The sequence below is a fragment of the Engystomops pustulosus genome, chromosome 7 (assembly GCF_040894005.1).
Source record: "Engystomops pustulosus chromosome 7, aEngPut4.maternal, whole genome shotgun sequence".
Lineage (NCBI taxonomy): Eukaryota > Metazoa > Chordata > Amphibia > Anura > Leptodactylidae > Engystomops > Engystomops pustulosus.
Genome location: NC_092417.1, coordinates 25,983,106 through 26,055,194, shown reverse-complemented (window position 1 = coordinate 26,055,194; position 72,089 = coordinate 25,983,106). Strand labels below are relative to the sequence as shown.

Here is a 72,089-nt window from a genome sequence, read left to right as displayed (position 1 = left end):
ATTGTTTTCTCGTGACATATTGTACTTCAAATTAGTTTAAAAATTTGGATGATATCTTTTGTGTTTAGTTATGAAAAAAAACTAAATTTGGAAAAAAATTTGGAAAAAATCTTTATTTTCAAAGTTCTAAATTCTCTACTTTTGATGCAGATAGTGATGGCACCCAAATAAATTCATAACTTACATTTCCCAAGTGTCTGCTTTATGTTGGCATGGTTTTTTAAAATTCCACATATTTTACTAGAATGTTATGAGGCTAAGAATTTTGGTGCCATTTTTCAAATTTTTGGGAAAATCACCAAAACTAATATTTAGATGGACCTGCTCAACTTTTAATTGACTGTGAGAGGCCTAAATAATAGCTAGACTCATAAATTATGCCATTATGGAAACTACACACCTCAACGTATGAACAACCATTTTTAAGAAGTTTGTTAACCCTTTAGGTGTTTTATAGGGGTTAAAACAAAATGGAGGTGTGGTCTACAAATTGTAATATTTTTTGACAATAAATTCATTTTGGGTGGAAAATTAAATATTTGTAATGGATAAAATGAAAAAAGGCTCCACAAAGTTTGATACCCAATTCCTCCCGAGTACACCGATACCCTATATGTGGTGGTGACTGCTGTATGGGCGCACGGCCGGGCATAGAAGGGAAGGAGGCGCCATGCAGATCAGATTTGCTATGTCACATTGTACAGGCTATATTTTTTTTTGTTTTTTTATTGTGGACCTATAGGGGCTTATTTTTTTGCCACATGAGATGCACTTTTCTGGCACATAATTTTGGGGCATCTATAGCTAATTGGTGAGATTTTATTAACTCTTTGTTGGTGGAGGAAATGAAAATCATCAATTTTTTGGCCGTTTACCGTACCGTAAAAATAGTATATTATTTTTATTCTTGGGTCTCCACAATTATGAAAAGACCTTATTTATATAGGTTTTTTTTAAAAAAAAATTCCCATTTTACTGAATAAAAAGTAATTAGGCAAAAATGTAAATTTTAGCATCACTGACTTTCATATGCATAACTTTTTTATTTTTCGCCTCACAAATCTGATTAGGGGTTTATTTTTTGTGAGAAGGATTGTTCTTTTTGGTGGTCTTATTTTAGAGTGCGGAACTTTTTTAAATCACTTTTTAGAGCATTTTTTAAAGGGTATTAATTAAAAATCATCTTTTTTTCGGAGAGTTTTTTTAGGTTGTTTTTTACGGGGTTCAATTTGCGGGTCCAATAATTATTCTGTTTTATTATGCAGATTGTCACGGACATAGCGATACCAAATATGCGGGGGTTTTGTGTATATTATTCTAAAAACTAATTTGGAGAAAATTTAGTTCATTTTAGCATCACCATCTTTTCATATGCATAACTTTTTTATTTTTCGACTGGCAAATCTGGTTAGGTGCTTATTTTTTGCGAGAAGAGTGGTTCTTTTGAGTGGGCTTATTTTAGAGTGCGTAACATTTTTTTAATCACTTTTTAGATCATTTTTTTAAAGGTATTAATTAAAAATTATCTTTTTTCGGAACGTTTTTTGCGTTTTTACCCCCCGCGTTTACCGTGCAGGCCCGGTAATGATTCTGTTTTATTATACAGAATTATACAGATTTTACATGTTGTTACTTATACTTACTTGAACTTGAACCAGCAATGCTCTGATTGCTGGTTCAAGTCCAATACACTGCTCTACAATACTTTTACATTTTACATTTACAGGGGAGGTGCTGGGCAGCGTCCTCTCCTTTGCGCCTTCATACTCCAAATCCACCAGGTACAGGTTACTATACCCCTCTGTGCGCTCCTTGTTTATGCATCGCTGTATTCGCTACTTAATTTGTTCTTGTGATGTAATTGCACCTTTTGGCCATGCACTAAGCACTTTAAACTTGTCTATTGCCTTGTTGGCCATTGTGTGCTTGCTGCCCAGCACCTAAAATTACACTACCCTTTTGTTATGTTCTATTTTTAAAATGACTTTAATAAATTTTTGTATTTTTACTATAATTTCTGCTCGTTTCCTTTTTCTATTTGGTGTTGTCTGACTTCTGAGCATTTTTGCATTATTTGTGTCCTTCTTGTATTGCATTGCGCAAGGTTATTTATATGCAAATGGTCCATTGGCATTTATAGGTTTTGAATACTTTTACATTGTAGAGCAGTGTAAACTGTCTGAGCATGCAGAGCATGCGCAGACAGTTTACAGTCAGACCCGGAAGGGGTCTGACTGCCATGGAGACCGGGCAGCTCCGGGGCACATACTAGTCCTCGGAGCTGCCCAGAAGAGGATCGGATCCCCTGGTAAGCGGCACGCGGGATCCGATCCACAGCAGGAACACCCTTACAAGGGGTTAACACCTGCGATCGGAGTCGGCCACGATCGCGGGTGTTAGCGCAGACCATTCATGAGCCGGTCCCAGAAGCTGGACATTATACTACGTCCCGGTGCGCTTAACATGTAGACCCGGGGACATAGTATAACGTTGTGGTGTGCCTAGGGGTTAATAAAAGCAAACATTTATTTTGATAGATTACGTATCATAGTGTTGCAAATTTTTTGCCTCTGGCTACGCAACCATTTTTCATGAAGCTAGTTTTTCTCTGCCACCTTCACAGCTTTTGTTGTTTTTTTTTAAAAGGGGGACTAGTAAGGCCCCTTCTACACTCGTGAGTGTAATGCGATGAATGCTGCAAACCGGAACAGAACTCAGCATGTCAGTTCAGTTCCGGTTTGCAGCGTTCGGGCTGGGAGAAGGACATGTGAAAAGTAGTGTTTTCAGCTTCCACAATATTTATCTTTAGGAAAGTGAAATTTTAGGAAAGCCAATTTTTGTCTATGATGATTGAAATATAAGCCATCTAAAAGCTGGTTATGCATTTCAGGTTTTTTCATAAATTAGGCACATGGCTCTGTTGGAAAAGGGTTTATAAATGACAAAATTCTTGCTACTTTTCCAATGCTCTGTGATTTTTAATTTTTCTACCTATTTCTGTTCCCTATTTTGAGATGGTCTGATTCAGTAATAAAAACTAAAACGCCCTTCAAAAGGGTAAATTGTGCACAATTTTCTTCATGGCTTTCTTCATATCTTTGTTCCTTAGTGTATATATTATTGGATTTAGGGCTGGAGTTACAACAGTGAACAAAACAGCAGCTGCACGATCGTGATCTAAGGAATCTTGTGTCGATGGCCGTGAATATGTAAATATAGCTGTTCCATATAGCAAAAAGACAACTGTGAGATGAGCACTACAAGTGGAGAAGGCACGCTTTCTACCTGCTGCGGTCCGTATCTTCAGTAGAAATTTGCTGATAAATACATATGAGAGAAGAGTTAGTAGTAAAGTTGATGTTGTCAATGTTCCTGTGACCCTAGTGAGAAGTTTCAGATTGAGAGAGGTATCGGCACAGGCCAACTTGAGCATTGGTTTAATATCACAAAAAAAATGTTTCACCAGATTCGGTCCACAAAAGGGAAGCTTTGCTACCATCACTGTGTGTAACAGCGAATGGAAATATCCACTGATCCATGTGCTAAATGACAACAACCGACAAACTCTAGTATTCATGATTACCGAGTAACGTAATGGATTACCTATAGCAACATATCGATCGTAAGACATTACTGCTAAGAGCAGGACTTCTGCAGTTCCAAATAAATGGAAGAAATACATCTGGGTAATGCAACCAGCAAATGAGATGGTCTTCTTCAAAGCCAAGAAATCACCAAGCATCTTGGGGACAGTAACAGAAGAAAAGCAGACATCTATAAATGACAAATTCCACAAAAAGTAATACATAGGAGTATGGAGGGTTTTATCTATAACGGTGACCACCATGATGGAAAGGTTGCCTATCAAACAGGTTGTGTAAAATACTAAGAAAAATATGAACAGAGTGACTTCAAGCTGTGCTAGATCTGTTAAACCGAGCAAGACAAATTCAGAGATGAAAGTGTTATTTGTCATGTCCATCTCAGTATTAGTGTAGTATATGAAGCACAACAAGAAGATGCCAACGAATTCTTATTATTACCAAGAATGAGAATTTTTAATAAGATTTGCCAATTAGATAATACTTGTGTCACAGCAATAGTATATACAGGTGATACCCGACTTACATACACCTGCCGACCCCTAGGTGCAGACGGATCTCTCTACCCACCGTGACCTCCGGTGAAGATCTCTGGATGTTACTTTAGTCCTAGGCTGCAATGATCAGCTGTTTGTAATGAAGTTTTATTGATAATCCTTCTTCCCATGACAGCACAACATTTTGAAAATCCAATTGTCACAGAGGCATAAATAAAATTTTGGCAGGAGTTAAAATTACAAAATATACCACTTCCGAATTTAACTTAACTTAAGTAAAAAAGAACCTGTATTGCACAAAACCTGGGGACTGCCTGTGTTCCTCTCCAAAGATCAATACAAAGATCTTCTACAAAGATCAATATATCATTCCATAGGTTGATCTGCCAGGAAATTTCTTGTAAAGATTAAGAACTTCTAGTTACATAGTATAGGATTTGATTTAGATACGTATTTTATTTTAGAATAGATACAAAGCAATGAAATTAAAGGCCCAAAAACAAAAATTATTGAAATAAATGATCAAATAATAAATAATATTATATCTTATATAATAAATAATAAATAATAAGCAAACAAAATACAGGAAAAAAGTTTTTTTTGTCCTAACAATTCACAGAACATGTAGAGGATTTTGGAGTCTACCTACCATCATTGATTGTATGATAGCAGTCTTACAATTTTTTTAATTAATTATTGATATGTCATCATCATTTCTAAACAATGGTCAGGTCATACCAGGGAGTGAACATTTCAATGTTGTATTTTGTATTTTGTGGAAAGTCTAATTTACAAACCATTATATACCTTTGCATTTCTCCTGAGTGTAGATCTAAGGGACCTTTCACTGGAGCCGAAGACACAGTGGAATAAAAATGTATGCCGAATGGAATTATGTTATTCAAATATTAAATAATTGCTGCATCAGTAAAAAGTGATAGATATTTTTTTAAAAGCAATTTAATTCTGAGTCACAAAACTAAAAGGGTTATGGGGAGATTTATCAGAGCTTGTGCACCAATTTTCTTGCACCAATTTTCTTGCATACAAGCCTTAAATAATTCTTGCCACACAATTAGGAACTTTGACTATTTCCCCCTTATGTCTCCTCTATGCCACTTAAATGTGGATGAACATGAAGGAGTCCTTATCCGGCAGGTCCTGGAATAGAATTGCACCATGGCCCCCTGGTTGGCGTATGTATCTGAAGACTAAAGCCTGAGGCAACAGGAGGGGAAGGGATTAGTAATGTGCTTAACCTGAAGCTGAACCAAAAAGTTGTCTGGTGTCAGGTATCAAACAGTAACAACAGCCACGATCACGGTGTTCATTGTTTAAATACCACCAGTGTAATTACTTGCGGTTGCACGCTCACCTGCACTGGCCTGCCTGGTCGATGATCCTCCCCAAAGTGCTGATGTGGGGTTGTGGGTAATTTAATTGCAGCTGGTGACTTTGCCGGTGGCATTTAAAGAGTTTACTTCTATGAAAGGTGGTCAGTCATGATCACATGGCAAACCTTGCCCCCATCCCAAAATTTTAATGAAGTTCTGGGTTTGGGTCTTCTTAACACTAGCATGGATATAATCACATGCTCCAGCAGGCGCTGAATCCCCCTTAATTTTACGGTCAATCTATTTTCCAGATAAAAAGTATAAAAAAAACTAAATAATGTGGGTTAATTTATCTTGCATAGTAAAGAAACAACCACCTATAAGAAGTTTATAGGACCATAGCCATAAAATAGCAGCCAGATAAACACAGACTTACAGAATATATAAAAGATTTTAATAAAAATATAATCATAGAAATAAATATATAATAAATAAAATAGTAACCAACGATAATAATATTGGAATAATTAGCTAAAAACATCCCAAAAAATTTACACCTATAAAATTATGCCAGCTTTATATAACTACAAGTACTTCTCAATAAATTAAAATAGCAGCAAATTCACTCTGTAAATAGCCAGTTTATTTAGCAATGACCTTCTGTGGCTAATCCTCCTCGTGGAGTGTGTCATTGATTCCTTCTCGACACTTAAGTCAGCAGTTTTCCCTATGATTGTGTCAACTACTCAACCAGACTAGAGAACCTTTGAAAATGCTTAATCTGATTTTCTAAGGCTCATTTAGTAAGGGCCCGTGGAGCACATTTTCGTCAGGTTTCCCGACGATTTCCACTTTGTGCTGCATTTATCAGGATATTTTGACACACGCAATCAGATTTGGGCGCATCGGCGCTGGCTGGCACGCGACACAAATCAGGGGGTTGGCTGTCGGACAACCCAACGGATTCGGACTATGGGCAGGATTTAACATTTCAAATTGTTTCGCAAGACACGCACTTACAAGCACCGGGAAGTAGAAGGTGAACCCCGGGGGACCTCAGTGGGGAAGCGACGGATGCAGGAACTCGGGTGCACGAACTTTGTGAATCGCGCCGGACTTCATCTTCGTTGGACCATCCGGATCGGGGATCGCGACAGGGCTGGGTAAGTAAATTTGCCCAAATGACTTTTGGGGGTTTTTTTTGGCTGTAAGCCACAATCATCAACATTAACATAAATAAACACTTCAAGAAAACTTCACTCTGTAACAATTACATATAATATAGGAGTTATATTTTTGAATTGTATTACTAAAATAAAATAACTTTTTGCTAATATGCTAATTTATTGAGAAGCACATGTATATCAGAGGTATATCACTTGATGAGCAACCCATATGAAAGGCATTGGATGATAAATACCCCCTAGCCTGAATGCTCATAGTATTGCTGCCCCAATATTTTTAAAGACAGTGTAACCATTCTATGTGCCTGACCTTGGTGAATTAAAAAAAAAAAAAACTTTTACTAGTGGATGCAGCTGTTAGACACACATCTGTAGTTTGAGAATCTGCAATACAGCTAATCCAGGGCAGTTTTGCTTTTAGAATCAGTCAAAATGCTGGTGGGGTAGCTGCTCCCACTTTCCAGGCAGGGACTTACATGGTCTATGTAAAGCCAGCAGTGTCAGGTGATGGACGGATATAGCGCCATACCTGAAAGAGAAGCTCAGAGGAGTTTGGATAACAGAATCATAGCTGTTCCTGCTGTATTTTGAAAAGGTTGAGCAAACCCAGTTGGGTTGAGGTAAGGACTATGCTTGATCATAAAGATTGTGCACCTGTGTATCCCCAAGGAATTTGTAATATCTGTGCCAGCATCATCCTTTGTCTGCAGAATGCGGCTAAGAAGTCATCAATGTCTGTTTGTGTTTCCCATGTGTGAACTGGGAAATCGAGCCACTTAGCCCTGTCCTTCAAAGGGTACTGGTGTGATGGACAGGTTCTCCACTGCAGGAGGTGTTTCCAGGAGATCACTTAGATATCTGCCCACTCCCCGTGCTGGTAATAGGTTATACCTTAACTCCATTTCCATCCGTGTGTTCTACTGCTTGTGTATTCTGGTTATCAATCTTGGCTATTGTGCCCTTGGCTATCTCCTTCTGGACTGGATTCTTTACTGCATCTGATATCTTGTTGTGACCCGAACCACTTGTTATTCTTGTTTGTCTTGTTCTGTGTCTGCACAGTGGCTTAGGGAGGGATTGTCCTTGTGGTTGTCCCGTGCCACCTTTATGGTACGTGAGACAAATAGCAGGTGACAGCTTTGGAGGGCTCAGCCTAGGGCTCACTTTCCTGTCTGTTACCCGGGTCCTACTTGCCACCCTTCTAACAGAACACACATTTTTATTTTATTACTAGTGGTTGAAGGAGATAATGGGGCACATTTACTTACCCAGTCCTGTCACGATCCTGCGGTGCATTGTCTAACGAGGATTCGGGTCTGCGCTTTACTTATTGTTTGGTGTAGACACTGAATTACTATTTGTTGCCTGGTGTTAAGTCTGTATTGGTTATTGTCTAAATACAGTATTTGGTTTGTGTGGTGGTATCCAGTGTTGTAGTGTGGTATTTATAATTTCTTCCATGGTATTTTGTACTGTACTGTATTTTGGTGCTTCTAGGGTGCTGATTACAGGTACTATCTCCTTGAATTTGCGTTGTATGACAATGTAGCTCTTGGTTGTGCAGGATTTGTATCCCTGGTGATCCATTGTATAAAGTTGAAACTTCTAATAGGGTTTTCCCATGAATAAAACAAGGGGTCCGACGGGGTACCACATACCTCCGTCGGACCCCTCGTCACTCCGTCAGGCTAATGGAGCAGATGGCTGCACATGAGCTCTATGGAGCTAACAGAAATTGGCGAGCGCCACGTTCACTGATCTCTGTCAGATCCTTAGAGATTAATGAAGCAGAACAGTCATGAATGGCCGTCTGCTCTATTAGTCTGACGGAGCGATGAGGGGTCCGACAAAGGTTAACTTTTGTTCATGGGAAAACCCCGTTAAATCTATGCCTAAGAGAGTTAAATGCAAATTTCCCTGAATGTCCTTATTTAAAATAAAATTTAGAAAGCAAAAATTATTACGCCAATAAATTTTCAGTTTATTAGGCTTCATTGATTAAACTCTGCCAATTTTGCACCAAAAGGGAAAGGATAAATGACATTTGCAGCCACCAAAATAAAGATTGCCTTCAGTAGACAATGGACCTATCTAAAAAAAATAAATATTTTTGATGAAGTTCTGCTTAAAGATTTTGGTTACATTTGCGGTTTGTACTATATTGCTCTAAGAGCGTATTAAAGTTCTTCTATGAAGCGCTCTATAAGCCAAAATCAAATGACTCCACCTACATCCACAACCTGACAGACATTGGGGGTCATTTACTAAGGGCCCAATTCGCGTTTTCCCGACGTGTGTTAGGATCAGTGGATCCTCTGGACCACCGCGGGAGATGTAACTAGCCAACACCCGGAACCGGAGCCTAGCGGCACCTGGTATTCACCAGAGCCCGCAGCAAAGCGGGTTGGACTTGCTGCGGCAGGATACCACTAGGTCGTTCCCAGGTGTGACTAGCCCACGGTGGCAGCCGAGATCGAGGTACCTTAGCGGATGACAATCTCGTAGACAGGTCCAGGCACAGGGTCAGGGCAGGCGGTAGAGATGCAACGTCAGGTCCAAGTCCGGGGTCAGCAACAGGAGGTCCAGGCAGGTGGGAATGGGAACACAGGCACACAGAACACAGCAACACGGAGGAACTCAGGTAACACGGTAATACAGGACTCAGGAGCGGGAACACACAGGAATACACAGGAACACAGGAATACACAGGAATACACAGGAATACACAGGAATACACAGGAATACACAGGAATACACAGGAACGCAGGAATACTTGCTAGGAAGCTTTCTCTAAGGCTATGAGGCACAAAGATCCGGCAGGGGACACAGGAAGAGGCAGGATTCTTAAAGGTGAGGTTCAGCCAGTGCACCAATTAGCGGTGCGCTGGCCCTTTAAATTTTCGGCAGGAGCCGCGCGCGTGCCCTAGGAGGCGGGGACGCGCGCGCACGGCAGTCCGGGGAAGAGCAGGAGCCGGGAGAGGTGAGTGCAGAGACCGGCCTGCAGCGGGGGCAAACGGGGGGGGGCACGGATGCGCCCGCGATCCGAGACAGGGATCACGGGAGCACCCGTGACAACGTGTTACCCAAATATTTCCGATTTGCGCCGATTGTACCTGAATTGCCCCGGGATTGTGGCGCATCGGTGCCGGCATGCGCGCGATGGAAATCGGGGGGCGTGGTCGAACGAAAACCCGACGTATTCGGAAAAACCGCCGCATTTAAAAACCGAAAAAGTGTCGCTTGGGAAGCGCTTACCTTCACCTGGTCCAGCTCGGTGCATTCCGGCGCGTTGAGATGATTTTCAGCGCAGCAGCGCCACCTGGTGGACGGCGGAGGAACTACCTTCATAAATCCCGGCCGGACCCGAATCCAGAGCAGAGAACGCGCCGCTGGATCGCGAATGGGCCGGGTAAGTAAATCTGCCCCAATGACTTTTGGGTTTTTTTATGGCTGCAGGCCACATCATCAATAAACCTCTTTAACCCCTTAACGATTTGGCCTTTTTTTGTTTTTTCACTTCCATTTTTCACTCAACACCAACTTTTTTTATTTTTCCACATAAAGAGCTGTGTGATGGCTTATTTTCTGCGTAACAATCTGCACTTTATAGTGACGGCATTGAATATTCCATGCTGTGTACTGGAAAGCAGGAAAAAAATTCCAAATGCAGTGAAAATGGTGAAAAAACCCGTTTGCGACGTATTCTTGTGGCCTTGGATTTTACAGCTTTCATTGTGCACCCCAAATGACATGTCTACTTTATTCTCTTGGTCGGTACGATTACGGAGATAAAAAATTTGTATAGGTTTTATAATGATTTCATACATTTACAAAAATTAAAATCTCCTGTACAAAATATTTTTGGGGGATTTTGTCATCTTCTGGCGCCAATAACTTTTTCATAATTTAGTGTACGGAGCTGTGGGTGATGTCATTATTTTCAGCTTTTGATGGCGTTTTCATTGCTATAATTTTTAGGACTGTGCGGTCTTTTGATTACTTTTCATAAATTTTTTTATATTTTTCAAAATGGCAAATAAGTGCCATTTTCGACTTTTGGCGCTATTTTCCGTTACAGGGTTAAACGCAGTACAAACAGTTATTATATTTTCAAATATCGGTCATTTTCGGATGCGGCGATACTTAATGTGTTTATGATTTTTACTGTTTATTAATATTTATATCAGTTCTAGGGGTGATTTGATTTGGGTGATTTGAATTTTAGGTTTTTTTATTATAATTTTTTTCTTACATTTTTTTTTATTTTTACTTTTACCATTTTTCAGACTCCCTTGGGTACTTTAACCCTAGGTTGACTGATCGATCCTATCATATACTGCCATACTACAGTACACTGCAGTATGGCAGTTTATGGGGATTTTCCTCCTCATTCATTACAATGTACAATTAGCACATTGTAATCAATGGGTTAAAACGAGACAGCGTCGGGCCTTCGTGAGACCCGGATCTGTCATGGCAACAGATCACCGCTCCCCGTGACTGCAGCGATCGACATGACAATACCCACGATCGGTGCTAGCACCGATCGCGGGTGTTACTGGTAAGCCTTTGCCGCGAGCCCTCTCCATGCACCGGGACCCGGCGCGCGCCGTACTAGTAAAGCGCGTCGGGAAGGGGTTAATGACTGAAAAATATGACATCTTGAATGTCCCGATTTTCTTTCCAAGGTTAACGAAGCAATAAATTGCTCTAAAAAAGGTGAAGCCCTGGGTCTGGTGGTTTTCGTAACGAATTATAAAAGTAGTTCTACCAAATTCTTAGCCCTAACATGCTGAAAGCATTTAGTAGAGCAATGAAGATTGGATCTCTTCCATCTGCCATGTTGGAAGCTACTATAGACACATTGCCCTAACTAGGAACCCACAGCCCCATCCAGTTGCAGACCCATCTCGCTATTGAATTGCAATACAAAATTCTACCCAAGGAATTTGGTGGAATAGGGTACTTAAGATATGACCATGAAAAAAGCAGCAACGTTTCGATTCACCATGAATCTTCATGGTGAATCGAAACATTGCTGCTTTTTTCATGCCCATGTGAATAAAGGCTTTAAAGGCTTGCAGCCTTCTTTAAACTGCATTGGATGCTGTGGCCTTTCCTTATTTTGAGAGTATTTGGATTCCATACACCAGGATCTACAGCTGCATGCATCTTCCACATCAGAGTCTAGAAGCTATTTCAGTTGCTTTTTTTCCCAATTTTTTAAGATGCTATGACCATTATACATAGACCTCTGTGATATGAGAAACTGTGTGGTGACGATGTGCTTAGATTATCAGGGTACAAGGTTTATCTACACTTTTATTTAGCTTCTGAAAATTCTACTAGTATCTGACACAGAAAAAGAGATGAGACATGATGAGATCCATGAGATGGAAATAAAACATCATGACATTCTGAGCTCTGCTCCCTCACCTAATCAATAAAACGCACAGTCAGCTCAGCTATAAAGACCATGGGGCAGATTTATCAAGCTGTCTGAAAGCCAGAATATTCCTAGTTGCCCATGGCAACCAATCACAGCTCCGCTTTAAAATATTCATGATCACTGGTAAAATGAAAGATGAGCTGTAATTGGTTGCCATGGGCAACTAGGAATATTCTGACTTTCAGCCAGCTTGATAAATCTGCCCCCTTATCTGTTTGTCACTTGTAGAGTAAGTCTTTGCACGCGGCTGCTTGCTGGAATGGCTGTGTCTGACTTGTCTTGTAATGCAAGGGGGAGGGGCAGGAGGCAGAGAGCACTGCATTGTGCAGACAGTGAATTAGAGAATGTGTTATTTTGTTATACTGAGTACATTTAAGAATCTTGAAGACATCTACCAACAGATGACCTAATGGTAATTTATCATTACTCACCTCCTCGCCCCATTTGGCTTTGCATCAGTCTTCTTTAACTACATCTCTGAACGACCACATTTAGTCAAAATAGAAGTTACAAAATTATAAAATTTTCAAATGAGCCTGGGCACTTTGGAAAGCACCTTCAGGCTCTGCTGTCATGTAACGTATTCATGCCCTAGGTTGCTTGGGGACACATACAGAGCATTAAGAGAGCCTGTGACGTCACCGTGCAGCAAATCTCATGCTAGACAGCAAGCCGATAGCACAGTGAATGTTATTCTCATGCAAGATTTGTGATGTCACAGAGTCACTAAGTGCTCTGTAGGTATCTCCAGGCAGCCAGAGGGCATGAATAAATTATACAACAGCAGATCCTGCAGGTGCTTTCCAGAGCACCTCAGGTTTATTGAAATATATTATAAACTTCCATTTTGCAAAAATGTGGCTGTTCAGAGATATAATAAAAGAAGATTGAAACAAATGAGGGTGGGACGGGAAGGGAGTAATAATCATCTACAATCTAATGGTAGATGTCCTTTAAGGGAGGGTTTGATATCATAACATTTTGTTTTAAAATTTTTTTAAAACCTTTTAATCACCTTTCACAGCAAAAGAACTAGCAGTATACACTAGAATAAAGATAAATATATTGGAATTGCCAACCGGTTTCAAGCAGGCAATTGCACTTAACCAACTGTTACAAAAATTTCCAGCAAGTAAAACAGTTATGAACTTATTGCTGTCAAAACAGCTGACAAATATTAGTAATATTAGAACCAGTGAGAAGACTTTTGGAACAACCTGAGAAATAGAAAAAGGGAAAGTGCTACTGAATGGGGTCTAAATGGGGGGGGGGGTTGCGTGGTAGGAGCGAGTTAGATTAGTATCATATTCTACCTATGACATAACCTAGGGAGGCCAAGTGAGGGGGAAGATCTGGCAAAAAGGTATGGGGGAGGGTGTGTCGGTCTATACCCTCTTCCGTAAGATATTTTTTACATAGGTTGGTTTTGAAAAAAAGAGAACCACAGTGCCAAAATCTGCTGTTGGGGAGGTGTTTTCTTTATTCATATGTGCTGAGCTCTTCAAGCCTGGATAGTTGAGTAGTTTTCAAGATCCAGTGTCCTATTGAGGGTGGTCTATTTGCTTCCAGTACAAGGTGATGAGGGCTTTTGCCATCAAAATCAATTGAACCTAGACGTTATTGGAGTATGGTTTTGGGGCAGTATCCGAGAGGAGATTAAGAAATAAAATCTTAGGGGTAATTTTCAGGGAGCCTGGAAAGATATTTTGCATCACAATATATACATGAGTATAAACAAATATTTTCAGCCCAAAAAATAGACTCAGCTTATACACGAGTCTATAAAAAAATTAACACTCTACTTCACCGCAGGTCCTCTTTTTGCTTCCGGTGCTCTGGCTCTGTCTTTGGGTCCCTGCGCAATGCTGGCACCCACATTAGGAAGTCAGTCGCTTGCTGACATTACTGTGTGTGTGCTGGAGCCGAGCACCAAGACAAAAAAAAAGGGCCTGTGGGGAGCATTGGAAAAGTGAGTACAGAGTTATTTTTTTTTAATAGGCCTGGTGTACTCGAGGCAGGGGCTGCCGTCTATATACTAGTGGGCATGTGCTGACATATGCTGGGGCAGGGTCTGCTGGCTATATACTAGTAGGCATGGGTATGCTGGCTTTATACTGGGAGTCATGGGCTGACAGGCTATGTACAAAGGGGCATTGGCTGGCTGGCTATATACTAGGGAAATTGGCTGGCTATATACTGGGGGGGCATGAGCAGGCTGGCTATGTACTAGGAGGCATGTGCTGGCTACATACTGGGGGGCATGGGCTGGTTGGCTATATACTAAGGGGTAAGGACTGGCTGGTTATATACTGGGGGCATTGACTGGCATGCTATATACTACAGGGTATGAGCTGGAAGGCTATACACTACGGAGCATTGGCTGGCTGACTATATACTGGGGGGCATGGGCAGGCTGGCTGGAGGGCTCTTTAAATATCTTGACATCCTAGGCAAAGTGACAGACCAATTTGAGTGGACACTTTTCTCAGGCAGAATGGGATACAGCCAAGTAGTGGGCCTCTAAGCCTTCTCATTCAGCCAACCTGATGAATGTTGATCATAAAGTGTTTTCAAGATGGTACCTTACCCCCAGTAAACTTGCTAGAATTTATCCTGGATCTTATGGGGAAGGGACTAGGGGTGTTCCCAGCTTACCACTTTCTGGGGAAGTGTTTTAGATTTTTGATGTATTTTATAAGTGTCTGACAACAATACCATGTTTGTACTGTTGTTCTAATCTAAAAAACAATGTTTTAAAAAAAGGCATTGATGCCTTTCTTGAGAACAAAAAAAATCTTATATACTATGATGCTATCAGTTGGGAAAAAAATGTAAAAGTTTTTGAATGGCCTTCTTCATATCTTTATTTCTCAGTGTGTAAATAATTGGATTCAATGCAGGGGTCAAGACAGTGAAGAGAACTGCAGCAGCTCGATCTTGGTCTAGAGAGTTTTCTGTGGATGGCCTTAAGTATGTAAACATGGCTGTACCGTGTAGAAGTAAGACAACCATGAGGTGTGCACTGCACGTGGAGAACGCTCGTTTTCTTCCATCTGAGGTCTTTATCTTAAAAAGGAATTTACTGATAAAAACGTATGAGAGAAGAGTAAGAACTGTTGTTGTGGTGGCCAAGGACCCAGTCACCTTATTGAGCAGCAACAGGTTGATTGTTGTATCTGTACAAGCCAACTTTAACAATGGTTTAATCTCACAAAAGAAATGATTTATTAGGTTTGGACCACAAAATGGAAGCTTTGCTGTCATCAAGGTGTGCATCAAAGAATGGAAACATCCCACTATCAATGATCCCAATGCCAATGTTAGGCAAACCCGTATGTTCATTATGTTGGCATAACGGAGGGGGTTCCCAATGGCTACATACCTGTCATAAGACATAGCAGTAACAAGGATGATCTCTGCACTTCCAAGAAAATGGAAAAAATATATTTGAGTAATACAACCAGCGAAAGAGATACTCTTACTTACATGCAAGAAATCAGAGAGCATCTTGGGAACCACAACAGAAGAGTAGGTTATGTCTAAAAAAGATAAATTCCACAGAAAGAAGTACATGGGGCTGTGGAGACTAGAATCCTTCAGGACAACGACCATAACAGAAAGGTTACCCAAGAAACTTATTATGTAGAACACCAAAAAAACAACAAAAAAAACTTCGCTGAGCATCTCCGCGTCGGTAAGGCCAAGCAGTACAAAGTATTTAATAAAAGTTTGATTCATTGATTCCATTGTGCCTTAATAATAATTAAAAAAATAAAAAACAATGAATTAAATCGAGATAAAAGTTTTCTAAAACCCATACTCACAATCCCATCCTGCACTTCTGAATGTATGAAGAACAAGGATTCTCAAGTGTTTTCTAGGGACGACAATGGTTAAATAATTATTATCCTGTTGCTAGGTAATCAATTGTGAGCTGGAAGATGACTAGGTCAAGCTCGAACTTGTGGTTCATAGAATTTTTTTTTTTTAGATTTTTCCTATGTATAGATATGTATAGATCAACTTCCAACACAACATATAGCTTACATCAACATAGCTGATCATATTTTACAAGCCCTTGTAACAATCTAAACATACTGAAATACAATTTTTGCAAATGATAAGGATAGATCATCAATGACGGGAAATCAAGTAACACTTGAATTTAGAATAGGATTGAAATGGCCCTTTATTCTGTGTTGGTTATTGTACGAATAGATATCCATAGAACAAAATTTTAATTTCCGACGGAATTCTTTTCCTATGAAAGCATACAGATGTTGTGCTCCGATAGATGCTGCACTACAGGGATTGTCCCATTCTCTGTATCCAGATCCATATGGAGATCTCTCATGACCACAGATATAGTGCCTATATTTCAAAAACATAGATCAACGATTACCTTTTAATTGTTCTTATTTGACTTGAATGAAATCAGAATGTTGATGTTTTTTTAGTTAGTTAGGTTAGTTAGGTTTATTTGTTAATATGTTTATGTATTCGTATAATGGGTCTTAAGGTGGAAATCTTTGTCTCATCTGCCCAAAAAACATCCAGCAGAAATCAATCCATATTCAACTCTTTTTTCAGTCATCGAAATATTGAAATAAATAAGCCACATTAATATTTCTAGTGCTGCACCTTCGCAGGTGTCAGAGCTACTCAAAAAGCCTTGGATGGATCCATAAATCATTCAACATTAAAATCCCATAAATAAAACACCTTGACCGGAGCTCCTTTACTTCTTAAAATTTCTTCCGGTTTGTTGAGTGTTCAAAGATTCTTTCACTGTCGTAACATCACAAATCTTCTGTGAGACACAATTCAGACTGAAACCACTGCTAGTTTTCGTCTTCAAAACATCCACCTGGAACATGCCCTGGAAGAAGATATGGGTCGGGCATGGGACGTCCTTGTGGATTTTATATGTGCATTTTGATCTTATTATATGTGAGTAGACTACAATAAACCTTTGATGCTAAGTGGAAACCATCTACAGTATGTTTTTTATACTTCCTCTATATAGCAAATGTGAAAAGATCTATGGTGGATGTTTGAAGAGGAAAACTAGCAGTGGTTTCAGTCTGAATGGTGTCTTACTCTCACAGAAGATTTGTGATGTTACAACAGTAAAAGAAGCTTTAAACACTCAACGAATTGGAAGAAATTTTAAGAAGTAAAGGAGCTCTGGTCAAGGTGTTTTATTTATGAAATAAGCCCTATACCTATATTTTTTATAAAAAAAAAGAAAATTTACCTCATCTCCCTCGACATTAAATTAACTTTACATCTAAGTAACTCATTACAATAATATTAACACACATTTTGTATAATGAACGTCAAAAAGACTTTGCTTCTTGTTTTAAAATATACATTTTAATGTATTTTCCTTGTAAAAATGATTAAAAAAAATATTTGTGTGTACACCCTTCCTTGCTGCTATTCTCCCACATCAACAAATGTTACCTTTAAAAGGTTTCCAGAACATACACAATGAATTGTGAACAGATTTATTCTTCAGTATTCAATACTTAGCAAATGAGGAAGAAGTAGATCAGAGGAACCACAGTCAACGATTACAGAAAATAAGGCACAATATTTTTTGATGCATTATACCAGTTCTTATATAATGCTCTATTACTCAGTGGGATATCTCTGCTGGGATGATTTAATGAGATGTTTATGCCAATTACATGAATATTACAATTTTTTGTTAAACTGTTTAAAAAAAAAACACAATGTCAGACTGGTGTTTTGAAGATTGTCCCTTTTCCACACAATCTATGGTCATATCAGATAGGGGTCCAAGGCACCTGGTTATGGTGTGGTGAGCACAAGATGGGGCAGATATACTTACCCGGTCCTTTCGCGATCCAGCGGCGCCTTCTCTGCGGTGGATTCGGGTCCGGCCGGGATTCACTAAGGCAGTTCCTCCGACGTCCACCAGGTGGCGCTGCTGCGCTGAGGAGCATCGGAACGCACTGGAGTTCACGATCCTATCCTGGATGAAGGTAAGTGCAATCTCCGCGACACATTTTTTTAAAAAATGCAGCGGTTTTTCCGAATCCGTCGGGTTATAGTTCGGCCACGGCCCCCGATTTCCGTCATGTGCATGCCAGCGCCGATGCGCCACAATCCGATCGCATGCGCCAAAATCCCGGGGCAATTCAGGGAAAATCGGCGCAAATCGGAAATATTCAGGTAACACGTCAGGAAAATGCGAATCAGGCCCTTAGTAAATGACCCCCGATGTCTCATCGCACTGTGACTGCGGCAGCTTTCAATGGAGCTGGGAAGGATGACGAGCGATCACTCCCGCCATAACTTCTCAATCCTGCCAGTCTTAATCAAGAGTTGCTAAATGCATATAAACAAACCCTTTCCCCCAATTTTTCTTGTAGACCCGGATTTCCTTAATGTTGGCTCTTTGGTTCAGTATGAGAGGGGACTTCCATAATTTTGCTATATTATTCTCGCAGCAATGAGTAACACAAAATAATATTACCAAATGCTACTCCAATAAGAAGAAGGACCATCAAATGTGAAGTAACGAGCCAGTTTCGGAATGACACCTTTAACATTTGTTGGGTTGGGTATATTTTTGAGATATAATAGTTTCCTTACCATCTTTTCATGGTTGACGCATTTTGCTGCCATAGCACTTATTGTAAGCTTGCTTGAAAAATGGAGATAGATTCTAGCACCACAATCAAAACTCTTGTTTTATTTAATCCAATTGACAGATTGGTGTTACCATCCATACTGGCTGACGCATTTTTACCAACTAAATAAATTGCGTGCTCTTAGTCATAGCCTACTAATGAGCACATATCAATACAATGGTTGATCTGCAAACCTTGGGTCAAGTCCTCCCCCAGTAGGGTGTGTGTTCAGCTAATCCCAATGGTTAAGATTAAACAAACCATATCATTCTAACAAATCAATGACAGGAGGCTACAGGAGGAGACTGGGGGACAGGACGAGGCTGGGGGAAAGGAGGCTACAGGAGGCCGCTGGAGGACAGTAGGCTACAGTCAGAGGAGGATAGAGGACAGGAGGCCACAGTATAAGGGGATATAGGACAGGGGCCACACTTTGTGAGGGAGGGTGAGGGTAGGAGTACAGTTAGTATTATGTATAATTTGGGGAGCTAAATAAAAGTGAAATACCAAATATGTGGGGTTTACTCCCACACTCCAAAACATACTGGTAGGTTGATTAGATTGTGAGCCCCATTGGGGACATGGACCACTTTGCCATGCTTTGTGCAGTACTGAGTATTTTGTAGGTCCTATATAAATAAAGAATTATTATTATTAAGGGGGTTAAGCTATATGTTAAGCTGCATAAGGGTGTATTTTACGGGTCCATAAGGGCATTATATTATGTGGAGGCCATTAAGGTTGATATTATACTTTGTTTGCGAAGGGGGCATGGTTTAGAAAAAGAGCGGAGGGACTTTTTGTCCCTCTTTCTCTCACCCAAAAGTTGGGAGGTATGAATAAATTGAGGTCAGGGATTTGACCTGCAGGTAGGCCAAAATCTTTAAAGTGCCCTAATAGACCCCAAATTGTGGGGATGTTTGTTGGTGTATCCACTGGAGAGTGATGTGTGTCCCAGAGAGCCCAGTTAGAGCTGGGAATGACGCACCTGGGTTTTGGTTGGCCCAATTATTGGAGGGATTTGCGGAGACCCGATGGATTTCTGAGCCCCAGCAATATTTATATTGGGCTGAAGATAGGGGCCTTAACAGGCTGATAATGCAGGTTGTGGCTTGTTTTAAGGGTCACCTGGGTCTGAATGGTAATGGATTGAGGTAGGATGGAGGAGCTCTCCCCACTAGCATCATCCTAGTTTCATGGTTAGCCACCTATACCTTAATTGCACCTATATTTAAGTGTTTAGTACATATCATATCATGGATATGTGTATAAATATAATGCATGTGAGTAGTTTTAAGTGCATATATATAGGGGGTCGTTTACTAAGGACTCCGGGGCCGCACTATCGTCGGGTTTCCCGACTTTTTCCGTTTTGCGCCAAATTCCGCTGGGATTTTAGTGCATGCGATCGGATTTTGGCGCAATCACGCTGGTTTTCACGCGACAGAAAGTGGGGGTGTTGCCGTCGGAAAACCTGACAGATTCGGAAAAAACTGCGGAATTTAAAAACCGAATTGTGTCACAAAATCTATCACTCACATGTACCGTGGATAGGTTGGTGAACTCCGGCGAACTTCGGCGTACTTCAGCACAGCAGCGACACCTGGTGGACATCGGGCGCACGACCTTAGTGCATCGCCAAATCCTTGTCGGAGAACTTACCGCTTGATCGCAACAGGACCGGGTAAGTAAATGACCCCCATAGTGTATATCTGTATTATTTATATGGTATGTGAGCAATTATAAGTATTGTCTGCCAAATGGGGATGGCCATGGTGGTTTGGATATCATGGGCCACTACCAAACTTTACATCAGAGACCACAGGAATCTTATTATGCTGTACATTGATTACAAAGCTTCTTCAGAGCTTTCTTCATGTCTTTGTTTCTTAATGTATATATAATTGGGTTCAATGCCGGGGTTATAACAGTGAAGAGAATTGCAGCCATTCTGTCTTGATCTAAAGAGTCTTTTGTAGTAGGACGAATGTAGAGGAAAATGGCTGTTCCATACTGAAGAGAGACAACACAGAGGTGAGCGCTACATGTAGACAGTGCCCGTCTTCTTCCTTGTGAAGTCTTTATTTTGAAAAGAAATTTACTTATGAAAATGTATGAAAGGATAGTCAACAATAAGGTTGTTGTAGTGAAGGAACCGGTGACCCTTGTGACAACTTGTAGATTAATAGAAGTGTCTGCACAAGCTAAAACAAGCAAGGGTTTAACATCACAGAACAAATGTTTTACTTCATTTGGTCCACAGAATGGAAGCGTTGCAGTCATTACAGAATGTATCAATGCATGAAAAAATCCAATAACCCAACAAGATGAGACTAAACATACACATGAATTGAAGCTCATGATGGTCATGTATCTCAAAGGATATGCAATGGCCACAAATCTATCATAGGACATGACTGAAAATAATGTGATTTGTGTACCACCTAAGAAATGGAAGAAATGCACTTGGAGCATGCAACCATAAAACGAGATCATCTTCTTCTGAGACGCAAGGTCTATGAGCATCTTAGGGACGACCACTGATGAGCAACAAATGTCTAGAAGAGCTACATTCCACAAAAACAAATACATGGCCGTATGGAGAGTGGCATTGGAAATAATGATGACCATGATACAAAAATTTACTGATACATTAATTATGTACATTACAAAGAAGCATGAAAAAATAATCCTCCTGAGGTCAGACTCAAATGGCAGCCCAACCAACACAAAAGCCATCACTGATGTGTAATTTTGGAGCTCCATTCTGTACACTGCGATTATTGCGATTACCTCTTCAATCAGAAGTAATAACTCAATCTGTAGTCTTAGGTAGTAGAGGGTACAGCCTAGAGGGTACAGCCCCTTTGGTGAGTAAAGTTGAGATCATAATTTATTTTAGTTAATGTTAAACATTGCCACTTCTTTAAAGAACGAGGATACCTATAGGACATGCGTAAGAAAAACGTAAAATATAAATTTGACCACATCTTTAGCTTATTTTGTCAAAATACCATGAACAGCGCTACACAAGGGGAACAGCATGTTACTCTAAGCATGTGGCAAGTTTGTAGAAGCCAGCACTGTACAATTAGTAATAAGCATCTGAAAATAAGAAATAAAAACAGAGTAGTGAAAATGATGCAAATCTGATTTTTCACCACATTTGGAATTTTTGCTCATCTTACTAGTATCTTGTTTAATCCCTGATTCGAGTGGTTTTGCTCAAAAACAATTATAATATTCTGGACCTTGGGAAAGCTGGGTTGCATGCAGGCCGCCGTTTATAAACACATTACACGGAGCTTCCTGAACTGTCCAGACAGGAGTAATCAACCCAAGCTGGATGACTCATACACAGCAGCTGGGGGAAGGTGCAATGATTGATTACTTCTACCTGTCAGGGACAACACCCAAGCAGTGCATATCTAATGAAAGAAGAGAAGCGCCAAGCGACAGGAACAACAAAGCCTCATTATAATAATTTTATAATAGTTTTTTTCAACAAAACCCCTTGGTTCAGAGATTAAACAAGATATGTTTCTGCATTAATGTAGCTACAGAATTCTCAAGGTATGTTTGGTTCATAATACATAAAAGCAATTTTTATATCCTTGAATGCTGTCATACTATCCCTATTAGTGGTAAGAAATAGGAGAATTCTCTGAAGAACCTGTCAATGGTACCAGATAGTAAAGAATTCCGGTTGTAATATATGGGATCAGATAAAGGCAGCAGATAGGGCTTCATGAGTGTTGTGTGGTCAAAAAGTAGACTGAAGGAAACAAGACAGAATATTAAAATACATGTTTTGTTTTAAGTGTTTTTTATATTGTAATCTACCATAGTCGTGGACTATAAGTCACTCCTTACTATAGGGTGCACCACATATTTAAACATCAAAAACTAGGAAAAAAACATTGAATACCAATTTAAAATTCTCTGAAGGTCATACACAGCACTACTGCATAGATGCAAGAATATCACTGCTTACATACACACAAACAAACATGCTCACAGGCCTGCTACACACATGCACACACGTTACACACACATCGCTCAGTTCCATACACATATCGAGAGCACTGTTACATACACAATACTTCTACATGTACACCCAGCTCTACTACCTAAACAGTCCTGCTACACACAACACTGCTATAAACACACATACACAGCACCTACAACTACACACACCCATGCTGCACAATACTGCATGAATGCAACTTACTTTTATTATTCCTGTTTAGAGATGAGCGAGTATACTCGTCCGAGCTTGATGCTCGTTCGAGTATTAAGGTACTCGAAACGGCTCGTTGCTCGGACGAGTATTTCCCCTGCTCGAAATCGAGCATTTAATTAAAAAAACACAGTGAAGAACAATGAAGAATAGAATAAAAACAGTGAACACAGTGACCACAGGATCATTTAAGTGAAAAACACAGTGAAAAACACAGTGAAGAATAGATTACAGATGTTCGGCACATCTGCTTACTTGTCGGGAGATACGCGCGGAACGGTGCGAACAAAATAGTATGTGAAGAACAATATATATGTGTGAAGAACACATTGCAGAACACGGTGAGCAGGACAGAGACAACGAGGAGCAGCATAGAGACACCGGGGAGCAGCACAGAGACACCGGGGAGCAGCACGGAGACATGGGGCAGCGGCAGCACGAAGACATGGGGCAGCGGCAGCACGGAGACATCAGGCAGCGGCACGGAGCGGCACGGAGACATCGGGGCACGGAGACATCGGGGCACGGAGACATCGGGGAGCGGCGGGGAGCCGCACGGAGACATCGTTGCACAGGGACATCGGGGAGCGGCACGGAGACATCGGGTCACGGAGACATCGGGGCACGGAGACATCGGGGCACGGAGACAGCGGGGCACGGAGACAGCGGGGCACGGAGACAGCGGGGCACGGAGACATCGGGGCACGGAGACAGCGGGGCACGGAGACAGCGGGGCACGGAGACAGCGGGGCACGGAGACATCGGGGCACGGAGACAGCGGGGCACGGAGACAGCGGGGCACGGAGACAGCGGGGCACGGAGACAGCAGGGCACGGAGACAGCGTATCTCCCGACAAGTAAGCAGATGTGCCGAACATCTGCAATCTATTCTTCACTGTGTTTTTCACTTAAATGATCCTATTCTTCACTGTTCTTCACATCTGCTAACTTGTCGGGAGATAATATACGCGCGGAACAGTGAAGAATAGATTGCAGATGTTTGTATACATCTGCTAACTTATCAGAAGACATTCTTTTTCAATTAATTAACACATTTTATTCCCGAACCATGGTCCCTTTGAAAAATGCTCGAGTCCCCATTGACTTCAATGGGGCTCGTTATTCGAGACGAGCACTCGAGCATCTGGAAAAGTTCGTCTCGAATAACGAGCACTCGAGCATTTTAGTGCTCGCTCATCTCTATTCCTGTTGCATGATGAAAAATCTGCTGCAGAATCGACTTGACAGGTCAGTCACTTATTCGAGCAGATGCCAATGTGGGAATCAACCTTTGAAATGCAAAATTTGCTACGGAAACCAGGTGACTGCGAAACAACCACTAGGCCAAATCTCACAGCCATTACGCTACTGTGTGCAGATACTTGAAAAATAGATCTACTTTTTTCCTGGCAAAGAATCTTTTTGGTATCGCGTATCGTGATAGTAAAAATTCTGGTATAGGTGAAACAATACAAGACAATATCGATTTTTCTTTATGATTAGTATATTTCTCATAATCTATAACATTAAGAGAAGAAGAAACTAATTAACCAGAAGTCAATTTTCTGTCCTACAAAGCATAAAAAGCTCAATATCTCTGCCAGTTTGGGGTATTTTTTGAGGGTCGGACAGTTGGTGGGAAGATCTTTGCCAAGTCAGACCTGGTCTAGACAAGTCCAACCTGGAGAAGAGCCTCTTAGTTGATCTAGAATGCTGGGCAAAGTTTGAGATTGGAGTGTCTACCTAAAGAGAACCTGCCATCAGAAATTGACGTAATAAATCACCAACAGTATGTTGTCAAGCAGAATAAAACTTTCTCGATCTTGTTCATTAACGGCTCAGTGTAGTGCTTATATCCAGAAAATCAACTTTAAAGTACATTGTTTTATTTTTTAATGACCATTTATTTTTTTCTTATACTATTACAACATTGTAATAATTTCAAGACACAGTCCGTATAATTCTAGCTAAAAAGACACTCTTATTTTTTCATTTTGTCGTGAAAATGATGGCATAGGAACTTTGTATGTCCAATGTTCCTTGTTGCTATTCCTCCATAGCCACAAAATTTTACCTTAACGTTAATGCAAAAGAATGCACAGGCAGGACTTATGGACAGTTTAAATACTTAGCCAATGATGAATTAGATCTGAAATTCACCGTTATGCAGTCAGCTATTCACAGGACATTAGGCACAATTATTTCTGATCAATTATACCCATCTTTATATAATGCTTCATTTCCTTATGGGAAGAGTCTGCTGGGATGATCTTACACCAATTACATTAATTATTAACACCCTGTTATTTTTCAAAGTAGCATTTTTCCCTTTGTGACCCTTTTCAGAAGAGAGCAAAAATATAAAAAATTAAAAACGCTAATTTGTCATGTTTTGTGTTGACACTGCCCTCTTTGCGGCATAAAATAATGAGGGAGGTTTATCAGTGCTTATGCACCAGTTTCCTGGCATAGAAGCACTGAAATATGTGCAAATTCTTGCCATAATAATTGCAAATTCTTGCAGCGCGCGACTACTCCACCTCTATGCCATGTGGGCGTGGAAGGGGCTTAGATGGGCAATGCTGGCGGAGGAGTGGGCGGCCATGGAGCATTCCTGCCTGACTTTTGTTTGCAGGTTTTTACACAAAACTATGCCAGGTCGGACAACCGGGCTATGGGGCATGTGGCCTTCATCCTACACCGACTGACATATGTTAAATTCCCCCCCAATCTGTTTAATTCCTAAACAAATAGGCTTTTAAATAAAAAAATTAAATGCGATCAGAGCTTTGTGATTTCTCGTAGATGACCTGCAATTTTAATGGTGCCATTATGATAAATACCATGACAGTTGTGTAGCTGAAGTCGTTACCGTTTACCTGTTTTTCATATAAAATAATTATTTAATGACATAATTAGTGCTTTTTTATTTTTAGAAATCATTTCTGAACTTTTCTAACACAGTGGGGCACATTTACTTACCCGGTCCATTCGTGTTCCAGGGGCGGCATCTCCGACGAGCGTTCGGGTCTTCCGGCGATTCATGAAGGTCCTGCACCCGATGTCCACCAGGTGTTGCTGCTGCGCCGAGGTCCGCCGAGTTGCGTCGCAGTTCACTGATCTCTTCCTGGTGCATGTAAGTATGGCGCGTGCAACCAATTTTTATTTTTTTTTAAATGCGGCGGGTTTTCCTAATCCGTCGGGTTTTCGTTCGGCCACGCCCCCCGATTTCCGTCGCGTGCATGCCAGCGCCAATGCGCCACAATCCGATCGCCAAAATCCCGGGACAATTCAGGGAAAATCGGCGCAAATCGGAAATATTCGGGTAACACTTTGGGAAAACGCGAATCGGGCCCTTAGTTAATGACCCCAAGTTTCTTGGGCCTACAAGGGGATTGTATCATTTGATGGCTTAAAGTTCTAATGTAAAGTTCTATTTAAGGCTGTAAGTGGAAGGCTAAAAAAATGGTATTACCCAGATATTGATTTATTTCTAAATTATGGAGGGAATAGCAAAGAAAGTTTTACAAAAAACAGTTGATACAAAGTTATTTTGTGTAGGGAATAAAAATATTTATTAAAATAGACATGTTGATGAACCGTTAAACTCTTTAAGTATCTTTACATTGTGTACCGTATGCACCAAAACCCATCTTCAATATTTTCCAGGAATTCTTGGGGAGGGGTGACAAAAAATGTCAATTGTATAAACTTTAATGAAGGTTTGGGTCCGAAGAACTCGACTCTTAACTTAATTAGAAGTTTAGGAGCTTGTGTGGGTTAAAATCAACTTCCCCCAAAGTCACCGGCATCATTTAAATGGCTAAACCCCATGCACCAACAACAGAATCTGGAGCAAGGATCCTTCCTAAAATTATGACTTGCAGTGCTGCATGTATGACAGTGCTGGTGCACATGTCGGCCGAAGTTATGTAAATGCCGCTGGCAACTTTGTCAGCGGGATTTTAACAGTAAATGCCTGCGATTGCGCGTGTGGGGCTTAGTTTCACACCAGAACCAGAACCTAAGATTCTTTAATTTTGGCCAAACCAGAATTTTGATGGGTCTCATCAAAGGGAAATTGTTTGTTCTTACCAAGTCCCTGCCTGTCTGACCCTATCAAAATCAACCCCTAAAAAATACTGAGGAGACTATTTCAAGTGCACTTTCAAAATCTTTTGCATTATGGGTATTTTTTTTTTATCTCAATTTTTATTGGATTTTCAATTTTACAATAACATGTGGTTACATTCATAGTAATTGGTCATGACTAGTGATGAGCGAGTATACTCGTCCGAGCTTGATGCTCGGTCGAGTATTAGCATACTCGGACCGGCTCGTTGCTCGGACGAGTATTTGCCCTGCTCGATAACGAGCATTTAATTTAAAAAAAAAAAAGTGAAGAACAGTAAAAAGATACAATTAAAACATTTAATTTAATTGTTTAATTGAAGAAAACAGTGAAAGAACACAGTGCAGAACAGATTGCAGATGTTCGGGAACATCTGCAATCTGTTCCGGAGACACGCGTGCAGAACGGTGTTCTCCGCAATAGTATTTGAAGAACAATATGTGTGAAGAACACATTACAGATGTTTGGCAACATCTGCAAGTTGTTCTTCACACATATTATTCTTCAAATACTATTGCGGAGAACACCGTTCTGCACGCGTGAGCACACCGTTGAGCACACATTTTAGTGCTCGCTCATCTCTAGTCATGACATCATTTCACATTAAACAATGTTACACAAGCTTATTGTTACACATCTGAATTGAAGCTATATAGACTTAGCATAAGGCTTTCCAATTGTATAGTACAGTGACATGTGTTTGTAGCCATAATGTTCTGTCAGGACAATATTTAAGATTAATATATAATCGCATGAGGTTGCTTATTCCACATCTACTGTGCAATCATGTACACTTGGTACAATAACAACAGTAACTTAGTAACTACAGTAACTACAGTAACTACAGTCTTCACGAGTATAGAAAAGGATCTCTTCTTTTCTTTGTTGAGTGCGTTCCCATAGAGGGTGTGTTTGTGGTGGTAGCTATTTTACATCTGTGTGATACATTGGGTATGGGCCTGAATGACCACTTTTCACCTCTAAACCTAATCAGACAGACCTCTATTACAAGGTGATAGCGATGGATATAGTGTCAGCCACGTAGCCCATGTTGCTTGGAAGTTGGGCAGAGATTGGTTCCGCAAAGCCACTAGGCGTTCGAAGGTACAATGTATAGCTAATTTGTCTATGAGAGAAGTGATTGAGGGTGTGTTTGGATTTTTCCATCCCTTAGCTATGAGTAATTTTGCTGTTTTTCCGTCACGTTACCCGTAAATTTCCGATTTGCGCCAATTTTCCCTGAATTGCCTGCATTTTGGTGCCCGCGATTGGATTGTGGTGCATCGGCACCAGCATGCACGCGATGGAAATCGGGGGGCGTGGCCATCGGAAAGCCTGTCAGATTCGGAGAAACCGCCATATTTTAAAAAAAAAAATGTGTCACTTGGCACGCGCTTACCTGCACCCGGGCTGGCTTGGTGAACTTCAGTGAACTCCGACGGAATTCAGCGCAGCAGTGACACCTGGTGGACATCAGTGGAACTACCTTAGTGAATCGCCGGAAGACCCGAATCCTCCACAGAGAACGCGCCGCTGGATCGTGAATGGACCGGGTAAGTAAATCTGCCCCACTGTGTCCCACAATACATCTTGATTTTTTAAGTAACGTATGTATGTCTACTCCTAGTACTGCTAATCGTGGGTTTAATGTAATATCATACTTTGCTACTACGGAACACATCTGAAATACTTCCTTCCAGAATGTAGACAAAATTGGGCAGCTCCAAAAGACATGCAATAGGGAGGCCTTCCCCCCACATCCCCTCCAACACTGATTAGAGGCTCCTGGGTATATCTTGGAGATTCTGTTTGGAGTCTTGCATTATGGGTATTAACGAGCAGACTCAAAAAGCAAATTTTGGGTTCCGTCCATGACTTGACAGGTCCGGCACCTACAAACCCAAAGAAGAAGTCAGCCAGACATTTGGACTTCAGGATACTGTTCTGGCCTCAGGGCTTTAGACATTTTGGACTAACTTAGCCTCAGATGATTCTGTCTGCAGTATAACAATACCACACATTGCTTTCTATTACTTATAGAGTCATTTTAAAATGTACAATGTTGAATTGCAGCCACTTGGCACACCCAATCTTAATTGCTGCTTGCACAACATGAAAATGGTTATCTAGCAGAGTAGTAAAAAATATTCTCTCACTCCCACCAGTGTTGACTCAATTTAGACTTTGCACACTTTGAAACTGCACTTGATGTTTCCACCCTACACAAGGCTTAATGAGTTCCCAAAGCAAGTCAAGCCCTACCACACCTCTGCCATCTGTTGCTGCCATCATTTAGCTCATCCGTGTCCTTGACAATCTGATCAGGGTCCCAGGTCCTGCCAAACAATCTGATTGTTATAACTAGAGATGAGCGAACATACTCGTCCGAGCTTGCTGATCGTTCGAGTATTAGTATTACTCGCAACTGCTCGGTGCTTGGACGAGTATTTTGCCCGCTCGAGAAAATGTCATTTTGCAGCGTTTAGATTTTTGGAGCCAATCACAAGCCAGGAGACTCTGCACTACACCCAGCATCACGTGGTACACTTACATGTCGATAGCAGTGGTTGGCTGGCCTGATCAGGTGACCCTGGAATATACTAGCCCCTGCCCATGCTGCTCAGATCATTCTCTGTCTGGATGCCGTTAGGGAGAGAGCTGCTGCTGGTCAGGGATAGCGTTAGGGTATTCTAGTAGGTACAGTAAAGTCAAGAACGGATGGCTCCAGAAGCGAATGCGAACCTCTGCGCACGAACACTGGAGCGATCCTCACGCTCCCCCAGCGCTTGATCACTCATCCACTTGAAAAAGGGGACCACAGATCCCCAAAACGCATTGTGTCTTTTCCTTGTACCTTCTAATATCTAAGTAAAAAGAAAAACCTTTTGGAAACCAATACCCGGTCTTGCTGTGCGCCATCCGTTCTTGACTTTACTGTACCTACACTCTGATTCCAGACGACTTAGCATCTCGTGTCTGGAAAACTCTAAGACGCCGGCTGAATCTCGACCATAACCATATATATGCCAATACGAGAGTTGTGCCTTATGTTGAAGCACAACTGATCCAGGTAAGCGACTGTCTAACCATGTCAGATACCCTGAACCAAACGTTATCACCATATGAGCGCTGTTGTGTTCCCTGTCCGCTATCTTCCTAGGGTATTCTAGTAGATTACTGTTAGGCAGGAGTGATTCTACAAGAACCCAACAGCCCTTCTTAGGGCTACAATAGCGTTATATTTTATTTTTTTTATTTGCTTGTGGCTGGGCTTGCTGGCTTGCTGGACTGTAGGGTGCAACCTGTGCCACACCAGGATCAGCAGGGGTTCCACCACTACTAGCATAACCACCACCAGTATGCGCAGGCATATGAATGCTAGACACCCCACTCAATGGAACCAAGGCCGTTCACCTCCGGCCGGGCCCACCACTGCTCCTTCCCCTGTGTCATTTGCTGCCTCTGCTAGTCAGCCCCCTGCTCAGGACCCTGGCACAAACACCTCCCGGGCGAAAACCACACCTTCGCCTCCACGATCCTCCACAGCGTCCACCAATGTCTCCATGCACAGCGTCCAGCTCTCTATACCCCAGACGCTGGAGCGCAAGAGGAAATACAGTGCAACCCACCCACACGCCCAAGCCCTCAACGTCCACATCTCTAAATTACTCAGCCTGGAGATGCTGCCCTATAGGCTGTTAGAGACCGAGGTCTTTCCCAACCTCATGGCGGCGACCGCCACTTAGTATTCGCTCCCCAGCCGCCACTACTTTTCCCGGTGTGCCGTCCCAGCCCTGCACCAGCACGTGTCAGACAACATCATCCGTGCCCTGACCAACGGCACGTTGTCTGTGGTCCACCTGACCACAGACACGTGGACGAGTGCTGCCGGGCAGGGCCACTATATATCGCTGACGGCACATTGGGTTAACTTGGTGGAGGTTGGGACCGAGTCTGACCCTGGGGCTGCTCATATACTGCCGACGCCGAGGATTGCGGGGCCTACCTCGGTCCAGGTCTCAAAGGCCTACTATGCCTCCTCCTCCTCCCACCCCTCCTCCACCTCCTCCTCCAAATTACCATCCGTGGGCATGACGCCATCAGTCGGTAGCTCTAGCCACAGCAGCAGTGCCGTCGCTAAGCGACAGCAGGCGGTGCTCAAACTGCTGAGCCTAGGCAATAAAAGGCACACCGCCCAAGAGCTATTACAGGGCATCACGGTGCAGACTGATCTGTGGCTGGCACCGCTGAACCTGAAGCCAGGCATGGTTATGTGTGACAACAGCCGTAACCTGGTGGCGGCTCTGCAACTCGGCAGACTGACACATGTGCCGTGTCTGGCCCATGTGTTAAATCTCATAGTTGAGCGGTTCCTCAAGACATACCCCAATCTGTCTGATTTGCTCACGAAGGTGCGCTGCATCTGTGTGCATTTCATGAAGTCCAGCACAGATGCTGCCACTCTCAGGGCAGCCTCCAACTGCCCGCTCACTGACTGTTGTGCGACATGCCCACGAGGTGGAATTCAATATTAACCATGTTATCCAGAGTTTACCAGCAGCGCAGAGCGATTGTAGACTGCCAGATGTCAACTTCCACCAGAACAGGTCAGTCAGCTTCCTCAAGTCTACAATGAGGAGTCGACTTGGATGTCTGATATCTGTCAGGTGCTGAGTAACTTTGAGGAGTCGACACAGATGGTCAGTGGCGATGCCGCCATCATCAGCCTCACCATCCCGCTGCTTGGCCTGTTGAAAAACTCTCTGGTCAGCATGAAGTCGGAAGCTTTGCACTCGTCACAAGAGACGGGGAAGAAGATTCCCTTGTTGATAGCCAAAGCACCCTCAGGTCTGTTTCTCAGCGCATATCGGAGGAGGTGGAGGAGGATGAGGAGGAAGAGGAGGAGAATGTTGGCGAGACAGAAGAGGGGAGCATTGCTCAGTCCTACACTGTTCAGCGTGTATGGGCAGAAGAAGAGGAGTTGAAGGAGTTAGAGGAGGAGGAAATGGGGAGTCAGGCCAGTGAGGGGAGTGAATTCTTGCGCATTGGGACTTTGGCGCATATGGCAGATTTCATGCTAGGCTGCCTATCCCGTGACCCTCGCGTTCAAAGAATTTATTCCAGCACCGATTACAGGGTATTCACTCTCCTGGACCCACGGTACAAGCAAAATCTTTTCAGTCTCATCCCTGGAGAGGAAAGGAGTGTGAGAATGCATGAATACCAGCAGGCCCTGGTGCACAAGCTGAAACAGTATTTCCCTTCTGACAGCGCTAGCAGCAGAGGGCATACTTCTGCGGGACAAGAAGCAAGGGAGAGTAGGCGAGCAGGCAGCTTGTCCAGCACTGGCAGGGGTACGCTTTACAAGGCCTTTGCCAGTTTTATGTCACCCTAGCAAGAAACTGTCACCTGTCCCCAGTCTCGGCAGAGTAGGGCTGATCTTTACAGAAAGATGGTGAGGGAGAACGTAGCTTACCATACCATCGTCCTAAATGATCACACAGCTCCCTACAACTACTGGGTTTCAAAGCTGGACATGTGGCCATGTGTAGCTGGTAGCATCATCACCGTTAAGCGTACACACCTGTCGACTGACAGCGCTGACAGGCTGACGCTTATCAAGATGAATAAAGCCTGGATTTCTAAGGATTTCTATTCTCCACCAGGTAAAAGCAGCTCAACCTGAATAATGTATGCACTCCTCCTCCTCATTCTCCTCCTTCTCCTCCTCCTTATACACTAAAGCAGAAGAAACTGGATATTTTTTTGCCAGGGCCAACTGGCTCTAGCTATAGAACTCTATGTATTTAATTTTTCTGGAGGGCCACCTACCTGCTCCTCTGGTTTGAAAACTTTTTTTGACTGCCACATAGAGGCACTCAATCTATTTATTTTTTCTAGAGGGCCACCTACCTGCTCCTCTGGTTTAAAACCTTTTTGGACTGCCACATGCAGGCACTATTCAAATTTAATTGTCTCCGTAGCAGCCTCCACAAGTCGTCTTTATAACTGCCTCCACACGTTGTCTCCATTGCTACCTCCACACGTTGTCTCCATTGCTACCTCCACACGTCATCTCCATAGCTGTCTCCAAAAGTCGTCCACATAGCGGCCTCCATACATCATCCCTTTAGCAAACTTTGTCGCCACCTTACTGTGTTATCCACAAAATATACCGCCAATCTTTTATCATTTACCAATATTATTTCAGCGCTACTTGTGCATCTGTTTACGTTCCCCTCCCCCGCCGTAACCAGGCCAATTGCTTATAAGAACAGTGCTACACCTGATCTTATACAAAAGGTTCTTAGAAGTGCTGTTTGTAGCCCCCGCCTGCTTTGAAAATTATAATTTTTTCAAAGTAAACGCTTCTGGCCCCCAAGCCCATTTTGGGTGGGGAGGAGCCGAGAGGCAGGGGCTTGGACAGGCGAAAGCTCGCCTGGCAGCGGACCGCCAGCTCCATCCCAAGATCCAACTAACATAGCTTTAACTGCAGCACCTTTAATCTACTACTACCTTACTGCCTTCGTACATCGTCCCTTTATCAAACGAGCTGTGTCAGGCAGAATTTTTGGGTGTTTCCCCAGATACATAATGGCCCATCTGTCGCCGCCATGCTGGAGACCTGAAGTTGCAATCATAGCAGCGCAATATGGATGCCCCATACTGTCGCTCTTAATCATGGAACCATTTCCGAAAAAAAATAAAAATAGAACCGTTATGCTATTCCATTATTTCTAGATTAAACATTCAAACGACCCCGCCTGCTTTGAAAATTATAATTTTTTCAAAGAAAACGCTTCTGGCCCCCAGGCCCATTTTGGGTGGGGAGGAGCCAAGAGACAGGGGCTTGGACAGGCGAAAGCTCGCCTGGCAGAGGACCGTCAGCTCCATCCCAAGATTAGGCAGCCTCAGAGGCATCCATGCATGCTTCCCCTGCTGTTTCCTGTCCATTTCGCCTCTGCGATCCTCCACAGCGTCCAACAATGTCTCCATGCGCAACTTTCAACTGTCTATACCCCAGATGCTGGAGCATGAGAGGAAATACAGCACATCATCCCCTCATGCTGGAGACCTGAAGTTTCAATCATAGCAGCACAATATGGACTGTCGCTCTTAATCATGGAAGTCGTCTCCATGGCTGCCTCCACATGTCGTCCCCTTAGCAAACGAGCTGTGTCAGGCTCATTTTTCGGATGTTTCACCAGATACTTTATGGAACTTGGTCACTATGTCGCCACCATGCTGTGTTATCGACTAAATATACCGTCAACCTTTTGTTTACATAGGAAATCATTTCAGCGCTTCTTGCTCACCTCCTTTGGTTCCTCTCTGCCGCCTTAACCAGGCAAAATACTGATACATACAGTGCTACACGTTATCCTCGCCAAAAGGAATTTTTAAAATTGTTTTGAAGCCTGAGTCCATTTGGGGTATGTCGCCATGCCACTCTCTGCCTCTGCATGCCGTCCCCTATAGTGTCAGGGTCAATTATTGCATGTTTTAGATGCTATCTAGCCTCATTCGGTCACTCTGTCATGGCCATGCTGTTGCCCATAATTTTGGCATAATGGTGCGATTAAGCAGCCTCAGAGGCATCCATGCATGCTGCCCCTGCTGTTTCCTGTCCATTTCCGTGGTGTTTCCATCATTTTCTGAGGTTTCCAGGTTTTTGGCCAAGCTTCCCTATGCAGAGCCATGGTTCCCTTGAAAAATCCCCGAGTCTCCCATTGACTTCAATGGGGTTGTTATTCGAAACGAGCACTCGAGCATTGGAAAAAGTTTGACTCGAGTAACGAGCACTCGAGCATTTTAGTGCTCACTCATCTCTAGTTATAACTTATGTTGTTTGGCTGACAGTCCTTGGACCACTTCTAGATTTCTTGTTTCAACTATGCTACCATCACCCCATATCTGGGCACAATGTCACACACTTCAGAGTCCCTATGAACTCCCATTTCCATAAACCTACATATTGACTGCTGTCTAAAAAGTCAACAGGGAGACCTTGTTCAATATCTGTGTGCTAGGAATCAGTGGTTAAGGAGCAAAAAAGAAAGCACATCACTAAGAGTTAGCATTCATGACACTGAAGACCAAATGAAAGGCTAAATTGGGTCGGAGAAGGTGACTTGTTCTTCTGGCTCATGGAATCAATGTAAGTTGTGAGATTTCGAAAACATGTCTTCCTTCTGAGAGGAGGTGTGTGTCATCAAGTCCACAATTTCATCCACACCCTCCTCTTTTACAACAATGTTGCACTTATTGTAAGCCTAGGAGCTGTTTCCTCCAGCTACTGCTGTTTCTGCCATCTAACTGACCTTTGCCCCTGCTACCTTAATGTTCTTATTTTTATAGGAAAAACTCAGGGTCAAGTAAATTTTAAGTGATTTCCTGCTACCTGCCATGCAATGGAAACAGAACACGGTCAATGATGCATGTGTGGGCACTATGTTCTATTAAGTGTCAGTTGCAGTATCATAATACATAATAATTTTGGCCTGTAAGTTCCTACTGCTTGGTAATAGCAACAAAGTGAAAGATTTCAGAGTGTGAGCGGGGACTCTCTAAACAGACAATTCATGATTCCTCTGTGCTATGAGACTATTGTGCAGATAATGTACTTAGATTGCCATAGCACAGGGTTTATAAGTATACACTTTCATTTAGCTTCTGAACATTTCATTCAAAAATAGAAAAAGAGAAATGAGACTGATCAGAGATTAAATATGATAAGATCATAAAACAAAAGGACAATCTCAGCTCTGCTAACTCACTTTATAAATATAACACAAAGTCAGCTCTGCTATAAAGACCTCATCTGAATGTAGCTTGTAGAGTAATTCTGTGCACGCTGCTTGCTGGCAGGAAGTGCCTGTGTTTGAGCTTGTCTTGTAATGCAGGTGGGAGGGGCAGGAGGCAGAGAGCATTTCAATATGCAGACAAGAGAAGCTATTCATGATAAGAATCTGACCATAGTCAGTAGATTTACAGTGTTATCCAGGGACAACCACAATTGTAAACACTAGGACAGATAGAGACAGGTTGGAATTAACATTTACAAATCTTGTCCTTGTGGGAATACCCCTTTAAATCTATGGTCTATTAATTAAATGGTCAAAAAGTATGGTATTTTACCTCAATGGAAATCTATTTTCCTATTTATTTGTTGTTTCATGCAGGAATACAGGTTAAGCTCTTATACAAAGTTTCTTCATAGCTTTCCTCATATCTTTGTTCCTTAATGTATATATAATTGGGTTTAATGCTGGAGTTATAACAGTGAAGAGAATTGCAGCCATTCTGTCTTGGTCTAAAGTATATTTTGTAGAAGGACGCATGTAGGTGAAAACTGCTGTTCCATACTGAAGAGAGACAACACAGAGGTGAGCGCTACATGTAGACAGTGCCCGTCTTCTTCCTTGTGAGGTCTTAATTTTTAAAAGAAATCTACTTATGAAAATGTAGAAAAGGATAGTCAACACTAAGGTTGTTGAAGTCAATGTACCGGTGACCCTTTTAATAAGCAGTAAATTAAGAGAAGTATCTGCACAAGCTAAAATAAGCAAGGGTTTTACATCACAGAAGAAATGTTTCACTCTATTTGGTCCACAGAATGGAAGCTTTACAGTCATAATAGTATGAACCAAAGCATGAAAAAATCCGATAGCCAAAGAACACAATACTAAACAAAGACAGACATTGAAGCTCATGATAGTCGTGTATCTCAAAGGATGTGCAATGGCCACATATCTATCATAGGACATGACTGTAAATACAATGACTTGGGAACTGCCCACAAAATGGAAGAAATGCACTTGGAGCATGCAACCATAAAACGAGATCATCTTCTTCTCAGACACAAGGTCCATGAGCATCTTAGGGACAACTGACGATGAGCAACAAATGTCAAGGAAAGCCACGTTCCACAAGAAGAAATACATTGGTGTATGGAGAGTGGAATCGGAAAGAATGACAGTCATGATAGAAACATTTGCTGTCAAGTTGATTATGTATATTAGAAAGAAACTTGCAAAAATAATCCCCATGAAGTGAATCAGAATTGGCAGCCCGACCAACACAAAATCTGTCACCGATGTGTAATTTTGTAGACTCATTGCGCTGGTTATCGTGACTTGCTTAAAAGTTGTGAAAACTCTGTCTATAGTGTTAAATAATAAAGGGAAAGGCCCCTTGGGTGAGATAATTTTAACTCACCTTAGGCTATTTTAACCAGTGCTACTTCTGTATAGTATGAGAACATCATCAAAGCGATTGAAGTGAAACAACTAAAAGCAAATAAATATTGATGTTTCTGGAAAAAAAATTTTTTCCCAATCTCCCTTTACTCAAGAGAGCTTTTCCTCTTAATCTTCTCCTCTTCCACTTAAGGAAACACGACAGGAAATTATTCTAGATTATTAAAAAATCTTACATAGGGTGGATTCACACTGGGGTGTGTGTAGCATGTTCGTTGTTTACCTATTGAGTTTTGTCTCCATTTTGCTTCCGTTTTGTTTCTGCATCTGCGAAAAACCTTAAAGGCGTTGTCCACTTTCAGCAATAATTGTTTTAAAATTTTCCAATATAGTTTCTGTATTAGTTCCTCACTGTTTTCTAGATCTCTGCTTGCTTTGCTACCTATAGAAATCTTCTAAGTTTATAGTGTATGATATAATGTATGATATTAACAGCTTGTGCACCTGCATGTCTATCACATCACCAGATTGGGGCTCATTTACTAAGGGTCCACGGAGTGCATTTTCGTTGGGTTTTCCAATGATTTACTTTTTGCGCCCAATTGCCCCGGGTTTTTGGAGCATGCAATCGGATTTTGGCGCATCACCGCCAGCTTGCGCGCAACAGAAATCAGGGGGTGTGGCCGTTGGACAACCCAACCGAATTCGGACAACGTGAAAGATTTAAGATATAGAATTGTGTCGCAAGACACACACTTACAAACACCGGGAAGAAGAAGGTGAACTCCGGAGGACCTCAACGGGGAAGCGACGGGGATGCAGGAACTCGGGCACACCATCTTCATGAATCGTGCCGGACTTCATCCTCGCCAGGACCAGGTAAGTAAATTTGCCCCATTATATCCACTGGAAGTAAACTTAAAAGCTTTCAATAGAAGTACAGCAGACAGAGATCTAGAAAACCATGAGGAATTGATACAGAAAGTGTATTGAAAAATTTTACAACTTTTCATTATTATTCATTATTATTATTAATGTCAATTTTTTACTGAAAGTGGGCAACCCCTTTGAGGTTTAATGTTGGTTAGAAAACATAACACCTGGTTTCCCGGCCTCATCAGTAAAAAAAGCCAGACTTTTCAGCCAGACTTTTATTGTCTTCCATGATCCTCATCAGTAAAAAATCAATGGACAGGTTTCAATTTTTTTTTCATTGACAGATCAGTGGAAAAAAAGCCAATGTGAAAACACTCATAGAAAACAATGTCCCAGTGACGCATCCATGAAATCACTGAAACTCTGATGAGAAGAACAACACCAGTGTGAAATAGCCTTTAGTCTTAAATTTGTAACTGAACAATTTTTAGACCAACCATGTAACTTCTAAATTAGGTTTGATAAAGACACAGCAATAGTTTTTATATGGACAATGAATTTTCAAACCAATTAATATTGATGAAGATTTATTAAGGTCCACAATAAAGGGAGTGCTGCACACCTGTCAAAAAGTAGATGGGTAGGGATTTGAGTTAAATGGACCCAAACCATGCAAATCATTAGAAGTTCGGTTTCAGTTCTGGTTTTTGCTCAGCCTCCCATCCTTTGGCTCAAACACAGACCAGGTTTTAACTCTGTAAATGGCACTGGCAAAATCTCCAGTAGCATTCAAATGGCTGAGGTTGTGTGCACGCTGGAACTATGTAGTTGAGGATTGTCGCTCCCTGTTGACATCATTAGAAATTCTGATCCTTCTCAAAATCACAGCACAGTGGCACCACCATGTTGTTGCACCCATCCATTTAAATGCTGCTGGCAATTTTGCCATTGGCATTAACCAATCTGTGCCACCAATCCCAGGCCCAAAAAGGTCTTTTAAATTCGGTTTGACCAAATGACCAGACCCAAACTGCAATCTTAAGATAAGTGGGCTTGTTTCACAAAAGTCACAAGTTCTTGAGAAATACTAATCTTTTTGAACATAAATTTCTGGAGATAAAACAGGTACATCACGGAAAAACAGTGAAAAACTTTGCTGGGTAAATTTTTCTTTAAATCTTCAATTGTGCACATGTAATAAAAAAAACAAAGGATTTTTTATTGAGCCTTTTTTGTGTAAACAAGGGCATAAGAGGCTAAAAGAAGAGTGGATCCTGCCAGAGGGAGCATACACCAGCATGTAAGTGTACTTGGTTTACATTCACATACATTGCATAAAGAAGTGCAAAAAAATAAAATTAGACTGATATGGCACAAATGAAAGCACTACCCTGCCCATGAGGGCTCACAATCTAAATATAATGTTGAGGGAATGTTTTGTACACCGTCTTACCTTAGTTTTTACTTCAGCATATTTCAACTGGAATGTATATTGGAATTAATCAGAATTTGACCTTCGTTAATAGTTTCTAAAAAACCTTATGCCTGTGTTAGGTTATTTGTGGGAATTTATTACATATTTGTTTATAAGCATCTTACACGGTCTTAAGTTAATCATCTTTGTGAAAAATCAACCAATGAAAGAGACTTCCAGATGTATTTAACTGATTTCCAGTGATAAAAATTTCGGCAGTAAATGTATCTTTATTTTTGAATCACTGTGCAGAATTTTTTTTATATTTTTTATATTTGTGACCTTGTGTTCTTTAGATCTTACAATAAATTACGAAAATATCAATACACATTCTGTATTATTCTAGGTAAAATGACACAACTTTTTGATGTAATTTGTTTTAAATTACCTTGCAAAATTGATTTGATAGAAATAAATTTCAAGTTCACCTTCCCCATTGAGTGCTCTTTCACATCCACATTTTCGTGGACTCTTGAACAGATGTATTCTTCATTGCCCAATAATTGCCCAAGAACAATAATTTCTGATGATTTATACAGGTCTTTATATAATGCTCTATTTCTCTGTGGGATGTCTCTGCTGGGACAATTTAGTAATTTGTTTACATCAATTGCAATAATTTCCACATACTGTAGTGTTAAACCCTAAAAAAAATATAAACTAATCATAAATATCCATTTTTGGGGTGGAGGGAAGCAGAAAATTGCTCACTGGACATTTCTAACACATTTTGTTGGACCTACAAAGTGGAATAAACATTAAAGGAAACCTACCACTTGAAGTGGCAGGTTTAAGAAGGAAATACAGAGCACCAGGTCAGGGTGAGCTGGTGCCGGGGCTTATTTTTGTTAGTGTTTTAAACCGCTGTATTGCGGTTTAAAACACTTTTTAAACTTTATAGCCGAAGCTGCTTGGGCGCACGTAGGTACGCACTCGGTGCTTTCCATGCGCGCGACCGTGCGTGCGGCTACATAGGAAGTGAAGGAGAGCCGTGCGCACGGTCGCGCGCATGGTGCACCGAGCGCGTACCTCCCTGCGCTGAAGCAGCTTCGGCTATAAAGTTTAAATAGTGTTTTAAACAGCGATACAGCGGTTTAAACACTAACAAAAATAAGCTCCGGCACCAGCTCACCCTGAGCTGGTGCTCGGTATTTCCTTCTTACACCTACCACTTCAAGTGGTAGGTTTTCTTTAAATGATTTATTGACTTCTGTAGTGCAGTCTTTAAGGGCTTATTCCCACTTCCCTTTTTTTCAGTGTTTTATCTGTGGTGCCCTGCCACCAAACTGGGAGCACCTGTGCGAGACTGTGAGTCATCATCATTGTCTCCTCACTGCTATTAAAACTCTTCCTTCTTTCTCCTGACCACATGAGCTGACCCCGTACTGCAAGCAAATTTCTGTAAGCTCACATGGGAAGATAGAGTTGTGAGAGCAGTGAGGAGATAATGATGATGACACAAGAATTTGGACACCCGTATGTTGGATACAAACACTGGCAGTAGTATCTGCACCAAAGTGTACTTGTACTCTCTCATTTAAGTCTCACCTTCTAGTATTGAAATGAAAGATGCTACGCTATCTTTGTAGCATGGAGCCACCAGGGTGGCCACTAGAGATGAGCGAGCACTAAAATGCTCGGGTGCTCGTTATTCGAGACAAACTTTTCCTGATGCTCGAGTGCTCGTCTCGAATAACGAGCCCCATTGAAGTCAATGGGAGACCCGAGCATTTTTCAAAGGAACCATGGTTCAGGAATAAAATGTGTTATTTAATTGAAAAAGAATGTCTTCTGATAAGTTAGCAGATGTATGCAAACATCTGCAATCTATTCTTCACTGTTCACAAGTTATCAGATGTGAAGAACAGTGAAGAATAGAATAAAAACAGTGAACACAGGATCATTTAAGTGAAAAACGCAGTGAAAAACACAGTGAAGAATAGATTAAAGATGTTCTGCACATCTGCTTACTTGTCGGGGTGATACGCTGTCCCGGGATCCGCTCCTCTTCTTCCACTGAAGTCTCCCCGTGCTGCCTGATGTCTCCCCCATGCTGCCCGATGTCTCCCCCGTGCTGTCCGATGTCTCCCCCGTGCTGACCGATGTCTCCCCCGTGCTGCCCGATGTCTCCCCCGTGCTGGCCGATGTCTCCCCGTGCTGCCCGATGTCTCCCCCGTGCTGCCCGATGTTTCCCCCGTGCTGCCCGATGTTTCCCCCGTGCTGCCCGATGTCTCCCCGTGCTGCCCGATGTCTCCCCGTGCTGCCCGATTTCTCCCCCGTGCTGCCCGATGTCTCCCCCGTGCTGCCCGATGTCTCCCCCGTGCTGCCCGATGTCTCCCCGTGCTGCCCGATGTCTCCCCCGTGCTGCCCGATGTCTCCCCCGTGCTGCCCGATGTCTCCCCGTGCTGCCCGACGTCTCCCCCGTGCTGCCCGATGTCTCCCCCGTGCTGCCCGATGTCTCCCCCGTGCTGCCCGATGTCTCCCCCGTGCTGCCCGATGTCTCCCCGTGCTGCCCGATGTCTCCCCCGTGCTGCCCGATGTCTCCCCCGTGCTGCCCGATGTCTCCCCGCTGCCAGATGTCTCCCCGTGCTGCTTGATGTCTCCCTGCTGCTTGATGTCTCCCTGCTGCCGTTCCGCGCGTATCTTCCGACAAGTAAGCAGATGTGCCGAACATCTGTAATCTATTCTTCACTGTGTTCTTCACTGTCTTTTTCACTTAAATGATCCTGTGTTCACTGTTTTTATTCTATTCTTCATTGTTCTTCACTGTGTTTTTTTAATTAAATGCTCGATCTCGAGCAGGGGAAATACTCGTCCGAGCAACGAGCCGTTTCGAGTACCTTAATACTCGTACGAACATCAAGCTCGGACGAGTATACTCGCTCATCTCTAGTGGCCACCCAGTATTGTGAATTTTTAAGTATCCAGGCAATTCATGTGGTCCAGGCTGCCCGGAGGCAAGAACAAACTGTCTACATTTGGCTGTGCTTCCTCCTCTAATATCCTCAGCCACGTTCCAGTGAATCGTATGAATGCACAGGGTGTCACCCAAATTCTCCTCCTCATCCTCATGCTCTAAAACAGTTCCATGGCTTGCCTTGTGTGGACCAGCCTGGCACCTGTTCCTCCTTTTCTTCTTTGTCTGCCATCATTACATTCTCCATCAGGACCTGAAGAGCTATTTCTAGCAGGTGAAAGATGGTAAAAGATGATATTGCTGATGGTGGGGGTCATCTGCTCTGGCTATATTGGAAGCAGTGCAGCACTGAGCAAATGTACCTCATGGAGGCCCTATCGGCCTTTCACCAGGATGTTCCCAAGGAATGGATTTTCTCCACAAATGCAGCTGAATTTACCAGAAACTATTCCCCCCACCTTATGTCCAAAATATCACAAGAATACTTCTAACACATGGCTTTGTTGTTTGATCTCAGATCTCAGATCTGGAAGACTAAAATACAACAACCAACAAAATACATTGATCAAATGTAATCCACTTGAGTCTGCTCCCACCAAATCCACCTCTCTACAATTACACATGATTTATACTCTGTGAAAACCTCAGACTCTGATCGACATTAGCTTTTTATCCAGTCCAAAAAGGACATGTTGTTTTTAACCATAAGATACCCATAGTTTTTCTGGAAATACACAACCCTGATCTCCAACTACAGTGTTGGAGGTAGAGGGTAGCTACCTCCGAACACGGCATCCAAAATACATCTAACATCAGAATGGCAAAAACAGTACTAATTGCAAAATGTGCATGTTCTGAATTTAACGCCCCCTTCTCTGCTGTGACTGGTGCATTTTGCTTAGGCTGCAGAAATGTGGCGTATGTCGGACAGAATTGAAGCAGTTGGTCTGACTAAGCACTAACATACCCCTTTCAGTGCACATTTATTTTGTTTTGTCGGTCACAGTGTAGCCGTGACAAAACGGGTGCAGACACTTTATAAATACTTATGCAAGCAGTTTTCACATTCTTTCTAGTGCAAAGTCAGAAAGAAAACTGGTACAAACACTTTAATAAATGTGGGCCTTTGTTTCTCTGCACTTATCACTAAGAAGCAGTGATCTAAACTTACCTGAAATGGCATTATACATCTTCATGTCGCAAGCTAATTTTTCCCTCTGCCTCCCTGCTCTACTGGAGAAGCTGTGGCAAAAGAGGCACCTTCTTACATATCTTGATGAGCTGTAACTGTCTTTCCACATTGTGGAATAAGATCAGTACACTTATTGGCACCTTAACAGTCCATTAACTCTTCAACCTAAACTAGACCTCCTCATGATAAGACTCAACATTTTTAATTAATCTCCAACAGACCTAAAATGCAAAGTTTAGGTTTGTACTGAATTTTGTGAATTCAGATCTCTCCAGGACCCGAATATAAACTTCATTATAAGCTTGGGTCTGGGTTCAGTTGAACCCTTTGTTAATGCCACCGATCAGTGCCAGCTGTTAGCTTATTGGATGATTCAGACACTGGCACTAGCATGTCACTATTTTAGGGAGAGTCATCGCTTTGCTAGTGGCATTTAACAATTAACACCCGCAAGCAGGTGTTAGGTAGCCAAGCCAGAACAGTTTCATTTTAATTCAGATTCAAAAGAGTCATAACTTTCCACCGGAAGTCCCACAACTGCCTAGATATCTCTGACATCTTTGAAACCATGAATTCTACCTGTGTATACAGAAGAATATTGTCCTACAAGTCTCACACTGTAGAATCTAACCACAAAAAGGGGTATACTCCGGGCCTTCGACTGACCCAATTGGGTATTGCTTATTCCCCTCTGGTCAATGCCTGGAACTACTGATATGTTGGACTCACTGACTGTGCTTGGAATTAAAAAAGTATTATTTCAGATGGGAAGTGTTGTCTTTTTACTAAATTATTTGTTATTTTTTATATTGATACAGTTTTAGTTATTAGATCTCATAAAGAGTTTCTTCAAAGCTTTCTTCATATCTTTGTTTCTTAATGTATATATAATTGGGTTTAAAGCCGGAGTTATAACAGTGAAGAGAACTGCAGCCATTCTATCTTGGTCTAAAGAGTCTTTCGTAGTAGGACGTACATAGGTGAAAACGGCTGTTCCATATTGAAGGGAAACAACACAAAGGTGAGCGCTACATGTAGACAGTGCCCGTCTTCTTCCTTGTGAAGTCTTTATTTTGAAAAGAAATTTACTTATGAAAATGTAGGAAAGGATAGTCAACAACATGGTTGTTGTAGTCCATGAACCGGTAATCCTTGTAACAAGACGTAGATTAAGAGAAGTGTCTGTGCATGCCAACATAAGCAAAGGTTTTACATCACAGAAGAAATGTTTCACTCTATTTGGTCCACAGAATGGAAGCCTTGCAGTCATAACAGTATGAACCAATGCATGACAGAACGCAAGCACCCAAGTACACAAGACTAAACATAGACATGTATTGGGACTCATGATAGTCGTGTATCTCAAAGGATGTGCAATAGCCACATATCTATCATAAGACATGACTGAAAACAGTACAACTTCTACACTCCCCAAGAAATGGAAGAAATGGACTTGAAGCAGACAGCCGTAAAATGAGATCTTCTTCTCTGATGAGATAAGATCAACAAGCATCTTAGGGACAACCACTGACGAGTAACAGATGTCAAGGAAAGCCAAGTTCCACAAGAAGAAATACATAGGTGTATGGAGAGCAGGATCTAAAAAAGTGACAGCCATGATACAAAAATTTGCTGTCAAATTAATAATGTATATTACAAAGAAAAATGAAAAAATCATCCCCAAGAACGCAATTTGAATTGGCAGCCCAACCAGGACAAAGTCCGTCACTAATGTGTAGTTTTGGAGAATCATTGTATACAGTTGCAGTGCTGGTTATAGTAACTTGTTTAACGTTTTAACCAGAACTCAGTCTATAGTGTTGGGTAATTATAGGGACAGCCCCTTTGGTAAGTTTACTTAATATTTTAACAAACCTTAAGTTATGATAACTGGTGCTACTTCTGTACAGTATAGAAACATAATAAAATTGCAAAAATTGAAGAGAAACTGGTTTATGAAAGCAAATATTGATGATCTTTCTAGAAAACAATAAATGGTAATGTTGTCAGCAAATTTGACTTCACTTGTCTTCACTTTTTGTGGCAATCTACCATAAGCAGAGGGAAAAAGAATAGAAAAAAGTACTGGCAAAAATTGGAGCAGTGACATAATCTGACTAATTTTGCTCATCTTTATCTCCAGCCTAATATCCTTTTATCCATTAATTTCTTACAGATGCAGTATTTGAAACTATGCAAGTAATTCTTAACCATATATCTATATAAAGATTATATAATCCAAGTAATAGGCAGCACTCCAAATTAGGGTGCCTTTATTCCCAGCCTTTCATCATTCTTCCTATAACTTGTGTCATAACAGTTACAGCACAGTACAGATTCACAAGACCACATTACATGACATATGGTGAAACAATTAGAGTACGAAATACAATACAGGGGTGGGATAGCCTGAGTAGATGCACAGGAAGCTACCTACAGTCGCACCCTTCTTGACAGTAAATTCTATTAGGTTCAACTGCAAGTATACCAGATTAAGAGTAGGTAAGTCGGAGGATAGAGTTGAATGGTGTGACTTTTGCAAGTGTAATGATTAAGTAATTTGAGTTTGACAAATACTTACAAGAAAGAGTCCCTTTGTTTACTTCTGGTTCAATTCTGGTCTTATTCTTTTGTGCACTTATAATTGCACTTAAAAGAATGCACTGCAGACCAAGGTCTGAGGGACCTTAAAGGGATATTCCCACGCAGACAAGTTAGGGCATATCCACGGGATAGGGCCTTATTTGCTGATCAGTGGGGGTCTCAGTGCTAAGACCCCCACAGATTGTGAAAACGAGTATGAGAGTAAGGGAGCAGATGGCCGCTCCATTAGTCTCCATTAATCTCCATGGAGCTGACGGATATTGCCGATTGCCATGCTCGGCAATCAGCTCCATTAGTCTAAGCAGCCCCGAGACCCCCACTGATCAACAAGTCAGGCCCTATCCACCGGCCATCTAACTTGTCTTCATGGGTAAACCCCTTTAAGTATGTATTTATACACCCCAGACGACTTGTTTAATTTTACAATGTGTTCACAAGAGGTTGGAGAGAAGACAGAAGGATGGCTGGGACTTCTGGCACTGAGTTAACCACATGTACAAAAAACAATAAATACAATACAGTTGCAGATACAAGACTTTATAAGACTATTGCAAGATATTTGTCTACTGTGTAGAAATTCACTGAAAAGAAGGAGATACTTATCTTTTCTCTTTCTAGTTTTCCCGTCAGTCTAATTCCTTTTTTGCCTAGTTTCTTTTACTAATTTTCCTTGTGTTAAGTTGCGTCTGTGCCTGATAGTATAACTTTGCTGCCTGGTGTGGAGGATGAGACTTTTTACAAAAAAAAGTCACAAGAGATTGCACAAAAAAAAAGACCTGCTTCTTCCTGCCAAGTTAGACCACCTTAGACCTGGTGAGCATTTTTGCCCTTTTTTCGCAATTTTTACAAAAGTCACAGATGGCCAGTACAACTGACTTTAGCCTAAACATCTGGATTTGTTAAAAAAATACAGTGAATACATTAAAAAAAGTGCACCAAGAGTTGCAAATGTGTTAAAGTTGCAGAAATAGGTAAGCCACTACGCAAAAAATTTTTTTTACAGGATTGTGTATTATTTTGAAAAATGCTGTAATATTGATGGTGAATCATAACCATCAAAATGACTGTGCCCCAGTGAAAAAGAAGATGAGTAGGGATGCCCGAATCCAACTTTCATTATATTGATGGCCTTTACACTGTTACTTACTTTCAGTATTGAGAGGACCTTTATTAGAAGTTCAGGTTTGGCTAAGACCCTTCCCCCCCCTGCCATTTACACCCGCAACTGTGGGCGTTAACTCTTTAAATCCAACTGGCAAATTTGCCAATGCCATTTAAAACCCTACACTGGCACTTGCATGTTAGCCCAGCACACAACTGCAATGGTTTAAATGCCGCTGGGGTGTTACTGGTGGAAGTTCAGGGCTGGATTTGGTACTTACTTTATATTAGTTTCCACGCACTTGCAACCACAATAAGGTTAAGGGAGACTTAAAGAAACCAAAAATCCCACTTACTCAAGTATTACATTAAAGATAGTTTCTTTTAACAATATTTGTGATTGTGATCCCCATTTTCTCATTATGAATAGCATTTTGTTTAGATAACTCTATCTTCATGTGGAAGTCACTAAGGACTACCCCCAAAAATTACATAAATAATGGAAAAAAAATATTGACCCTGTTTTACTACCATTAGGACATGGAAACTAACACTTCTATAATAATTTATGATTTGGAATAATTATTTTATGAGAAATTGTTACATATTTAGATTACTAGCTGTAGCCATAGGCACTGCCCAAGATAGTAAATATCTGTTCTTAAATATAACAAAAAATAAATGGGTTAACCGAAAAAATATTTTGCATATAGTTTAGTCTGACCAAATGGACTTTTCTGCTATAGTGAATACAATTTGCCTAAAGTGAAGGGAAAGGAGTCAAACTGTCAGAGAAGACATTGTTAATTTCCCCGATGGCTTCTGTGGTTTAACAGATTGGTTACAGGATGCACATTTCCCCACAAAATATAGTCTATGACGTAACCTAAGTCACAGAAGGCATCTGTGCAAAATTTATTGTGATGCGACACTGCAGATTCCTTTTGCAGATATACACATTATAGAATAATATATAGATGATTGCTGCTCTAGAGAATCAGAAATGATATAACAGCAGATTTATACTCCAGTCACACCCAGACGGTAGATAGATGATTACAGCTCTGAATGTGACTGGAGTATCCACAATTATTTAACAACAGATAGATGATGCACTGGATGTGACTGAAGTATTTAATGGAAATGAAAAGATGGCAGCTCTGGATGTGACTGGAGTATCACAGATAATAAAATTGTTGTAATTGAGAGCATATTACCTCACACATAAGTTGCCCTATACTGAAAAGTATAAAAGTAGATTGAAATTCCAGTCAAAGCCAGAGCTGCAGTCATCTGAAATAACATAATGGTAGATAGATGATTGCAGCTCTGGATGTGACTACAGTATATAATGGCAAGGAGTGTGAGTATCACAGATGATATAAGCATAGGAATTGAGAATATAGTATCTCATATCTAATATGACCTTGCATTTTACCTCACATATTTTTCACATATTAACTCACACATAAGCTGCCATATACCCATTGCCTTTAGTATCCAAATCAGGCTCATAGCTTATATTGATCCCCTATGGCAAAACTGAGCTATGATTGGTTGCTTTCTGTCACACCAGCCAATGGCTCCTTTAGATTGCAGTTAATACTTGTATTTTTGGAAAGCACGAAAATTTCAACTTAAAACCTAGTCTATGCCATTCCCTGAGTCAAAGAGAGTGGCTTTAAAAATGTGTTGAATGTAAATGTGACAATGCAGATACTTTTAGTGGACACACATACATACACATACATACACACACACACATACATACACACACACACACACACACACACATACATACATACATACACACACACACACATACATACACACACACATACACACATACATACACACACACACACACATACATACACATACATACACACACACATACATACACACACACACACATACATACACACACACACATACATACATATACACACATACATACTTACATAAATACACACACACAGATGCATACACACATACATACATACACACATACGTACACACACACACATGCAAACATACATACATACACATACATACATACACTCAGCTTTACAATATATATTAGAATTTTATCTTGCAGCGCTTGAAGGTAGAAATTTGTGTGACTTTCTGCAGTAAATCTTCCACATACCTTTATTTTTTATTCAGTGTATTATGTTTTTGGCCTTATTTTATGTGACAAATCTACTAGATCTTAGTGACTAGATCTTAGTATGGTAGACACACCATTCCCTGTGCTTTGATAGATTTTGTTGTAAATACCTTGTAAAATGATGTTACAGTTGTACTATTTCCATGTACAACTTTCCTTGTTGCTATTATTCCACAGCCACAAATGTGATGTTTTCAGAATGTACCGGCAGGAGTCTTGAACAGATTTAGTCTAATATTTGGTCAATTCAAGGATTGAATCAGAAGAGACTGTTGAACGGCCCTCTATTCACAGATCATGAGACACAATCATTTCTGAGAAATGATACCAGCCTTTATATAACACTCTATGACTATGTGGAACGTCTCTTTTGGGGCAATTTAGTCTTATGTTTATACCAATTACATTAATGGTCCACATTTTGTTAGACTCAAAACAAATACGTAATAAATACAAAAATATGAATTGTTTTCAATAACAAGGAGGTTAAATTCCCATAGTGGTTCCTTTTGGGAAGCAAAAAGAAAAAGAAAATTCCAGAATCAGAATAATGTCAAATTGTTATAGTTTTGTGAAGATTGTAAGAAAATTGTAACTGCATCTTTTAACACCTTAAAGGGGTTGTCCACTTTAAACACATTACAGCAGATAGTCAATATTGTTTGTGTAATATAAAGTTATTACATTTTCCAAAACATTTCTGTATGAATTCCTTCCTGTTTCCGAGATCTCTGCTCACTTTCTTTCTATAGGAAGCTAATGGGGGTCATTTACTAAGGGCCCGATTCGCGGTTTCCCGACGTGTTACCCGAATATTTACGATTTGAGCCGAATTTTTCCCTGTATTGCCCCGGGTTTTTGGAGCATGCGATCGGATTGTGGTGCATCGGCGCCGGCATGCAAGCGACGGAAATGGGGGGGGGGGCGTGGCCGAACGAAAACCCGACGGATTCGGAAAAACCGCCGCATATAAAAAAAAAAATGTCACTTGGGACGCGCTTACCTTCACTCAGCCCGGCTCGGTGTACTCCAGTGCGTTGCGATGCTTTTTAGCGCAGCAGCGACATCTGGTGGACGGCAGAGAACTACCTTAGTGGAATGCCGGAAGACCTGAATCCACCGCAGAGAAGGCGCCGCTGGATCGTGAATGGGCCGGGTAAGTAAATCTGCCCCAATATGTTTACTTTCTGTAGATAAACACTGGATCAAGGTCATGTGATGCATGGCTCATTAGCAACACACAGCTTTTATTTGACTATGGTTTATAACGAGTCATGTGTGACATCACATGAACATGAAACGGTGTTTATCGACAGGAAAATAATTGATGAAGCTTCCTTTTGCATGACAGCAAGCAGTCAACAAGCAGACATCTTGATACAGAAAGTATATCGGAAAAATGTATAACACAAACAAGATTAATGCATTTTTTGGAATGTGCTGAAAGTGGACAAATCCTTTAAGGACATGGCCCAGGACAAAGCATTCTTTTTTCTTTTTTTTTCCTGCTCAAATTCACAACTTTTTTATTTTTTATCCAATACGAGCTTATGATGGCTTGTTTTTTGCAAAATTATTTGTATTTTCCAATGGGTTTATTAAAAAAAAATGGAAAAAAGCTTCAATGATTCAATTTATTAACTCTTTCCTGCAGCAGAACATGAAACAGCTGTTGTGCCTTGCCATTTTTTTAATAAAAAATTTTATGCGGTTCACCAAACAGTATAACAAATATAATAAAATTATTCTTTAGGGGAGAACTGTTAAGGAGACACCAAACAGGTTTTCTTAAGTTTTAATAGCAAATAAAACACTTTTTTAAGGAAACTGCATTTGCCTGTGTCACCATATTCTGCGAGTTTTTATTCTTTGATCAAAAGAGGGTTATTAGGGCTTGTTTATTACGGGAAAAGGTAACGGTTAGATTGGTACTATTATAGGGTACAACTGACTTTTTGATTGCTTTCTGCTTTCTTCTTGGAAGGTAGGAATCACTAAATTTGTCTTGAACCTAATAGACCACCATGCATAACAGATACGGAGGTCTTTACCTGACCTCGGCCTGCTCCTTCTGTCTCTCTCTCCTTAGCTGCCACAATCATTTTTGATCACTGCAGTTAAAGGGTTAAATGTATGTAACAACCGGTCTCCTGCTGCGGGTCATGCTGGTACATTGGCAATGCAATTAACAGTATGAAATAGATTGATCAAATGCAGCAACGGTCAACTAATTTGGAAAATCTATTTCGTCCTGTGTCGTTAACCTCTGTGCCTCTAGCCTTCTTCTATAGTCTAGATAGATATTAGGGGGGGAAGTATTACCACACTTGTGCCACAATTCTGTTGGTTTTGCGCCAAAACACTGTCTAAAATGCCTTGCACCACAGTTATCAAGGCTTTTAAACCATTTTTGGCAGTTTTCCGACTTGTCCTAATAAGGGGCGTGGCCTTTGGGAACATGGGCGTGGCCGACATGAAATCGTCCGTGCTCACAAAAATTTGGGCGCACAGTTTAGACCAACTAAAAGTAGGTCTAAAGTAGGAGCCGACAGTCTAATACTGCACCAGGATTCATCATCACAGTTTTCTGGCACAGAAAAAGACTATTGTCCTCCAGCTAGAAACTGGCGAAACCTGAGACACATTGTTAAATCCCCCCACTGTGTTGTTGTGTCTCACTAGTTTTTTTTATTAGGAATCCCCATCTGCATAGGATATTATGAGGAACCTGTCAAGCAACAGAGCATCCACAACAAGACTTGGCGCTAGCTGTCAGACTCACTAAGTGGTGGCGATCTCATCCTGTGACATCCCTGCGGGCTATGGCATGTCAACTCAGAAAAAAAAACCTGGGATAGGGGAAGTGGGGTAACACCGGGAGATACAATACACTGATGGACAAGTAACAAATACAGACAGACATTTAGAGTCAGACAGAAACAGGGTCAAAAGCAAGATGGTGGCAAAGGTACAGAATCGTATAGCAATAGAATGGCCAGTAAGCATAAAAGAGGTCAGCAAACACACAGAATAGCAAACAACAAAATAGAAAAAGCTCTAGATAGCAAAGATAAGACTGATTAATCAGCACCCTCTGAAGGAACTGGCAGAATATAAAGGGAGTAATGGACACTGCCCCCAGCACTGACTGGTTCAACCATCCATCACTCAAGCCACAGCTGCAGAAACAACAAGCTCAAACTCACACCTAGCTTACCATAAGGAAATATCCTGAAAGGGAACTGTCAATCTTAGGCAGCTACTGGTGTGGTTTTTAAGCACAGAAGTCTGAAACCTCATCCCATTCAGAGAATTTCTAGGTCTAATAGGCAAACTGCCAGATACAATACATTTCAGTACTTGTGTACTGCAATGTATTGTATAAGGGATCAAGGTATCCCCAGTGTAAATCCCCTAGTGGAACAGTAACAAAAAGTTAAATAAACTTATTAAATAAATAAATTAAAATCTCTTTACAAAAATCCCCCATTCCCTTATTTATTATTATATTTTTGGAAAAAAATAAATAAAACCCACCCCACCAAATTGGTATTTTTGAATCTGTAGTAACCTTGCCCAAACAGATATTACATAATTAAACCCATATTGTGAAGGGTTAAAAATAAATAAATCTCATCGGCCTAAATATATGGCAAAAAGAAGAATTATTATTTTGTAGAAAAGATTTAAGTTTTAATCTACTAAAAACTGTTTAAATTTGGTACCTCCATGATCATACTGACCCACAGAATAAAGTGGAAACCACAGTGAAAGCCATAAAAACAGGACCCAAAATAAAATGGCGCAAATTTTTTATCAATTTCACCACATTTGGAATTTTTTGACAGCTTTCCAGTACACAGTATGGAATGCTAAATACTAGGAAGTACAATTTGTTATGCAGAAAACAGGTTTTTATACAGCTCTGTATTCAAAAAAATAAAAATTCTATGTAATTTTGAAAGTGGGGAGTGAAAAATGGAAAAGGGTTGTGTCCTTAACAAATTTATGAGAATATTAGTGACTCCTAAACCACACCATGCACCCGTGATATAGAAGATATTGGTTAAACAAAAATACAGCAACAGTAATGGAGTAATTTAAGCAGCTGAAAAAAACTTCTAGAGCTACTTGTCAGAGGTAGAGCAACTTTGGATGGGTAGAGGAGATGGTGGTTGGATAGAAGAGGGAGGAGCGTTAGTCAGATGGGTATAGGTAGGTACCAACCAGACAGATTAGGAGAAAGCACTGTATGTTCAAAACTTGGAGTATTTGCGCTTATAACTTTAATAAGTCTTAGTCCTGGTTGATGTAGTGTCATATGATGGATGAGTCCTATAATCCATATTTAGGTAATTCCTGATGGGTGTTGCCTTAATATGATTTTCCCAGCAGGCTGCACCAGAACAAGTAGTGGACTACGCCATGTAAAATGGAGAACAGGGTCCTGCTGCGGCTGCAGAAGGACTGACAGGGGTTTTGAGGGACCTCACTAGTGTGGCAAGCAGGGGATGAGCTGGCTTGAAGCGCTAGAGAGGGAGAGGAATAGGAAGCAGACAAGCACTCAATAGTGAAGGCCGATGAAGAAATAATAATTCTGCCTGATTAGAACACTTTAAAATATTTTAATGTGTTCTAATCAGGTAGAATTATCACTATATCTCTAGAACATAAACCCTTTATTTCATTTCTTGATTTCTACAAATTAAGGCCGATGAAGAATCCTGCACCATCTTGGATAAGCTGAGTATGGTGTGGAATGTAGAAAGTGAATGAGGAAATTTGGGAAGTCTACAGATGTTGAGTGGGGTTTCTTGCATCTCCTGTGGACCATGCATGAGAAGAAACCTGGAGTAGGAGATAATAGCTCCAATACACAACCTCCTATTCCATCATCAGCCCCATTCCCCCCATCCAATCTTTTAAGAAAACCTTTTTGATCATGATTTATGTTTTACATTCCCCTAAAGCTATGTAATTGTATCAAAGTTATGGTTTATTATATGTATAGACAAAAGCCTACTACATATAAGAGGCTGAGAGCAATTACTTACTCTCAAATGATTTGAGCGATAGCTCTTCCTCCTTTTCTGATTGTTTTCTTTTTTATTTTGTATATGTTGCTCGTAAAAGCTTGACGATTCTTAACATTTGGTTAAGTTCATTTATGTAAAACCCTGAGAAAGAATTACACGTTCTAACCTAGTTGCTTTACATGCAATTTCAATTACATACTGTTGTTGGAAAGACTCATAAGACAAATATCCTAAAGTCCAACTTATAAGCCTACAAAAAAAAACATTCCTCTAAGGCTTTAGACGATAAGCTGTAAGCTACAATAAGTATAGTGGTAAACCCATTCTATCAATGTATGCTTTTTTAAATATTAAATACAGATCTACTCATAAGAACGTAAAAAAAGCTTCTTCAGAGCTTTCTTCATGTCTTTGTTCCTCAATGTATATATAATTGGGTTCAATGCCGGGGTTATAACAGTGAAGAGAATGGCAGCCATTCTGTCTTGGTCTAAAGAATCTTTTGTTGAAGGGCGGGCATAGGTGAAAACTGCTGTTCCATACTGAAGAGAGACAACACAGAGGTGAGCGCTACATGTAGACAGTGCCCGTCTTCTTCCTTGTGAAGTCTTTATTTTGAAAAGATATTTACTAATAAAAATATAGGAAAGGATAGTCAACACTAAGGTTGTTGTAGTCAATGTACCAGTGATCCTTGTAATAAGTTTTAGATTAAGAGATGTGTCTGCACAAGCTAATATGAGCATTGGTTTAACATCACAGAAGAAATGCTTGATGTCATTTGGTCCACAGAATGGAAGCTTTGCAGTCATAATAGTGTGTATTAATGCATGAAAAAATCCAATAACCCAAGAACACAAGGCTAAACATAGACAAGCATTGGGACTCATGATGGTCGTGTATCTCAAAGGATGTGCAATGGCCACAAATCTATCATAGGACATGACTGAAAACAGTATGACTTCTGTACTCCCCAAGAAATGGAAGAATTGCACTTGGAGCATGCAACCATAAAATGAGATCATCTGTTTCTGAGACAAAAGACCTATGAGCATCTTAGGGACGACCACCGATGAGTAACAAATGTCAAGGAAAGCCAAATTCCACAAGAAGAAATACATGGGTGTATGGAGAGGGAGATCTATTATAATGATAGCCATGGTACAAAAATTGGCTGTCAAATTAATTAGGTATATTATTAAGAAACATAAAAAAGTAATCTTCATGAAATCAATCTGAATTGGCAGCCCAACCAACACAAACTCTGTCACTATTGAGTTGTTTGGTAAGCTCATTGCACAAAGTATGTGTACATCATAAAACGATGGAATTGATGTGAAATTGACCTAAAAAAAATATACAGGGGATTATTTATCTTAGAATTTTCTTTTTTTTCTAATATTTTTGCAACAGTTTTTGGCACACTCAGGAAATGTCAGTTATGAAGTTATTTGGGTGCTATGACTATCCGACTGAAAAGCAAAGAATTTAGTTCTTTTAAAATTGAGCATTTTTCTAAATTTTTGATACATTTTTATTTTTTCATAATTAAACACAAAAGATATCATTAACATTTTTCCACTAATTTGAAGTACAATGTGTGACGAGAAAGCAATCTCAAGATTACCTGGCTCTGTTAAATGATTTAAAGGTTATAACCACTTTTTGTGACACAAAGCAGATTTAAAAATCGGGTCTGAAAGCCCTAAAGTGGCTTGGTCCTTGAGCGTTTAAAATCCAGATGTGAACATGCAAAAAAAAAAAGAAGCAATTTTTGTGCATATCGGGGTTAAAAAGTCACAAATCAACTCAGTCCTGCAAAGCATAGGAAATACTTTAAAAGAAGTTGCGGAAATGTTTGAGCCTTTTATGTGACTTTTTGATGAAAAGTCTCAAAGATTTAGCTGCCTGATAAATCAAAAAAGTCCAAAACGAGGAAAAAACAAGAAAAGACACTAACAAATGTCCTGATTATAGATGTATGGTCCTCATAGTATATCGCTCTAGAAAAAAATAAATGATAACGCTCAACAAATTTGGCAACAACCTTGTTTTTTGGTAAATTTATCTATAAGTTGACCTCAAAGCAACATCAAGCACTGGAAGAGGGGATGAGCAGAACGTGAGGCATGTTTGTAGAAGCAAATACTGTACAATTAGTGACCAGCTTCTAAAAAATAAGACATGTGAAAATTGCAGTTTCTGAAGATACCCAAAGACTTTTTCAGAACTTAAAAAAAAAATATATGAATGTAATTCCCTACCGACGTGATGTACTAGTATCTTCAAATAACCCCCCTTTTCCCTAGAACTGATCTAAAAACAAAAAAACAGCAAAAATCATCCCAAAATGTCCAATCTATCAAATTATAATAATGGTTATTCCCACCATTTAATCCCAAATCTGAAAATAGCACCAAAATGACCAAAATCCTACTTTTTTGCTATTTTGCAGCATAAACAAATATTTATAAAAACTGATCAAAAGGTCGTATAGTTCTCAAAAAGGTAGCAATGGAAATGGCATCTTATGTTTTAATTTTTCTAAATGTATTAAAACACAATAAAACCTATATGAATCAACGGGCTTCATCGTTAAATGTCTTAATCATGATCTAAAGGTGTTAATAATATTGTTAGTACCGTAACTTAGTGACATTATAGGGGAGAAGACGTTGTGGAGTTCTCTGGTTGCGTTGATTATTACAAGTGGATTGTGTTACTATTAAGTATCTCATGTTGTATTTTGAATAGAGATGAGCAGACCCGCACGTAAAGGCTGTGTCCGCTCATCTATAAATCATGAATTTACCGTTATTTACAAAAACTATCTTGCTACACCATACATCAGTTTTAACTGTAATTCTATTTACAGGCGGTCCCCTACTTAAGAACACTCGATGACCCCTAGTTACAAACAGACCTCTGGATGTTGGTAATTTACTGTACTTTAGCCTTAGGTTACAAGAAACAGCTATGACAGTTATCAATTGTTTATCCTGGTTCTTATGACAACCCAACATTTTTAATATCCAATTGTCACAGAGACCAAAAAATTCTGGCTGGGGTTACAATTATAAAATATATAGTTCCGACTTACATACAAATTCAACTTAAGAACAAACCTACAGAATCTATCTTGAAAGTAACCCAGGGACCGCCTGTATTTTGTGCTTGTTTCATGGCCATATGATTTTGCACAGTCTAAATATTGATGATGAGTTATTTGGGTTGACACGAACAGCAAAGCAACTACATGACTGCAGTTACGGCTGCTCCCTAGTCAAGTGGCGTACCTAATGTAAACATCGACTGATGGATAAACAATGGATGCACTAGATGTGAATGCACGGTAACAATAAACTGTGGTATGAAATGGTTAATGGTTAATCTGATCTGATTTGTAGATAATCTAGTACATACAGTATATTATTTTCCATACATACTGGCAGTATGCAACACAATAAAGATGATTGGACTAAAAAAGAACCAAAGATACTTGAGCATCACAGTAAAAGACTTTGCGATCCCCTATTTCTAATCTTATATAGAATTCATCTTATAAAAACCTAGATAACATGAAGTCTCTTGACAGAAATGACCTTCTATTGTATTCCAGGGAGAGATGTTAATTGCTATGTTTTGTGAGAGTCACCTGGGGTTGTCAAAAAAATATTGTTAATGGCAAAAAATTTTGAACAGTGTAATTTTTGTATAATGAAACTCTTTTTGTATTATGTGCATATGTTTAAATAAAAAAAACACTGTGTAATTATCATTTGACCATCGGAAAAGATTTACAAATGCTGTTGTAATGGGGCAGGACACGTACAAAACGGTCCCTGCCGGCTTAGTGGGTCCACTTTAAGCAGTGGCTAGTATTAGGGTGTCGGTTACTCCCTGCGCCTAAGTGAATACACATAACAAGACAGATAAATGAATAACGGAGAGGGAAAGTCAGCAATACAGGTCACAACAAGATAGCAAGTAAGGTACTAAGTTGAGTTCACAGGAGAATATTTGAGGATGAAAGCCAATCACAAAATAGGAGGCATTAACTAATAGCTACTGAGAGAGCGAGCAACTGTTTAACCAGGAAAGGAAGATCAATCCTTTAATGATGACGGCTAAAAACAGCTCGTATAGCGATATGATATACAAAAATATTTGTTGCACAGGGTAGCGTGGAGACCACAGTCGCCTACGCGTTTCGGAAAATTCTTTCCTTTTTCACGGTTATTTTATGTTAATAAATTTGCAAGAAATGTAACAATTCGGAAGCACTTCTTTGACATCAATTCGACGCACACAGATAATGCTCCGAATACAGTGCCTAGTTTGTCGAACAAAATATTGGCCCTTAATAGAAATGTGAATTCATTCCAAGACCAATGTAATCTTTCATTACTTCGTCAACTTGGAAGTGACATTACAGGAAATATGGAACAGGATCCGAATACATCATTTGTGACCAGAAATCCTACTTACTATCCAATCACATCTAGACCACAATCTCTAGACGTATTCCAGGAACAAGTGGAACGAGATCTGATACAGTTGAACAGCGAATGCACCTCGAAAAAAATGGCAGACAACTTGCACCCGAAACATAGGAAAGCGATTAAAGAATTAAAAGCTAACAAAGATCTCCTTGTGCGTCAAGCTGATAAAGGAGGTGCCATCACCATTATGAATGGGGGTCTGTACAAAAAATTGAATATGGACATGTTGTCTGATACAGAAACTTACAGAAAATTACAAGTCAACCCAACTTTGGACATACAGCGCCATTTTTTAAAATTATTGGACGACGGAATACATATGGGAGCTATTACACAAAAATTAGCGGATAACATTTACGTAGATTACCCGGTTGTCCCCATATTTCATTCATTTCCGAAGGTCCACAAGCAGACGTTCCCCCCACCTCTCAGGCCCATAGTTGCCGGCATTGGATCATTGGGCGAGAGACTGGGAGAGTGGGTGGATCATCTGCTTCAGCCCTTAGTCACTTCTATCCCGGGATATATCAGAGACACAAAGCATGTGGTAAGACTGTTGGACCATTTTGCATGGGAACCAAATTTCATATGGCTAACATGCGACATTGTCGCATTATATCCCTCTCTTAATCACGATATTGCTATACGTAGTCTGTCACATTTTTTGAATAGATACAGTACATATTCAGATGTTATCCAGGAGTTCATTGTTCTAGCTGTACAGTTTCTTTTGAAAGACAACTATTTTTCGTTTGATGGCGAGTTTTTTATCCAGAAGTGTGGAGCCGCCATGGGGGGTAGATGCTCCCCTTCCCTGGCCAACATATATATGCCATATGGGAGGAGTTGTTTCTCTTTACCCCAATAACCCCTTCCTCTCCCACATCAGGTCGTACGGTCGTTATATAGACTACCTCCTCCTGGTGTGTGGGGGGGGGGGGCGGAGACAGAGGCCCAAGATTTTGTCAAATATTTGAACACCAACGACATGCATTTGCAATTTACATACAAGACTTCAAGGGAAGCAATACATTATTTGGATGTCACATTGGCCTCCAGTGGAGGCCGACTGTGGCCTCCACGCTACCCTGTGCAACAAATATTTTTGTATGTCATTACGAGCTGTTTTTAGCCATCATCATTAAAGGATTGATTTTACTCTACGTGGTATCCTGTCGCAAGCTGGATTGAATTTGTTTGTATGCAGTACTGTGCTCGGAGCCGAGGATCATCCGTGCTCACAATTTCCACATCTTGATCAAAAGTCCATAAGGGTCCAGGTGAGCTGACCGTTTTTCACATTGTTTTTGTTGTTGAGCAAAGGAAGATGGTGCACACAGAGTGCTCTAGATGAGAGGGGCAGGGTTCCAAAATATTTGCAAAATTTCCTTTAATCCCTTACTACCGCATCTTTCGCAAAGCACCAGTCTTAATACATCGGCCCCAATATTTTTTTTCATCATGTATTTAATGCTGTGTATTCAAGTGTAAGTAATAACATGAAAAAGTAAATTTTTTTGCAAAATGCTTGTCACTTTTTTGGAAAAAACAAACAAACAAAAAAAAAGTTGGGCCAGGTCAAGAATGCCTTGACCTGTCACACTTACTATAACCTTTACCAGAAACTTTTGTAGGCTATACCTGTAATGAATGACCACCAGGGATTGGCGTAGACTTTCTTTTAGTGCTGTACCAGAATTCATAATATTCAAATATTATTATTCAAATATTATTAATATTATTATAAATAATATTCAGAATTCATAATACCAACCTGTTCGTTTTAAACATGTACTAAATAGGTCAAGAATTTTTAATTGTGGTGCTGGGATCTTTGTTTTTTAAAGCATATCATTGGACATGTCTGAAAATAAAATAATTTCTGTACTACTCAAGAAATGGACTACAATGTAGCATACAATCATAAAATGAGATCATCTTCTTCTGAGACAAGAGATCTGTGAGCAACTTAGGATTAACCACAGATGAATAAAAGATGTCAAGAATTACATGAATCACATAAATGTAGAACTCTTGTACAATTTCGCCACTGCGTCCGACAAAGTTGCAGATTGTGTTAGTTGAATAGTAATTAGTTTATTTCAATTACCCCAATATACTGGGGGCGGGGGGGGGGACCTGCAGGTTCTTCTAAGGCAGCAGGTTTTTGTCAACAACAAAAGACAATTACCTGTTGCAACTAGTTCTGGAGCCAATAAGAGGGGGGGGGGATGGTGGACCTTATCCTAACCAACAGACCTGACAGGATATCAAAATTACTGGTTGGGGGGAACATGGGTAATCGCGACCATAAAATCTGATTTTATATTATGCGTTATTAGGATAGTTAGTAGAGGAGTAACAAATACTCTAGACTTCAGGAGGGCTAATTTTCAGCAGCTAAGGGAGGACCTTATAGACCTAAACTGGGACCGGTTCTCAAAGACAAAAGAAGCAAAAAAATGGGACTTTTTCACAAATATTCTAAAAAAGGCCTGTGAAAAACACATATCATGTAGGGGAAAGCATAACAGAAGCAGGAAAAAGCTAATGTGGCTAACTAGTACTGTAAGGCTAGCAATAAGCAAAAAAGATAAGGCGTTCAAGGTACTAAAACACGAAGGTAGCAATGAGGCATTACAGGATTATAGAGAGTAAAATAATTTCTGTAAAAAGCAGGTAAAGGCCGTAAAAATAGAGACTGAGAGGAATATTACCAGGGAGAGCAAAAATAATTTCAAATTATTATTCATACAAATGATAAGAAACTAAAATCGGAGAGTGTGGGTCCTCTGAGGTATAACCTGTGGGTCATGGCAGAAGGAGATAAGATAAGTGCCTTCTCCATTGACTTTACACAGGAAAATACCATAGTGAATGACACGATGAGGAATAATGTAAATTCTCTTTTAAATATCAACAGTTTAACCCAGGAAGAGGTACAGTGCTGCCTTACAACCACTAACATATACAAATCACCGGGCCACATGGCATACACCCCCTGGGTTCTGCATGAACTATGTACCGTAAAAGAAAGATCAATATTAAAGATTCCCTGAGGACTGGTTCTGTTCGACAGGACTGGCTCAGAGCAAATGTGGTTCCATTATAAAAAAGAGGATCGAAAAGTAATCCTTGAAACTACAGACCTGTGAGTCTGTTGGGGGGGGGGGGGGGCAAAACATTTTACAAGTTTGCTAGAGTTGCTATCCTGGGGTATTTCACTGTAAATAACCTTATAACCCAGCATCAGCTTGGGTTTATGAGGGATCAGTCCTTTCAGACTAATTTGATTGGCTTCTATGAGAAGGTAAGCTTCAGACTGGACCTGGGGGAGGCTGTGGATGTTGTATATCAGGACCTTACCAAGACATATGACACATTGCCGCATAAAAGGTTGGTACACAAAATGAAATTCAAAAGGTGTCAGTGCTCTACTCAATATACCATAAGAACGTTCTCACTAAATTCCTTTAGATTGAAAATGGAAGTTTTTCTTAGTTCTCTTTCTGTTCCTTTCTCCGCTTCTTTATGCTGGATCCCCTCTCAGACCCCACTCCTCCTTCATGTCAGAGGTCCACTGGAGATCCTACAGTGGGAATTGCGGATAGAGTGCAGATCACCAAGCAAAAGGGTACAAATAATTTATTTATATACTCACAAAGCAGCATTAAAATCACGCATATGAGAATTAAAAAATGCGAAACATCTCATCCGACCTAGGTTTTCCCTCTTCAGGCTTCTTCTGGAAAGAGGCAAAACCTAGGGACCCCTAGGGATCCCTATGTATCTCATAGTTTTCAACATTCACCTGTGCTGTTTATGTACGAAAGGTTGGTCACTAGAGATGAGCGAGTATACTCGTCCGAGTATTCTGTTCGGTCGAGTATTAGCATACTCGGACCGGCTCGTTACTCGGACGAGTATTTCCCCTGCTCGTGATCGAGCATTAAATTAAGTTAAGAACAGTGTTTTCATTGTTTAATAAAATATTCCAGATGTTTCCTGATGTTTTGCTTGTAAGAACACATTGAAATAACACTATTCTTCACTTTGCAGGTGTGCGCGCGTGTCTCCCGCTAGGTTCGGAGATGTTCGGAACATCTGGAATGTGAAGAATATTGTTCTTTCAATGTGTTCTGCACTTAAATGTTCCTGTATTCACTGTTTTTAATGTTTTAATTCTATTCTTTACTTTGCAGATGTGCGTGCGTGTCTCCGAACTTAGCGGGAGACACGCGCGCACACCTGCAAAGTGAAGAATAGTGTTATTTCAATGTGTTCTAACAAGCAAAACATCAGGTACCATCAAGGTAGTTCCTCCGCTGTCCACCAGGTGGCGCTGCTGCGCTGAAGAGCATTGGAACGCACTGGAATACACCGGCCTATTCTAGATGAAGGTGAGTGCAAGCTCCGCGACACTTTCGGGTTTTTAAATGCGGCGGTTTTTCCGAATCGGTCGGGTTTTCATTCGGCCACGCCCCCCGATTTCCGTCGCGTGCATGCCAGCACCAATGCGCCAAAATCCGATCGCGTGCGGCATAAACCCGGGGCAATACAGGGAAAATCGTCGCAAATCGGAAATATTCGGGTAACATGTCGGGAAAACGCGAATCGGGCCCTTAGTAAATGATCCCCATTGTGTTGGTGACTTCGAGCGTTTTTGCTTGAAATGCGAAGGTTGTTCACCTGCCTTATCTCTATGTATACATTTACTTTTTCAATGTGAACAAATAAATCTTGGACTTTATCACATGTCCCACAGCCTTTATTTAGCATCTTTCACTCTGAAAATTTAATCAACTTCTTTAAAGCTTTCTTCATATCTTTGTTTCTTAACGTATATAAAATTGGGTTTAATGCCGGGGTTATAGCTGAGAACATAATGGCTGCAGCCCTGTCTTGGTTTAAAGAATCTTTTGTAGAAGGACGCATGTAGGTAAATATGGCCGTTCCATATTGGAGAGTAACTACAGTAAAATGACTACTACATGTAGACAGTGCCCGTCGTCTTCCTTGGGAGGTCTTTATTTTTATTAGAAATTTGCTAATAAAGATGTAGGAAAGGATAGTCAATGATAAGGTTGATATAGCTAGTGTACCGGTAACGATAAAAAGCAACCTCAAATTGAAAGATACATCTGTACAAGCCAAATTTAGCATTGGTTTAATATCACAAAAGAAATGCTTCACTATATTTGGCCCACAAAATGGAAGCTTTGCTGTCATTATACAGTGTAATAATCCATGGGAAAATCCAAGAACCCAGGAGCACACGGCTAAACCGATACAGACATTATTTTTCATGATGGTTGAGTATCTCAAAGGATGGGCAATGGCCACATATCTATCATAAGACATAACCGAGAACAGAATAACCTCCGTACCACCTAAGGAATGGAAGAAATATATTTGTAGCATACAACCATAAAAAGAGATCATCTTCTTCTGAGAAATAAGATCTGCAATCATCTTGGGGATGACTACAGAAGAGTAACAGATATCAAGGAAAGCTAAGTTCCCCAAAAATAAATACATAGGTGTATGGAGAGAGGTATCAGAAATAGTGATAATCATTATGGACAGATTTGCACTCAGGGTTAACATGTATAATAACAGAAAGACTAAGAAGAAAATCTCCTGAAGATCCTCGTCAACTCCTAGACCGTCCAGTACAAAGTAAGTTGTTGAGGTGAAATTGCTTAAGTTCATTTTATATATCGTATCTGTAATACAATATGATTCAGTATAAACAGTCAATGCATTTTCTACGCTCAGTAAGAGGCATCTAGCAAGATATAGGAATCCGAAAAATTATTGGGCACATTAATGTTGTAAGATTGTTCAAATTGTCGGAAAAACTCATCTAGCAAGCGTCCAATTTTTTTTGTTTTTGGTAAAACATATACACTTAAATGATAAATATTTACATTAATTATTACATTTGTTATATAACAATATTATAAAGAGTTCAATTATATCAAATTTTGATTAACTTTTTGTTCAAAAGAATAAATGAAATTTATAGACATGTCTATGGGTAGAATGAGTTTCGAAAGACTGTCCAGGTCCAGCAAACAACCACAACCAGACTTGGCGCAGGTCGTCAGACTGGGTAAATGGTGGCGAACTGACCTTGTGACATCCCAGAGGGCTATGGCCCTGCCTACAGAAGATAAATCGCAGACCCTGAGAGACCTTGTAAGTTGAAGAGGAACTTATTGGGGCTCATTTACTAAGGGTCGCGCTGCTCACTTTCGTCAGACTTTCTGATATTTTCGGGGATTGCGTGTCTGTGACAGGTATTTAACTAGAGTTTTTGCTGGGATTTTGGCGCATGCGATCCGTTTGTGGCGCAGCTGTGCACTTGGGGTAAACTTCGTCGGACAGGTAAAAAAATGAGCCCCTTTTTGTCTGGCAGCTGCTGGAGCAGAAAGGTAACAAGAAGTCAAACCAATAAGGCCCCTTCCACACTAGCGAGTTCTGCGAGTGCTTTTGACGCGCAGAACTTGCATTGCACTCTGTCCCATTGTTTCCAATGGGTCTTTCCTCATTTGCATTGTTTTACACACATATATATTGTTCTTCACATGCTATTTTGTTCGCACCATTCCACGCGTATCACCCCGACAAGTAAGCAGATGTGCCGAACATCTGTAATCTATTCTTCACTGTGTTCTTCAATGTGTTTTTCACTTAAATGATCCTGTGTTCACTGTTTTTATTCTATTATTCACTGTTCTTCACATCTGCTTACTTGTCGGGAGATAATATACGCGCGGAACAGTGAAGAATAGATTGCAGATGTTTGCATACATCTGCTAACTTATCAGAAGACATTCTTTTTCAATTAAATAAAACATTTTATTCCCGAACCATGGTCCCTTGGAAAAAGTCCCATTGACTTAAAAAACGCGCGTGAAAAACGCAGCGAAAACGCAAAAAAAATGCGAACAACACGCGCGTGAAAAACGCAAAAACGCTAATGACTCCAAGGAAAAATGGAACAAAAACGCAGCCAAAAACGTCAGTTTTTCACGCATTGCACCCTGACGTGAAATGCAACGCTAGTGTGGAAGGGGCCTAACCAAACTCAAGTCTGAGTTAGCAAATCGGGGTCACACCAGGAGAGACAAGACACAGAGGGACAAACAACAGAAAATGGATGGACAAGCAAAGTCGTATAGAATCGGGTAAAATCCAAAATGGTGGTGAGGCACAGAATCGTATAGTGAGAGAATGGTCGAGTAAATGTAGCTGAATATCAAAGCAATAGCAAAAGCAATAGACTAAGAATAGGACTGCAATCAAATTCAGAGCTATTCAGCAAGTTCTGACAATGAGGCTTGTTGATTTTAAATTCTTAGTTTTTTATATTTTAGACATTTCTGAGGTGATAATTTGGTATCTACTTAATAGATGTCATTTGCTTTTGATTTCATAATGTACAGAGGCACATGAAAATATTTTTTTTTACGTTTTTATTAGTTTTATTTGATATTATTACAGAAATGATTGACCTTACATGAAACTTACCATCAGAAATCTATCTATTAAGGTAGGTCTGATGGTAGGTGGCTTGTAACATGCTAAACATCAGTCTAGTTTAACCTAATCCTAAAAAGCTTCCTAAAATAAACTTCCTAAGCTAATATGTTAATTATCAGCAGAGGCTAAAGGGTGATTGATCCCATTGCACTACTACACAACCCAGCAGCCTTTGCCGATAATTAGCATATTATCCAGATAAAGTGTAGTTTAGTTAAAGGGGTGTTCTCCTCTGGGCATGCACGTTCTGTTTCATTAATCTGCCATACATAAACATTTTCTTCAATTAGATGTTATTTAAAAAATGTATCTCTGTAAAGATAATTTCTCATAAATGTAGTCATATGGTCCCTTAGAAACAAGACTGTGTCCTTGGATACGACCACCTCTGCTGAAGTGACTGCACAAAGAAACAAAAAGTTTTTGTATATGAAATGTCCAAGAGTTACTGCATGTCCTAAAGCCATCCTGTAGTAATGATTGCTGAATGCATGTGGTCAGACAGAGCTCAATGTCTGGCCACCGCTGCCAAAATGTGAGGTGGTCGTATCCGAGGAAGTTATCTCGTTTCTAAGAGACAACCTGGCTACATTTATGAGAAATTATCTTCACACAGGAACATTTTTTTAATAACATCCAATTGAAGAAATGTTTATATATGACAAATTAATTCAATTAAATGTAAATTCCCAGATGATCCCATATAAAAAGTATGTAAAGGACAGCCAAGTTCTATAGGAGGAAATGCATGAGCTTATGGAGAGTAAGTTAAGGAACAACTATGATCAGGGGCCTGGTGCTGGCTCTCGTTTTCCCTGTCCTACTCGTCTTAGATGAAATTTCCATTAAGACAGGTCACCAACCCAAAGGACAACCTCAAAGGACGACCTCAAAGCCCATTGTACAGCACTGACGGCATTGTTTTCTATAAAAATTTCCATCAGATTTTCTCTTCACCTGTTTTTAATAAACCTTCTTACATTTTCTGTATCAAAATGTTAATTTAATAAATAAAACATTCTGTAAAATAAAAACATATCTGTGACGACGCATAACTTTATGAACATACGGCTGGCTGCAGATCAATACATTCAGCCAAAGGAAACATTCCCATATTCTGGTTTGATCCCATGTAGTAGACCACATTGCACAGGACTAGAGACCTTGCATCATGCAGAAATGTGATGCAAGGACTCCATGGGGCACATGTATCAGTTTTGCTTGTCTAATTTCTTAGACTTTCATGATTCTTGTGCTCATTTGCAACTTTTTTTTGCACCTAAAACAGTCTCAGTTTGAAGTTTGCCAATGTCTAGTTTTCGGCAGTGTTCCCTGAGTTATCACCTGAATCCAGATGTTGCTCCTTTTTTAAAAAAAGTTGCAATAAAGTCGCAAATTTGGGCTCAAATCTGTGACTGCCTCTGACCAGACGTAGAAAATTAGCTTAGAACTGACTATGACTTTTCGCAACTTTTGTTTTAAAAAGTTTCAAATTCCCCAAGCACCACTAAGGAAAAAACACTAAGGTATATCATATCAGCATCAACGACAAAAAAAGTCCCAAAAAACAGATGGACAAAGGCATACTTATGATGTATGTGCCCCCATGTCTGCTTATCAGCAACGACAGCACTGGAACAGTATTTGGAGAACTGGCGGTGAGGTTTGTCTGGCGGACAGGGGGTCCTTGCATCACATTTCTGTATGATGTCCTGTGTAATGTGTTCTATCACCAAAAAAAAGCAAATAGTGCTAAACTCTGGAAAATAATCGCAGGCTTACTAGTGCCCTAGTGCCAATGTAGGAAATCAGATCTATAAGCTTAAAATGAATTATCTGCACCAAAAGAGATGATAAGGGGAAAAAACACCAAAAGCAAATAATGATAAAAAAAAAAAAATTATTAAATGTAATAACTAAAAACAATTTTTAAAAGTATACAAGAAGAGAACTGTGCAATGTGATTGGTCCGAGGGATACAACCAGCTTACCGGTCTGTTTCCATGGAAAACACATTCAACTGTAGCCGACCTGAGATAGGAGAATGAAATGTATTATCCTCTGTCCATAGTTTCCTGTCTACCTACCTTCACTTTATGCTCATATTTCTAGCTCATACTAATGTTTTCGAATCCTTGTGTTGAATTCTCCCTCTCCAGGACGTACTTCTTCCTCACACGCAGTCTGTAAGTCTATAGGACGCTATATTTATAGGGCTCAATGTTTTTTTTTGGTTTTTTCCTATGTGTATTCAGAGCCCCAGTGGATATGGTCTACGAAGCAATTCTGCAATTAATCTATCATAAACATCTATCTTTTTTTTTTTTCAAATTCATTTTCTTAGCATGAAATACTCTCCGATATCTGAGCAGCTCTGTATTTGCACTTTTGTTTTGCAATTTTTCTGTATTTCCGTCCAAACTCGCTGTGCACTACGCTGAGACAAACTGGACGCATCTACAGAATGTTACTGATCCAAAGGTTTAGACATGTTACACTCATTGGCCATCTGAGACTTTAAAAAAAAATCCCTAAAAATGTAAAAAAACAAAAAACTACTCAAATGGTCAACATCAGTATCTATCCACAAACTAAAAAAAAAATAATAATGATAATAATTCTTTATTTATAAAATGCACACAGATTACGCAGCGCTGCACAGAGCTGTCACATCAGTCCCTGTCGCCAATGGGGCGCACAATCTAATCAACGTACCAATAGGTTTTTTTTTGGTAATGTGGGAGTAAACTGGAGGACCGGGAGGAAACCCACGCAAATACGGAGAGAAGATACAAACTCTTTGCAGATGTTGACCTGGATGAGACATGATCCCAGGACCCCGGCGCTGCAAGGCTGTAGTGCTAACCACCGAGCCACTGTGAATGATTTTAATATACAATATAAGTTAGCCTTTGATAGTTTAGCATACACTTCCTATTTTCAAATTTGGTTGCCAAGGTTTCCAATATGTTTTTTTGAGCTTATGTTTCTGCAAAACTGTCAAAATTATAAAAAAAATGTTTATGTACCACCACAGTAATGTTTCCTGAATCTTTTTTTGTCTTTATATTTTTCTTTTTTTATGTTTTTGGAGGTATTGCAATTTATTTCTTTTTTGCACATAAATTTGTTTATTTTAGAACCCAGCCAACAGGTAATTACTCCCTTCAGGACGCAGCCAGTTTGTACCTTATAAGGATCAGCCTATCATTTTTTTTAACTGGGATGTGTCACTTTTTATGTTTATAACTTTTGAAGACTTAAACTGACCAAAATGACTTTGAGGCTGTTTTTCGGGACACCTCTTGGGGAAGATTTATTAAGTGTCTGAAAGTCAGAATTTTACTACCGTATATACTCGAGTATAAGCCGACCCAAGTATAAGCCGAGACCCCTAATTTTACCACCAAAAACTGGAAAAACCTATTGACTCGAGTATAAGCTGAGGGTGTAGTATACAGCCAGCTAGCCCCCTGTAGTATACAGCCAGCCAGCCCCCTGTAATATACAGCCAGCCTGCCCCTTGTAGTATACAGCCAGCCTGCCCCCTGTAGTATACAGCCAGCTGCCCCCTGTAGTATAAAGCCAACCTGCCCCCTGTAGTATACAGCCAGCCTGCCCCAAGTAGTATACAGCCTGTCCCAAGTAGTATACAGCCTTCCCCAAGTAGTATACAGCCAGCCCCAAGTAGTTTACAGCCTGCCCCAAGTAGTATACAGCCTTCCCCATGTAGTATACAGCCTGCCCCAAGTAGTATACAGCCTGCCCCATGTAGTATACAGCCTGCCCCCATGTAGTATACAGCCTGCCCCCAAGTAATATACAGCCTGCCCCCATGTAGTATACAGCCTGCCCCTAAGTAGTATACAGCCTGCCCCCATGTAGTATACAGCCTGCCCCTAAGTAGTATACAGCCTGCCCCCAGTCGTATACAGCCAGCCCCAAGTATGCCAAGCGAATAAAAAAAAACAAACTTAATACTCACCCTCCGACGATACTCACCTTTGATGCTTGGCGGCGGCTCCCGGTCCTCGGCGGTGGCTCCCAGTCCTCGCGGCGACTCCCGAACCTCGGCGACGGCTCCTCTCTTCTTTCTTCACTGGCGGCTCCGGGTCTCTTTGCTTACTTCACTAGCCGGCAGTCACATCCATGCGATCTGGCGGCGGGCGGACACTATGATACGGCGGTGTCGCCGCCGATGACGTCATCAGCAGCGACATCGCCGCATCATAGTGTGCGCCCGTCGGCAGATCGCATGGATGCAACTGCCGGCTAGTGAAGTAAGCAAAGAGACCGGGAGCCGCCAGTGAAGAAAGAAGAGAGGAGCAGTGCCGCCGCCGAGAATCCGGACACCAGAGGGTGAGTATTAATTTTTTTTTTTAGTTGACTCATGTATAAGCCGAGGTAAGGTTTTTCAGCACATTTTTTGTGCTGAAAATCTCGGCTTATACACAAGTATATACGGTAGTTGCCCATGGCATCCAATCATAACTCAACTTTCATTTTACTAGTGCTCATGAATATTTTAAAGGGGAGCTGTGATTGGTTGCCATGGGCAATTAGAAATATTCTGACTTTCAGACACTTGATAAATCTGCCCCATTGTTCTTCATGTTAGTGGTAAATTTTGGTTGATATGTTTTTCATTTATTTATTTAAAAAGAAATTGCCAATGTTTTTTGAGAAATTCGTCACTTTCAAAAATCTGAATTATCTGCTTTTGAGAATGATAGTTTTACCAACAAAAATACTTACTAACATTTCCAATATCTTAACTTTATGTCTTCATCATTGTTTAAAAGTCTTTTTATTTGTATATGACGGTATACAGCTTTAAAATCAAACAGAATTATTTATTTTTTTTCCAAAATTTCTAAATTAAAATTTTTGGGATCACTTTTTTTTTAAAAAATGAGTTTGAAATATAAATTATTAAAATTCTGTTAAAATCCTCCCCCATTCCTCATTTTCAAAAGTACACAACAGCTTTTAGGAAGATTTTTTAACCCTTTGCCCTCAACAAAGAGGAGGTGGAATTTAGAATGGTCTAATTTTGTCGGTAATAAATTTATTTAGCCCTAAAATGTGCACAGATAAAAATAGAAAGCCCATATTAAAATTTGTTATGTACATCTCACATCTGGGCAATACTTGTTTTATGAGCGCACAGCGAGGCGCAGAAGGGAAGGAGCGCCCTGCAGCTGCTAGTTTTGTCCTGTACAACTTATTGGAGTTAAGTTTCTGCATTGATGCCCTTTTGTAGGCTGTACATTTTTTGTTTTTCCGTTTGTGGAGCCACATGATGGCACATTTTGGGTTTGCTATGCCCTATTGTTGAAAATCTATTACCTTTCTATTGGGGGGAGGAGT

At 40.6% G+C, this 72,089-nt stretch overlaps 7 protein-coding genes across 7 annotated transcripts; all 7 read right to left on the bottom strand.

The window, feature by feature from the left end:
* Window positions 1-3,049: 3,049 nt before the first annotated feature.
* LOC140070147 (olfactory receptor 12D1-like) lies at window positions 3,050-3,982 on the bottom strand. The gene has a single exon (XM_072116482.1). It carries the CDS (start codon window positions 3,980-3,982, stop codon window positions 3,050-3,052), a length of 933 nt encoding a protein of 310 aa, XP_071972583.1.
* A 10,898-nt stretch (window positions 3,983-14,880) lies between these two features.
* On the bottom strand, window positions 14,881-15,813 carry LOC140070146 (olfactory receptor 12D1-like). The gene has a single exon (XM_072116481.1). The coding sequence runs from the start codon at window positions 15,811-15,813 to the stop codon at window positions 14,881-14,883; it is 933 nt and encodes a 310-aa protein (XP_071972582.1).
* A 4,748-nt stretch (window positions 15,814-20,561) lies between these two features.
* LOC140070145 (olfactory receptor 12D1-like) lies at window positions 20,562-21,494 on the bottom strand. Its single transcript, XM_072116480.1, has one exon. It carries the CDS (start codon window positions 21,492-21,494, stop codon window positions 20,562-20,564), a length of 933 nt encoding a protein of 310 aa, XP_071972581.1.
* Window positions 21,495-36,291: 14,797 nt separating this feature from the next.
* Window positions 36,292-37,218, bottom strand: LOC140070144 (olfactory receptor 12D1-like). Its single transcript, XM_072116478.1, has one exon. It carries the CDS (start codon window positions 37,216-37,218, stop codon window positions 36,292-36,294), a length of 927 nt encoding a protein of 308 aa, XP_071972579.1.
* A 7,360-nt stretch (window positions 37,219-44,578) lies between these two features.
* Window positions 44,579-45,511, bottom strand: LOC140070143 (olfactory receptor 12D3-like). Its single transcript, XM_072116477.1, has one exon. The coding sequence runs from the start codon at window positions 45,509-45,511 to the stop codon at window positions 44,579-44,581; it is 933 nt and encodes a 310-aa protein (XP_071972578.1).
* A 5,885-nt stretch (window positions 45,512-51,396) lies between these two features.
* Window positions 51,397-55,964, bottom strand: LOC140070142 (olfactory receptor 12D2-like). Its single transcript, XM_072116476.1, has 2 exons — window positions 55,046-55,964; window positions 51,397-51,470 (listed from the first exon to the last, which is right to left on the bottom strand). Exons 1-2 carry the CDS (start codon window positions 55,962-55,964, stop codon window positions 51,397-51,399), a joined length of 993 nt encoding a protein of 330 aa, XP_071972577.1.
* A 7,989-nt stretch (window positions 55,965-63,953) lies between these two features.
* On the bottom strand, window positions 63,954-64,883 carry LOC140070141 (olfactory receptor 12D1-like). Its single transcript, XM_072116475.1, has one exon. The coding sequence runs from the start codon at window positions 64,881-64,883 to the stop codon at window positions 63,954-63,956; it is 930 nt and encodes a 309-aa protein (XP_071972576.1).
* Window positions 64,884-72,089: the final 7,206 nt, after the last annotated feature.

Bases quoted from the DNA above. Each gene is read 5' to 3' on its own strand.
- LOC140070144 (XM_072116478.1), bottom strand. From the start codon at position 37,218: ATGAGTCTACAAAATTACACATCGGTGACAGATTTTGTGTTGGTCGGG.
- LOC140070141 (XM_072116475.1), bottom strand. From the start codon at position 64,883: ATGAACTTAAGCAATTTCACCTCAACAACTTACTTTGTACTGGACGGT.
- LOC140070145 (XM_072116480.1), bottom strand. From the start codon at position 21,494: ATGGAGCTCCAAAATTACACATCAGTGATGGCTTTTGTGTTGGTTGGG.
- LOC140070147 (XM_072116482.1), bottom strand. From the start codon at position 3,982: ATGGACATGACAAATAACACTTTCATCTCTGAATTTGTCTTGCTCGGT.
- LOC140070146 (XM_072116481.1), bottom strand. From the start codon at position 15,813: ATGGAATCAATGAATCAAACTTTTATTAAATACTTTGTACTGCTTGGC.
- LOC140070142 (XM_072116476.1), bottom strand. From the start codon at position 55,964: ATGAGCTTACCAAACAACTCAATAGTGACAGAGTTTGTGTTGGTTGGG. The intron at 51,471-55,045 runs GTTCTTATGAGT...ATGGTGACACAG, and splicing joins TCTGAAGAAGCTTTTTTTAC to GCAAATGCAGTTTCCTTAAA.
- LOC140070143 (XM_072116477.1), bottom strand. From the start codon at position 45,511: ATGATTCTCCAAAACTACACATTAGTGACGGACTTTGTCCTGGTTGGG.